The sequence below is a fragment of the Pseudorca crassidens genome, chromosome 10, assembly GCF_039906515.1.
Source record: "Pseudorca crassidens isolate mPseCra1 chromosome 10, mPseCra1.hap1, whole genome shotgun sequence".
Classification (NCBI taxonomy): domain Eukaryota; kingdom Metazoa; phylum Chordata; class Mammalia; order Artiodactyla; family Delphinidae; genus Pseudorca; species Pseudorca crassidens.
In genome coordinates, this window is record NC_090305.1 from 24135009 (window position 1) to 24207097 (window position 72089).

The following is a 72089-nucleotide window of genomic DNA, read 5'->3' on the forward strand; positions in this document are numbered from 1 at the left end:
TCTCCCCGTCCCCTAACCCTAACCCTAGCATGAACCCTAACCCTAACCCTTCCCCGAAGCCTGACCCTCACCCGTCCCCTAATCCTAACCCGTACGCTAACACTAACCCGCGCCCTCACATGTACGCTCCCCCTAAAGCGTTGTCGTACCCTCACCTGGACCCTAAACCCTCCCCGTCCCCTAACCCTAACCCTAGCCCGAACCCTAACCCTAACCCTTCCCCGAAGCCTGACCCTCACCCGTCCCCTAATCCTAACCCGTACGCTAACACTAACCCGCGCCCTCACACGTACGCTCCCCCTAAAGCGTTGTCGTAACCTCACCTGGACCCTAAATCGTCCCTGTCCCCTAACCCTAACCCTAGCCCAACCCTAACCCTAACCCTTCCCCGAAGCCTGACCCTCACCCGTCCCCTAATCTTAACCCGTACGCTATCACTAACCTTCGCCCTCACACGTACGATCCCCCTAAAGCGTTGTCGTAGCCTCACCTGGACCCTAAACCCTCCCCGTCCCCTAACCCTAACCCTAGCCCGAACACTAACCCTAACCCTTCCCCGAAGCCTGACACTCACCCGTCCCCTAATCCTAACCCGTACGCTAACACTAACCCGCGCCCTCACACGTACACTCACCCTAAAGCGTTGTCGTACCCTCACCTGGACCCTAAGCCGTCCCCGTCACCTAAACCTAACCCTAGCCTGAACCCTAACCCTTCCCCGAAGCCTGACCCTCACCCGTCCCCTAATCCTAACCCGTACGCTAACACTAACCCGCGCCCTGACACGTACGCTCCCCCTAAAGCGTTGTGGTAGCCTCACCTGGACCCTAAACCCTCCCTGTCCCCTAACCCTAACCCTAGCCCGAACCCTAACCCTAACCCTTCCCCGAAGCCTGACCCTCACCCGTCCCCTAATCCTAACCGGTACGGTAACACTAACCCACGCCTTCACCCGTACACTCCCCCTAAAGCGTTGTCGTACCCTCACCTGGACCCTAAACCGTCCCCGTCCCCTAACCCTAACCCTAGCCCGAACCCTAACCCTAACCCTTCCATGAAGCCTGACCCTCACCCGTCCCCTAATCCTAACCCGTACGCTAACACTAACCCGCACTCTCACATGTACGCTCCCCCTAAAGCGTTGTCATACCCTCACCTGGACCCTAAACCCTCCCTGTCCCCTAACCCTAACCCTAGCCCGAACCCTAACCCTAACCCTTCCCCGAAGCCTGACCCTCACCCGTCCCCTAATCCTTACCCGTACGCTAACACTAACCCGCGCCCTCACACGTACGCTCCCCCTAAAGCGTTGTCGTACCCTCACCTGGACCCTAAGCCGTCCCCGTCCCCGTCCCCTAACCCTAACCCTAGCCCGAACTCTAACCCTAACCCTTCCCCGAAGCCTAACCCTCACCCGTCCCCTAATCCTAACCCGTACGCTAACACTAACCCGCGCCCTCACACGTACGCTCCCCCTAAAGCGTTGTCGTACCCTCACCTGGACCCTAAGCCGTCCCTGTCCCCTAACCCTAACCCTAGCCCGAACCCTAACCCTAACCCTTCCCCGAAGCCTGACCCTCACCCGTCCCCTAATCCTAACCCGTACGCTAACACTAACCCGCGCCCTCACACGTACGCTGCCCCTAAAGCGTTTTCGTACCCTCACCTGGACCCTAAAACGTCCACGTCCCCTAACCCTAACCCTAGCCCGAACCCTAACCCTAACCCTTCCCCGAAGCCTGACCCTCACCCGTCCGCTAATCCTAACCCGTACGCTAACACTAACCCGCGCCTTGACACGTACGCTCCCCCTAAAGCGTTGTCGTACCCTCACCTGGACCCTAAACCGTTCCTATCCCTTAACCCTAACCCTAGCACGAACCCTAACCCTAACACTTCCCCGAAGCCTGACCCTCACCCGTCCCCTAATCCTAACCCGTACGCTAACACTAACCCACGCCCTCACACGTAAGCTCCCCCTAAAGCGTTGTCGTACCCTCACCTGGACCGTAAACCCTCCGCTGGACCCTAAACCCTCCCCGTCCCCTAACCCTAACCCTAGCCCGAACCCTAACCCTAACCCTTCCCCGAAGCCTGACCCTAACCCGTCCCCTAATCCTAACCCGTACGTTAACACTAACCCGCGCCCTCACACGTACGCTCCCCCTAAAGCTTTGTCGTACCCTCACCTGTACCCTAAACACTCCCCTGGACCCTAAACCCTCCCCGTCCCCTAATCCTAACCCTAACCCGAACCCTAACCCTAACCCTTCCCCAAAGCCTGACCCTCACCCGTCCCCTAATCCTAACCCGTACGCTAACACTAACCCACGCCTTCAACCGTACGCTCCCCCTAAAGCGTTGTCGTACCCTCACCTGGACCCTAAACTGTCCCCGTCCCCTAACCCTAACCCTAACCCTTCCCCGAAGCCTGACCCTCACCCGTCCCTTAATCCTAACCCGTACGCTAACACAAACCCGCGCCCTCACACGTACGCTCCCCCTAAAGCGTTGTCGTATCCTCACCTGGACCCTAAACCCTCCCCGTCCCCTAACCCTAACCCTAGCCCGAACCCTAACCCTAACCCTTCCCCGAAGCCTGACCCTCACCCGTCCCCTAATCCTAACCCGTACGCTAACACTAACCCGCGGCCTCACACGTACGCTCCCCCTAAAGCGTTGTCGTACCCTCACCTGGACCCTAAACCCTCCCCGTCCCCTAACCCTAACTCTAGCCCGAACACTAACCCTAACCCTTCCCCTGAAGCCTGACCCTCACCCGTCCCCTAATCCTAACCCGTACGCTAACACTAACCCACGCCCTCACACGTACGCTCCCCCTAAAGCGTTGTCGTACCCTCACCTGGACCCTAAACCGTCCCCGTCCCCTAACCATAACCCTAGCCCGAACCCTAACCCTAACCCTTCCCCGAAGCCTGACCCTCACCTGTCGCCTAATGCTAACACGTACGCTAACACTAACCCGCGCCCTCACACGTACGCTCCCCCTAAAGCGTTGTCATATCCTCACCTGGACCCTAAACCGTCACCGTCCCCTAACCCTAACCCTAGCCCGAACCCTAACCCTAACCCTTCCCCGAAGCCTGAACCTCACCCGTCCCCTAATCCTGACGCCTACGTTAACACTAACCTGCGCCCTCACACGTACGGTCCCCCTAAAGCATTGTCGTACCCTCACCTGGACCCTAAACCCTCCCTGTCCCCTAACCCTAACCCTAGCCCGAACCCTAACCCTAACCCTTCCCCGAAGCCTGACCCTCACCCGTCCCCTAATCCTAACCCGTACGCTAACACTAACCCGCGCCCTCACACGTACGGTCCCCCTAAAGCGTTGTCGTACCCTCACCTGGACCCTAAACCCTCCCCATCCCCTAACCCTAACCCTAGCCCGAACCCTAACCCTAACCCTTCCCCGAAGCCTGACCCTCACCCGTCCCCTAATCCTAACCCGTACGCTAACACTAACCCGCGGCCTCACACGTACGCTCCCCCTAAAGCGTTGTCGTACCCTCACCTGGACCCTAAGCCGTCCCCGTCCCCTAACCCTAACCCTAGCGCGAACCCTAACCCTAACCCTTCCCCGAAGCCTGACCCTCACCCGTCGCATAATCCTGACGCCTACGCTAACACTAACCTGCGACCTCACACGTACGATCCCCCTAAAGCATTGTCGTACCCTCACCTGGACCCTAAACCCTCCCCGTCCCCTAACCCTAACCCTAGCCCGAACCCTAACCCTAACCCTTTCCCGAAGCCTGACCCTCACCCGTCCCCTAATCCTAACCCGTACGCTAACACTAACCCGCGTCCTCACACGTACGCTCCCCCTAAAGCGCTGTCGTACCCTCACCTGGACCCTAAACCCTCCCCGTCCCCTAACCCTAACCCTAGCCTGAACCCTAACCCTAACCCTTCCCCGAAGCCTGACCCTCACCCGTCCCTAATCCTAACCCGTACGCTAACACTGACCCACGCCCTGACACGTACGCTCCCCCTAAAGCGTTGTCGTAGCCTCACCTGGACCCTAAATCCTCCCCGTCCCGTAACCCTAACCCTAGCCCGAACCCTAACCCTAACCCTTCCGCGAAGCCTGACCCTCACCCGTCCCCTAATCCTAACCCGTACGCTAACAGTAACCCGCGCCCTCACACGTACGCTCCCCCTAAAGCGTTGTCGTACCCTCACCTGGACCCTAAACCCTCCCCGTCCCCTAACCCTAACCCTAGCCCGAACCCTAACCCTAACTCTTCCCCGAAGCCTGACCCTCACCCGTCCCCTAATCCTAACCCGTACGCTAACACTAACCCGCGCCCTCACACGTACGCTCCCCCTAAAGCGTTGTCGTACCCTCACCTGGACCCTAAACCCTCCCCGTCCCCTAACCCTAACCCTAGCCCGAACCCTAACCCTTACCCTTCCCCGAAACCTGACCCTCACCCGTCCCTAATCCTAACCCGTACGCTAACATTAACCCACGCCCTCACACGTATGCTCCCCCTAAAGCGTTGTCGTACCCTCACCTGGACCCTAAACCGTCCCCGTCCCCTAACCCTATCCCTAGACCGAACCCTAACCCTAACCCTGCCCCGAAGCCTGACCCTCACCCGTCCCCTAATCCTAACCCGTACGCTAACACTAACACACGCCTTCACCCGTACGCTCCCCCTAAAGCGTTGTCGTACCCTCACCTGGACCCTAAACTGTCCCCGTCCCCTAACCCTAACCCGAACCCTAACCCTAACCCTTCCCCGAAGCCTGACCCTCACCCGTCCCCTAATCCTAACCCGTACGCTAACACTAACCCGCGCCCTCACACGTACTCTCCCCCTAAAGCGTTGTCATACCCTCACCTGGACCCTAAACCCTCCCCGTCCCCTAACCCTAACCCTAGCCCGAACCCTAACCCTAACACTTCCCCGAAGCCTGACCCTCACCCGTCCCCTAATCCTAAGCCGTACGCTAACACTAACCCGCGCCCTCACACGTTCGCTCCCCCTAAAGCGTTGTCGTACCGTCACCTTGACCCTAAAACCTCCCCGTCCCTTAACACTAACTCTAGCCCGAACCCTAACCCTAACACTTCCCCGAAGCCTGAGCCTCACCCGTCCCCTAATCCTAACCCGTACGCTAACAATAAACCGCGCCCTCACACGTACGCCCCCCATAAAGCATTGTCGTACCCTCACCTGGACCCTAAACCCTCCCCGTCCCCTAACCCTAACCCTAGCCCGAACCCTAACCCTAACCCTTCCCCGAAGCCTGACCCTCACCCGTCCCCTAATCCTAACCCGTACGCTAACACTAACCCACGCCCTCACACGTACGCTCCCCCTAAAGCTTTGTCGTACCCTCACCTGGACCCTAAACCGTCCCCGTCCCCTAACCCTAACCCTAGCCTGAACCCTAACCCTAACCCTTCCCTGAAGCCTGATCCTCACCCGTCCCCTAATCCTAACCCGTAAGCTAACATTAACCCGCGCCCTCACACGTACGCTCCCCCTAAAGCGTTGTCGTACCCTCACCTGGACCCGAAACCGTCCCCGTTACCTAAACCTAACCCTAGCCCGAACCCTAACCCTAACACTTCCCCGAAGTCTGACCCTCACCCGTCCCCTAATCCTAACCCATACGCTAACAGTAACCTGCGCCCTCACACGTACGCTCCCCCTAAAGCGTTGTCGTACCCTCACCTGGACCCTAAACCGTCCCCGTCCCCTAACCCTAACCCTAGCCCGAACCCTAACCCTAACCCTTCCATGAAGCCTGACCCTCACCCGTCCCCTAATCCTAACCCGTACGCTAACACTAACCCGCACTCTCACACGTACGCTCCCCCTAAAGCGTTGTCGTACCCTCACCTGGACCCTAAACCGTCTCCGTCCCCTAATCCTAACCCTAGCCCGAACCCTAACCCTAACCCTTCCCCGAAGCCTGACCCTCACCCGTCCCCTAATCCTAACCCGTACGCTAACACTAACCCGCGCCCTCACACGTACGCTCCCCCTAAAGCGTTGTCGTACCCTCACCTGGACCGTAAACCCTCCCCATCCCGTAACCCTAACCCTAGCCCGAACCCTAACCCTAACCCTTCCCCGAAGCCTGACCCTCACCCGTCCCCTAATCCCAACCCGTACGCTAGCACTAACCCGCGCCCTCACACGAACGCACCCCCTAAAGCGTTGTCGAACCCTCACCTGGACCCTAAACTCTCCCCGTCCCCTAACCCTAACCCTAGCCCGAACCCTAACCCTAACCCTTCCCCGAAGCCTGACCCTCACCCGGCCCCTAATCCTAACCCGTACGCTAACACTAACCCGCGCCCTCACATGTACGCTCCCCCTAAAGCGTTGTCGTACCCTCACCTGGACCCTAAACCGTCCCCGTCCCCTAACCCTAACCCTAGCCCGAACCCTAACCCTAACCCTTCCCCGAAGCCTGACCCTCACCCGTCCCCTAATCCTAACCCGTACGCTAACACTAACCCGCGCCCTAACACGTACGCTCCCCCTAAAGCGTTGTCGTAACCTCACCTGGACCCTAAATCGTCCCTGTCCCCTAACCCTAACCCTAACCCTAACCCTTCCCCGAAGCCTGACCCTCCCCCGTCCCCTAATCTTAACCCGTACGCTATCACTAACCTGCGCCCTCACACGTACGCTCCCCCTAAAGCGTTGTCGTAGCCTCACCTGGACCCTAAACCCTCCCCGTCCCCTAACCCTAACCCTAGCCCGAACCCTAACCCTAACCCTTCCCCGAAGCCTGACACTCACCCGTCCCCTAATCCTAACCCGTACGCTAACACTAACCCGGGCCCTCACACGTACACTCACCCTAAAGCGTTGTCGTACCCTCACCTGGACCCTAAGCCGTCCCCGTCACCTAAACCTAACCCTAGCCTGAACCCTAACCCTTCCCCGAAGCCTGACCCTCACCCGTCCCCTAATCCTAACCCGTACGCTAACACTAACCCGCGCCCTCACACGTACGCTCCCCCTAAAGCATTCTCGTACCCTCACCTGGACCCTAAACCCTCCCCGTCCCCTAACCCTAACCCTAGCCCGAACCCTAACCCTAACCCTTCCCCGAAGCCTGACCCTCACCCATCCCCTAATCCTAACCCGTACGCTAACACTAACCCGCGCCCTCACACGAACGCTCCCCCTAAAGCGTTGTCATACCCTCACCTGGACCCGAAACCGTCCCCGTCCCCTAACCCTAACCCTAGCCCGAACCCTAACCCTAACCCTTCCCTGAAGCCTGACCCTCACCCGTCCCCTAATCCTAACCCGTACGCTAACACTAACCCGCACTCTCACACGTAAGCTCCCCCTAAAGCATTGTCGTACCGTCACCTGGACCCTAAACCGTCCCCGTCCCCTAACCCTAACCCTAGCCCAAACCCTAACCCTAACCCTTTCCCGAAGCCTGACCCTCACCCGTCCCCTAATCCTAACCCGTACGCTAACACTAACCCGCGCCCTCACATGTACGCTCCCCCTAAAGTGTTGTCGTACCCTCACCTGGACCGTAAACCCTCCCCGTCCCCTAACCCTAACCCTAGCTCGAACCCTAACCCTAACCCTTCCCCGAAGCCTGACCCTCACCCGTCCCCTAATCCTAATCCGTACACTAACACTAACCCGCGCCCTCACACGTACGCTCCCCCTAAAGCGTTGTCGTACCCTCACCTGGACCCTAAACCCTCCCCGTCCCCTAACCCTAACCCTAGCCCGAACCCTAACCCTAACACTTCCCCGAAGCCTGACACTCACTCGTCCCCTAATCCTAACCCGTACGCTAACAGTAACCCGCGCCCTCACACGTACGCTCCCCCTAAAGCGTTGTCGTACCCTCACCTGGACCCTAAGCCGTCCCCGTCCCCTAACCCTAACCCTAGCCCGAACCTTAACCCTAACCCTTCCCCGAAGCCTGACCCTCACCCGTCCCGTAATCCTAACCCGTACGCTAACATTAACCCGCGCCCTCACACGTACACTCCCCCCAAAGTGTTGTCGTACCCTCACCTGGACCCTATGCCGTCCCCGTTACCTAAACCTAACCCTAGCCCGAACCCTAACCGTAACCCTTCCCCGAAGCCTGACCCTCACCCGTCCACTAATCCTAACCCGTACGCTAACACTAACCCGCGCCCTCACACATACGCTCCCCCTAAAGTGTTGTCGTACCCTCACCTGGACCCTAAACCGTCCCCGTCCCCTAACCCTAACCCTAGCCCGAACCCTAACCCTAACCCTTCCCCGAAGCCTGACCCTCACCCGTCCCCTAATCCTAACCCGTACGCTAACACTAAGCCGCGTCTTCACACGTACGCTCCCCCTAAAGCGTTGTCGTACCCTCACCTGGACCCTAAACCCTCCCCGTCCTCTAACCCTAACCCTAGCCCGAACCCTAACCCTAACCCTTCCCCGAAGCCTGACCCTCACCCGTCCCCTAATCCTAAGCCGTACGCTAACACTAACCCACGCCCTCACACGTACGCTCCCCCTAAAGCGTTGTCGTACCCTCACCTGGACCCTAAACCGTCCTCGTCCCCTAACCCTATACCTAGCCCGAACCCTAACCCTAACCCTTCCCCGAAGCCTGACCCTCACCCGTCCCCTAATCCTAACCGGTACGCTAACACTAACCCACGCCTTCACCCGTACACTCCCCCTAAAGCGTTGTCGTACCCTCACCTGGACCCTAAACCGTCCCCGTCCCCTAACCCTAACCCTAGCCCGAACCCTAACCCTAAACCTTCCATGAAGCCTGACCCTCACCCGTCCCCTAATCCTAACCCGTACGCTAACACTAACCCGCACTCTCACACGTACGCTCCCCCTAAAGCGTTGTCGTACCCTCACCTGGACCCTAAACCGTCTCCGTCCCCTAACCCTAACCCTAGCCCGAACCCTAACCCTAACCCTTCCCCGAAGCCTGACCCTCACCCGTCCCCTAATCCTAACCCGTACGCTAACACTAACCCGCGCCCTCACACGTACGCTCCCCCTAAAGCGTTGTCGTACCCTCACCTGGACCCTAAACCCTCCCCATCCCGTAACCCTAACCCTAGCCCGAACCCTAACCCTAACCCTTCCCCGAAGCCTGACCCTCACCCGTCCCCTAATCCCAACCCGTACGCTAGCACTAACCCACGCCCTCACACGAACGCACCCCCTAAAGCGTTGTCGAACCCTCACCTGGACCCTAAACTCTCCCCGTCCCCTAACCCTAACCCTAGCCTGAACCCTAACCCTAACCCTTCCCCGAAGCCTGACCCTCACCCGTCCCCTAATCCTAACCCGTACGCTAACACTAACCCGCGCCCTCACATGTACGCTCCCCCTAAAGCGTTGTCGTACCCTCACCTGGACCCTAAACCCTCCCCGTCCCCTAACCCTAACCCTAGCCCGAACCCTAACCCTAACCCTTCCCCGAAGCCTGACCCTCACCCGTCCCCTAATCCTAACCCGTACGCTAACACTAACCCGCGCCCTCACACGTACGCTCCCCCTAAAGCGTTGTCGTAACCTCACCTGGACCCTAAATCGTCCCTGTCCCCTAACCCTAACCCTAGCCCAACCCTAACCCTAACCCTTCCCCGAAGCCTGACCCTCACCCGTCCCCTAATCTTAACCCGTACGCTATCACTAACCTTCGCCCTCACACGTACGATCCCCCTAAAGCGTTGTCGTAGCCTCACCTGGACCCTAAACCCTCCCCGACCCCTAACCCTAACCCTAGCCCGAACACTAACCCTAACCCTTCCCCGAAGCCTGACACTCACCCGTCCCCTAATCCTAACCCGTACGCTAACACTAACCCGCGCCCTCACACGTACACTCACCCTAAAGCGTTGTCGTACCCTCACCTGGACCCTAAGCCGTCCCCGTCACCTAAACCTAACCCTAGCCTGAACCCTAACCCTTCCCCGAAGCCTGACCCTCACCCGTCCCCTAATCCTAACCCGTACGCTAACACTAACCCGCGCCCTGACACGTACGCTCCCCCTAAAGCGTTGTGGTAGCCTCACCTGGACCCTAAACCCTCCCTGTCCCCTAACCCTAACCCTAGCCCGAACCCTAACCCTAACCCTTCCCCGAAGCCTGACCCTCACCCGTCCCCTAATCCTAACCGGTACGGTAACACTAACCCACGCCTTCACCCGTACACTCCCCCTAAAGCGTTGTCGTACCCTCACCTGGACCCTAAACCGTCCCCGTCCCCTAACCCTAACCCTAGCCCGAACCCTAACCCTAACCCTTCCATGAAGCCTGACCCTCACCCGTCCCCTAATCCTAACCCGTACGCTAACACTAACCCGCACTCTCACACGTACGCTCCCCCTAAAGCGCTGTCGTACCCTCACCTGGACCCTAAACCCTCCCCGTCCCCTAACCCTAACCCTAGCCTGAACCCTAACCCTAACCCTTCCCCGAAGCCTGACCCTCACCCGTCCCTAATCCTAACCCGTACGCTAACACTGACCCACGCCCTGACACGTACGCTCCCCCTAAAGCGTTGTCGTAGCCTCACCTGGACCCTAAACCCTCCCCGTCCCGTAACCCTAACCCTAGCCCGAACCCTAACCCTAACCCTTCCGCGAAGCCTGACCCTCACCCGTCCCCTAATCCTAACCCGTACGCTAACAGTAACGCGCGCCCTCACACGTACGCTCCCCCTAAAGCGTTGTCGTACCCTCACCTGGACCCTAAACCCTCCCCGTCCCCTAACCCTAACCCTAGCCCGAACCCTAACCCTAACTCTTCCCCGAAGCCTGACCCTCACCCGTCCCCTAATCCTAACCCGTACGCTAACACTAACCCGCGCCCTCACACGTACGCTCCCCCTAAAGCGTTGTCGTACCCTCACCTGGACCCTAAACCCTCCCCCTCCCCTAACCCTAACCCTAGCCCGAACCCTAACCCTAACCCTTCCCCGAAGCCTGACCCTCACCCGTCCCTAATCCTAACCCGTACGCTAACATTAACCCACGCCCTCACACGTACGCTCCCCCTAAAGCGTTGTCGTACCCTCACCTGGACCCTAAACCGTCCCCGTCCCCTAACCCTATCCCTAGACCGAACCCTAACCCTAACCCTGCCCCGAAGCCTGACCCTCACCCGTCCCCTAATCCTAACCCGTACGCTAACACTAACACACGCCTTCACCCGTACGCTCCCCCTAAAGCGTTGTCGTACCCTCACCTGGACCCTAAACCGTCCCCGTCCCCTAACCCTAACCCGAACCCTAACCCTAACCCTTCCCCGAAGCCTGACCCTCACCCGTCCCCTAATCCTAACCCGTACGCTAACACTAACCCGCGCCCTCACACGTACGCTCCCCCTAAAGCGTTGTCGTACCCTCACCTGGACCCTAAACCATCCCCGTCCCCTAACCCTAACCCTAGCCTGAACCCTAACCCTAACCCTTCCCCGAAGCCTGACCCTCACCCGTCCCCTAATCCTAACCCGTACGCTAACACTAACCTGCGCCCTCACACGTACGCTCCCCCTAAAGCGTTGTCGTACCCTCACCTGGACCCTAAGCCGTCCCCGTCCCCTAACCCGAAACCTAGCCCGAACCCTAACCCTAACCCTTCCCCGAAGCCTGACCCTCACCCGTCCCCTAATACTCACCCCTACGCTAACACTAACCTGCGCCCTCACACGTACGGTCCCCCTAAAGCATTGTCGTACCCTCACCTGGACCCTAAACCCTCCCCGTCCCCTAACCCTAACCCTAGCCCGAACCCTAACCCTAACCCTTCCCCGAAGCCTGACCCTCACCCGTCCCCTAATCCTAACCCATACGCTAACACTAACCTGCGCCCTCACACGTTCGCTCCCCCTAAAGAGTTGTCGTACCCTCACCTGGACCCTAAACCCTCCCCGTCCCCTAACCCTAACCCTACCCCGAACCCTAACCCTAACCCTTCCCCGAAGCCTGACCCTCACCCGTCCCCTAATACTAACCCGTACGCTAACAGTAACCCGCGCCCTCACACGTACTCTCCCCCTAAAGCGTTGTCGTACCCTCACCTGGACCCTAAAACGTCCCCTTTCCCTAACCCTAACCCTAGCCCGAACCCTAACCCTAACCCTTCCCCGAAGCCTGACCCTCACCTGTCCCCTAATCCTAACCCGTACGCTAACACTAACCCGCGCCCTCACACGTACGCTCCCCCTAAAGCATTGTCGTACCCTCACCTGGACCCTAAACCGTCCCCGTCCCCTAACCCTAACCCTTCCCCGAAGGCTGACCCTCACCCGTCCCCTAATCCTAACCCGTACGCTAACACTAACCCGCGCCCTCACACGTACGCTCCCTCTAAAGCGTTGTCGTACCCTCACCTGGACCCCAAACCCTCCCCAGGACCCTAAACCCTCCCCGTCCCCTAACCCTAACCCTAGCCCGAACCCTAACCCTAACACTTCCCCGAAGCCTGACCCTCACCCGTCCCCTAATCCTAACCCGTACGTTAACACTAACCCGCGCCCTCACACGTACGCTCCCCCTAAAGCGTTGTCGTACACTCACCTGTACCCTAAACCCTCCCCTGACCCTAAACCCTCCCCGTCCCCTAACCCTAACCCTAGCCCGAACGCTAACCCTAACCCTTCCCCGAAGCCTGACCCTCACCTGTCCCCTAATCCTGACGCCTACGCTAACACTAACCTGCGCCCTCACACGTACGGTCCCCCTAAAGCGTTGTCGTACCCTCACCTGGACCCTAAACCCTCCCCGTCCCCTAAACCTAACCCTAGCCCGAACCCTAACCCTAACCCTTCCCCGAAGCCTGACCCTCACCCGTCCCCTAATCCTAACCCGTACGCTAACACTAACCCGCACCCTCACACGTACGCTCCCCCTAAAGCGTTGTCGTACCCTCACCTGGACCCTAAACCCTCCCCGTCCCCTAACCCTAACCCTAGCCTGAACCCTAACCCTAACCCTTCCCCGAAGCCTGACCCTCACCCGTCCCCTAATCCTAACCCGTACGCTAACACTAACCCGCGCCCTCACACGTACGCTCCCCCTAAAGCGTTGTCGTTCCCTCACTTGGACCCTAAAACTTCCACGTCCAGTATCCCTAACCCTAGCCCGAACCCTAACCCTAACCCTTCCCCGAATCCTGACCCTCACCCGTCCCCTAATCCTAACCCGTACGCTAACACTAACCCGCGCCCTCACACGTACGCTCCCCCTAAAGCGTTGTCGTACCCTCACCTGGACCGTAAGCCGTCCCCGTCCCCTAACCCTAACCCTAGCCCGAACCCTAACCCTAACCCTTCCCCGAAGACTGACCCTCACCCGTCCCCTAATCCTAACCCGTACGCTAACACTAACCTGCGCCCTCACACGTACGCTCCCCCTAAAGCATTGTCGTACCCTCACCTGGACCCTAAGCCATCCCCGTCCCCTAACCCTAACCCTAGCCCGAACCCTAACCCTAACACTTCCCCGAAGCCTGACCCTCACCCGTCCCCTAATCCTGACCCCTACGCTAACACTAACCTACGCCCTCACACGTACGGTCCCCCTAAAGCCTTGTCGTACCCTCACCTGGACCCTAAACCCTCCCCGTCCCCTAACCCTATCCCTAGCCCAAACCCTAACCCTAACCCTTCGTCGAAGCCTTACCCTCACCCGTCCCCTAATGCTAACCCGTACGCTGACACTAACCCGTGCCCTCACACGTACGCTCCCCCTAAAGCGTTTTCATACCCTCACCTGGACCCTAAAACGTCCCCGTCCCCTAACCCTAACCCTAGCCCGAACCCTAACCCTAACCCTTCCCCGAAGCCTGACTCTCACCCGTGCCCTAATCCTAACCCGTACGCTAACACTAACCCGCGCCCTCACACGTACACTCCCCCTAAAGCGTTGTCGTACCCTCACGTGGACCCTAAGCCGTCCCCGTCCCCTAACCCTAACCCTAGCCCGAACCCTAACCCTAACCCTTCCCCGAAGCCTGACCCTCACCCGTCCCCTAATCCTAACCCGTACGCTAACACTAACGTGCACCCTCACACTTACGGTTCCCCTAAAGCGTTGTCGTACCCTCACCTGGACGCTAAATCCTCCCCGTCCTCTAACCCTAACCCTAGCCCGAACCCTAATCCTAAACCTTCCCCGAAGCCTGACCCTCACCCGTCCCCTAATCCGAACCCGTACGCTAACACTAACCCGCGCCCTCACACGTACGCTCCCCCTGAAGCGTTGTCGTACCCTCACCTGGACCCTAAACCCTCCCCGTCCTCTAACCCTAACCCTAGCCCGAACCCTAACCCTAACCCTTCCCCGAAGCCTGACCCTCACCCGTCCCCTAATCCTAACCCGTACGCTAACACTAACCTGCGCCCTCACATGTACAGTTCCCGTAAAGCGTTGTCGTACCCTCACCTGGACCCTAAACCCTCCCTGTCCTCTAACCCTAACCCTAGCTCGAAACCTAACCCTAACACTTCCTCGAAGCCTGACTCTCACACGTCCCCTAATCCTAACCCGTACGCTAACACTAACCCGCGCCCTCACACGTACGCTCCCCCTAAAGCGTTGTCGTACCCTCACCAGGACCCTAAACCGTCCCCGTCCCCTAACCCTAACCCTAGCCCGAACCCTAACCCTAACACTTCCCCGAAGCCTGACCCTCACGCGTCCCCTAATCCTAACCCGTACGCTAACACTAACCCTCGCCCTCACACGTACGCTCCCTCTAAAGCGTTGTCGTACCCTCACCTGGACCCTAAGCCGTACCCGTCCCCTAACCCTAACCCTAGCCCGAACCCTAACCCTAACACTTCCCCGAAGCCTGACCCTCACCCGTCCCCTAATCCTAACCCGTACGCTAACACTAACCCGCGCCCTCACACGTACGCTCCCCCTAAAGCGTTGTCGTTCCCTCACCTGGACCCTAAACCCTCCCCGTCCCCTAAACCTAACCCTAGCCCGAACCCTAACCGTAACCCTTCCCCGAAGCTTGACCCTCACCCGTCCCATAATCCTAACCCATACGCTAAAACTAACCCGCGTCCTCACACGTACGCTCCCCCTAAAGTGTTGTCGTACCCTCACCTGGAACCTAAGCCGTCCCCGTTCCCTAACCCTAACCCTAGCCCGAACCCTAACCCTAAACCTTCCCCGAACCCTGACCCTCACCCGTCCCCTAATCCTAACCCGTACGCTAACACTAACCCGCGCCCTCACACGTACGCTCCCCCTAAAGCGTTGTCGTATCCTCACCTGGACCCTAAACCGTCCCCGTCCCCTAACCCTAACCCTAGCCCGAACCCTAACCCTAACCATTCCCCGAAGCCTGACCCTTACCCGTCCCTTAATCCTAACCCGTACGCTAACACTAACCCGCGCCCTCACACGTACGCTCCCCCTAAATCGTTGTCGTACCCTCACCTGGACCCTAAGCCGTCCCCGTCCCCTAACCCTAACCCTAACCCTTCCCCGAAGCCTGACCCTCATCCGTCCCCTAATCCTATCCCGTACGCTAACACTAACCCGCGCCCTCACACGTACGCTCCCCCTAAAGCGTTGTCGTACGCTCACCTGGAACCTAAACCGTCCCCATCCCCTAACCCTAACCCTAGCCCGAACCCTAACCCTAACCCTTCCCCGAAGCCTGACCCTCACCCGTCCCCTAATCCTAACCCGTACACTAACACTAACCCGCACCCTCACACGTACGCTCCCCCTAAAGCGTTGTCGTACCCTCACCTGAACCCTAAACCGTCTCCGTCCCCTAACCCTAACCCTAGCCCGAACCCTAACCCTAACACTTCCCCAAAGCCTGACCTTCACCCGTCCCCTAATCCTAACCCGTACGCTAACACTAACCCGCGCCCTCACACGTACGCTCCCCCTAAAGCGTTGTCGTACCCTCACCTGGACCCTAAACCCTCCCCGTCCCCTAACCCTAACCCTAGCCCGAACCCTAACCCTAACCCTTCCCCGAAGCCTGACCCTCACCCATCCCCTAATCCTAACCCATACGCTAACACTAACCCGCGCCCTCACACGTACGCTCCCCCTAAAGCGTTGTCGTACCCTCACCTGGACCCTAAACCGTCCCCGTCCCCTAACCCTAACCCTAGGCCGCACCCTAACCCTAACCCTTCCCCGAAGCCTGACCCTCACCCGTCCCCTAATCCTAACCCGTACGCTAACACTAACCCGCGCCCTCACACGTACGCTCCCCCTAAAGCGTTGTCGTACCCTCACCTGGACCCTAAGCCGTCCCCGTCCCCTAACGCTAACCCTAGCCCGAACCCTAACCCTAACCCTTCCCCGAAGCCTGACCCTCACACGTCCCCTAATCCTATCCCGTACGCTAACACTAACCCGCGCCCTCACACGTACGCTCCCCCTAAAGCGTTGTCGTACCCTCACCTGCACCCTAAACCCTCCCCGTCCCCTAACCCTAACCCTAGCCCGAACCCTAAACCTAACACTTCCCTGAAGCCTGACCCTCACCAGTCCCCTAATCCTAACCCATACGCTAACACCCGCGCCCTCACAGGTACGCTCCCCCTAAATCGTTGTCGTACCCTCACCTGGACCCTAAACCGTCCCCGTCCCCTAACCCTAACCCTAGCCCGAACCCTAAACCTAACCCTTGCCCGAAGCCTGACCCTCACCCTTCCCCTAATCCTAACCCGTACGCTAACACTAACCCGCTCCCTCACACGTATGCTCCCCCTAAAGTGTTGTCGTACCCTCACCTGGACCCTAAACCCTCCCGGTCCCCTAACCCTAACCCTAGCCCGAACCCTAACCCTAACCCTTCCCCGAAGCCTGACCCTCACCCGTCCCCTAATCCTAACCCGTACGCTAACACTAACCCCTTCCCTCACACGTACGCTCCCCCTAAAGCGTTGTCGTACCCTCACCTGGACCCTAAACCGTTCCCGTCACCTAACCCTAACCCTAGCCCGAACCCTAACCCTAACCCTTCCCCGAAGCCTGACCCTCACCCGTCCCCTAATCCTAACCCGTACGCTAACACTAACCCCTTCCCTCACACGTACGCTCCCCCTAAAGCGTTGTCGTACCCTCACCTGGACCCTAAACCGTTCCCGTCCCCTAACCCTAACCCTAGCCCGAACCCTAACCCTAACCTTTCCCCGAAGCTTGACCCTCACCCGTCTCCTAATCCTAACCCGTACGCTAACACTAACCCGCGCCCTCACACGTACGCTCCCCCTAAAGCGTTGTCGTACCCTCACCTGGACCTTAAGCCGTCCCCTAAACCTAACCCTAGCACGAACCCTAACCCTAACCCTTCCCCGAAGCCTGACCCTCACCCGTCCCCTAATCCTAACCCGTACGCTAACACTAACCCACGTCCTCAGACGTACGCTCCCCCTGAAGCGTTGTCATACCCTCACCTGGACCCTAAACCATCCCCGTCCCCTAACCCTAACCCTAGCCTGAACCCTAACCCTAACCCTTCCCCGAAGCTTGACCCTCACCCGTCCCCTAATCCTAACCCGTACGCTAACACTAACCCGCGCCCTCACACGTACGCTCCCCCTAAAGCGTTGTCGTACCCTCACCTGCACCCTAAACCCTCCCCGTCCCCTAACCCTAACCCTAGCCCGAACCCTAACCCTAACCCTTCCGCGAAGCCTGACCCTCACCCGTCCCCTAATCCTAACCCGTACGCTAACACTAACCCGCGCCCTCACACGTACGCTCCCCCTAAAGCGTTGTCGTACCCTCACCTGGACCCTAAGCCGTCCCCGTCCCCTAACCCTAACCCTAGCCCGAACCCTAACCCTAACCCTTCCCCGAAGCCTGACCCTCACCCGTCCCCTAATCCTAACCCGTACGCTAACACTAACCCGCGCCCTCACACGTACGCTCCCCCTAAAGCGTTGTCGTACCCTCACCTGGACCCTAAACCCTCCCCATCCCCTAAACCTAACCCTAGCCCGAACCCTAACCCTAACCCTTCCCCGAAGCCTGACCCTCACCCGTCCCCTAATCCTAACCCGTACACTAACACTAACCCGCGCCCTCACACGTACGCTCCCCCTAAAGCGTTGTCGTACCCTCACCTGGACCCTAAACCGTCCCCGTCCCCTAACCCTAACCCTAGCCCGAACCCTAACCCTAACACTTCCCCGAAGCCTGACCCTCACCCGTCCCCTAATCCTAACCCGTACGCTAACACTAACCCGCGCCCTCACTCGTACGCTCCCCCTAAAGCGTTGTCGTACCCTCACCTGGACCCTAAACCCTCCCCGTCCCCTAACACTAACCCTAGCTCGAACCCTAACCCTAACCCTTCCCCGAAGCCTGAACCTCACCCATCCCCTAATCCTAACCCATACGCTAACACTAACCCGCGCCCTCACACGTACGCTCCCCCGAAAGCGTTGTCGTACCCTCACCTGGACCCTAAACCCTCCCCGTCCCCTAACCCTAACCCTAGCCCGAACCCTAACCCTAACCCTAACCCTTCCCCGAAGCCTGACCCTCACCCGTCCCCTAATCCTAAACCTTTCGCTAACACTAACCCGCGCCCTCACACGTACGCTCCCCCTAAAGCGTTGTCGTACCCTCACCTGGACCCTAAACCCTCCCCGTCCCCTAACAATAACCCTAACCCGAACCCTAACCCTAACCCTTCCCCGAAGCCTGACCCTCACCCGTCCCCTAATCCTAACCCGTACGCTAACACTAACCCGCGCCCTCACACGTATGCTCCCCCTAAAGCGTTGTCGTACCCTCACCTGGACCCTAAACCCTCCCCATCCCCTAACCCTAACCCTAGCCCGAACCCTAACCGTAACCCTTCCCCAAAGCCTGACCCTCACCCGTCCCCTAATCCTAACCCGTACGCTAACACTAACCCGCGCCCTCACACGTACGCTCCCCCTAAAGCGTTGTCGTTCCCTCTACTGGACCCTAAACCCTCCCCGTCCCCTAACCCTAACCCTAGCCCGAACCCTAATCCTAACCATTCCCCGAAGCCTGACCCTCACCCGTCCCCTAATCCTAACCCGTACGCTAACACTAACCCGCGCCCTCACACGTACGCTCCCCCTAAAGCGTTGTCGTACGCTCACCTGGACCCTAAGCCGTCCCCGTCCCCTCACCCTAACCCTAGCCCGAACCCTAACCCTAGCCCTTCCCCGAAGCCTGACCCTCACCCGTCCCCTAATCCTAACCCGTACGCTAACACTAACCCGCGCCCTCACACGTACGCTCCCCCTAAAGCGTTGTCGTACCCTCACCTGGACCCTAAACCGTCCCCGTCCCCTAACCCTAACCCTTCCGCGAAGCCTGACCCTCACCCGTCCCCTAATCCTAACCCGTACGCTAACACTAACCCGCGCCCTCACACGTACGCTCCCCATAAAGCGTTGTCGTACCCTCACCTGGACCCTAAACCCTCCCCGTCCCCTAACCCTAACCCTAGCCCGAACCGTAACCCTAACACTTCCCCGAAGCCTGACCCTCACCCGTCCCCTAATCCTAACCCGTACGCTAACACTAACCCGCGCCCTCACACATACGCTCCCCCTAAAGCGTTGTCGTACCCTCACCTGGACCCTAAACCGTCCCTGTCCCCTAACCCTAACCCTAGCCCGAACCCTAAACCTAACCCTTCCCCGAAGCCTGACCCTCACCCGTCCCCTAATCCTAACCCGTACGCTAACACTAACCCGCGCCCTCAAACGTACGCTCCCCCTAAAGCGTTGTCGTACCCTCACCTGGACCCTAAACCGTCCCTGTCCCCTAACCCTAACCCTAGCCCGAACCCTAACCCTAACACTTCCCCGAAGCCTGACCCTCACCCGTCCCCTAATCCTAACCCGTATACTAACACTAACCCACGCCCTCACACGTATGCTCCCCGTAAAGCGTTGTCGTACCCTCACATGGACCCTAAACCGTCCCCGTTCCCTAACCCTAACCCTAGCCCGAACCCTAACCCTAACCCTACCGCGAAGCCTGACACTCACCCGTCCCCTAATCCTTACCCGTACGCTAACACTAACCCGCGCCCTCACACGTACGCTCCCCCTACAGCGTTGTCGTATCCTCACCTGGACCCTAAACCGTCCCCGTCCCCTAACCCTAACCCTAGCCCAAACCCTAACCCTAACCCTTCCCCGAAGCCTGACCCTCACACTTCCCCTAATCCTAACCCGTACGCTAACACTAACCCACGCCCTCACACGTACGCTCCCCCTAAAGCGTTGTCGTACCCTCACCTGGACCCTAAACCGTCCCCGTCCCCTAACCCTAACCCTAGCCCGAACCCTAACCCTAACACTTCCGTGAAGCCTGACCCTCACCCATCCCCTAATCCTTACCCGTACGCTAACACTAACCCGCGCCCTCACACTTACGCTCCCCCTAAAGCGTTGTCGTACCCTCACCTGGACCCTAAACCATCCCCGTCCCCTAACACTAACCCTAGCCCGAACCCTAACCCTAACCCTTCCCCGAAGCCTGACCCTCACCCGTCCCCTAATCCTAAACCGTACACTAACACTAACCCGCGCCCTCACACGTACGCTCCCCCTAAAGCGTTGTCGTACCCTCACCTGGACCCTAAACCGTCCCCGTCCCCTAACCCTAACCCTAGCCCGAACCCTAACCCTAACACTTCCCCGAAGCCTGACCCTCACCCGTCCCCTAATCCTAACCCGTACGCTAACACTAACCCGCGCCCTCACATGTACGCTCCCCCTAAAGCGTTGTCGTACCCTCACCTGGACCCTAAACCCTCCCCATCCCCTAACCCTAACCCTAGCCCGAACCCTAACCCTAACCCTTCCCCGAAGCCTGACCCTCACCCATCCCCTAATCCTAACCCATACGCTAACACTAACCCACGCCCTCACACGTACGCTCCCCCTAAAGCGTTGTCGTACCCTCACCTGGACCCTAAACCCTCCCCGTCCCCTAACCCTAACCCTAGCCCGAACCCTAACCCTAACCCTTCCCCGAAGCATGACCCTCACCCGTCCCCTAATCCTAACCCGTACGCTAACACTAACCCGCGCCCTCACACGTACGCTCCCCCTAAAGCGTTGTCATACCCTCACCTGGACCCTAAACCCTCCCCGTCCCCTAACCCTAACCCTAGCCCGAACCCTACCCCTAACCCTTCCGCGAAGCCTGACCCTCACCCGTCCCCTAATCCTAACTCGTACGCTAACACTAACCTGCGCCCTCACACGTACACTCCCTCTAAAGCGTTGTCGTTCCCTCTACTGGACCCTAAACCCTCCCCGTCCCCTAACCCTAACCCTAGCCCGAACCCTAATCCTAACCATTCCCCGAAGCCTGACCCTCACCCGTCCCCTAATCCTAACAAGTACGCTAACACTAACCCGCGCCCTCACACGTACGCTCCCCCTAAAGCGTTGTCGTACCCTCACCTGGACCCTAAGCCGTCCCCGTCCCCTCACCCTAACCCTAGCCCGAACCCTAACCCTAGCCCTTCCCCGAAGCCTGACCCTCACCCGTCCCCTAATCCTAACCCGTACGCTAACACTAACCCGCGCCCTCACACGTACGCTCCCCCTAAAGCGTTGTCGTACCCTCACCTGGACCCTAAACCGTCCCCGTCCCCTAACCCTAACCCTTCCGCGAAGCCTGACCCTCACCCGTCCCCTAATCCTAACCCGTACGCTAACACTAACCCGCGCCCTCACACGTACGCTCCCCATAAAGCGTTGTCGTACCCTCACCTGGACCCTAAACCCTCCCCATCCCCTAACCCTAACCCTAGCCCGAACTGTAACCCTAACACTTCCCCGAAGCCTGACCCTCACCCGTCCCCTAATCCTAACCCGTACGCTAACACTAACCCGCGCCCTCACACATACGCTCCCCCTAAAGCGTTGTCGTACCCTCACCTGGACCCTAAACCGTCCCTGTCCCCTAACCCTAACCCTAGCCCGAACCCTAAACCTAACCCTTCCCCGAAGCCTGACCCTCACCCGTCCCGTAATCCTAACCCGTACGCTAACACTAACCCGCGCCCTCAAACGTACGCTCCCCCTAAAGCGTTGTCGTACCCTCACCTGGACCCTAAACCGTCCCTGTCCCCTAACCCTAACCCTAGCCCGAACCCTAACCCTAACACTTCCCCGAAGCCTGACCCTCACCCGTCCCCTAATCCTAACCCGTACACTAACACTAACCCACGCCCTCACACGTATGCTCCCCCTAAAGCGTTGTCGTACCCTCACCTGGACCCTAAGCCGTCCCCGTCCCCTAACCCTAACCCTAGCCCGAACCCTAACCCTAACCCTACCGCGAAGCCTGACACTCACCCGTCCCCTAATCCTTACCCGTACGCTAACACTAACCCGCGCCCTCACACGTACGCTCCCCCTAAAGCGTTGTCGTACCCTCACCTGGACCCTAAACCGTCCCCGTCCCCTAACCCTAACCCTAGCCCAAACCCTAACCCTAACCCTTCCCCGAAGCCTGACCCTCACCCTTCCCCTAATCCTAACCCGTACGCTAACACTAACCCACGCCCTCACACGTACGCTCCCCCTAAAGCGTTGTCGTACCGTCACCTGGACCCTAAACCGTCCCCGTCCCCTAACCCTAACCCTAGCCCGAACCCTAACCCTAACACTTCCGTGAAGCCTGACCCTCACCCGTCCCCTAATCCTTACCCGTACGCTAACACTAACCCGCGCCCTCACACTTACGCTCCGCCTAAAGCGTTGTCGTACCCTCACCTGGACCCTAAACCGTCCCCGTCCCCTAACACTAACCCTAGCCCGAACCCTAACCCTAACCCTTCCCCGAAGCCTGACCCTCACCCGTCCCCTAATCCTAAACCGTACACTAACACTAACCCGCGCCCTCACACGTACGCTCCCCCTAAAGCGTTGTCGTACCCTCACCTGGACCCTAAACCGTCCCCGTCCCCTAACCCTAACCCTAGCCCGAACCCTAACCCTAACCCTTCCCCGAAGCCTGACCCTCACCCGTCCCCTAATCCTAACCCGTACGCTAACACTAACCCGCGCCCTCACACGTACGCTCCCCCTAAAGCGTTGTCATACCCTCACCTGGTCCCTAAACCGTCCCCGTCCCCTAACCCTAACCCTAGCCCGAACCCTAACCCTAACCCTTCCCCGAAGCCTGAACCTCACCCGTCCCCTAATCCTAACCCGTACGCTAACACTAACCCGCGCCCTCACACGTACGCTCCCCCTAAAGCGTTGTCGTACCCTCACCTGGACCCTAAGCCGTCCCCGTCCCCTAACCCTAACCCTAGCCCGAACCCTAACCCTAACACTTCCCCGAAGCCTGACCCTCACCCGTCCCCTAATCCTAACCCGTACGCTAACACTAACCCGCGCCCTCACACGTACGCTCCCCCTAAAGCGTTGTCGTACCCTCACCTGGACCCTAAACCGTCCCCGTCCCCTAACCCTAACCCTAGCCCGAAACCTAAACCTAACCCTTGCCCGAAGCCTGACCCTCAACTGTCCCCTAATCCTAACACGTACGCTAACACTAACCCGCGCCCTCACACGTACGCTCCCACTAACGTGTTTTCGTACCCTCACCTGGACCCTAAACCCTCCCGGTCCCCTAACCCTAACCCTAGCCCGAACCCTTACCCTAACCCTTCCCCGAAGCCTGACCCTCACCCGTCCCCTAATCCTAACCCGTACGCTAACACTAACCCGCACCCTCACACGTACGCTCCCCCTAAAGCGTTGTCGTACCCTCACCTGGACCCTAAAACCTCCCCGTCCCCTAACCCTAACCCTAGGCCGAACCCTAACGCTAACCCTTCCCCGAAGCCTGACCCTCACCCGTCCCCTAATCCTAACCCGTACGCTAACACTAACCCGCGCCCTCACACGTACGCTCCCCCTAAAGCGTTGTCGTACCCTCACCTGGACCCTAAACCGTCCCCGTCCCCTAACCCTAACCCTAGCCCGAACCCTAACCCTAACCCTTCCCCGAAGCCTGACCCTAACCCGTCCCCTAATCCTAACCCGTACGCTAACACTAAACCACGCCCTCACACGTACGCTCCCCATAAAGCGTTGTCGTACCCTCACCTGGACCCTAAGCCGTCCCCGTCCCCTAACCCTAACCCTAGCCCGAACCCTAACCCTAACCCTTCCCCGAAGCCTGACCCTCACCCGTCCCCTAATCCTAACCCGTACGCTACACTAACCTGCGCCCTCACACGTATGCTCCCCCTAAAGCGTTGACGTACTCTCACCTGGACCCTAAACCGTCCCCGTCCCCTAAACCTAACCCTTCCGCGAAGCCTGACCCTCACCCGTTCCCTAATCCTAACCCGTACGCTAACACTAACCCGCGCCCTCACACGTACGCTCCCCATAAAGCGTTGTCGTACCCTCACCTGGACCCTAAACCCTCCACGTCCCCTAACCCTAACACTAGCCCGAACCGTAACCCTAACACTTCCCCGAAGCCTGACCCTCACCCGTCCCCTAATCCTAAACCGTACGCTAACACTAACCCGCGCCCTCACACATACGCTCCCCCTAAAGTGTTGTCGTACCCTCACCTGGACCCTAAACCGTCCCCATCCCCTAACCCTAACCCTAGCCCGAACCCTAACCCTAACCCTTCCCCGAAGCCTGACCCTCACCCGTCCCCAATCCTAACCCGTACGCTAACACTAACCCGCGCCCTCACACGTACGCTCCCCCTAAAGCGTTGTCGTACCCTCACCTGGACCCTAAACCCTCCCGGTCCCCTAACCCTAACCCTAGCCCTAACCCTAACCCTAACCCTTCCCCGAAGCCTGACCCTCACCCGTCCCCTAATCCTAACCCGTACGCTAACACTAACCCGCACCCTCACACGTACGCTCCCCCTAAAGCGTTGTCGTACCCTCACCTGGACCCTAAAACCTCCCCGTCCCCTAACCCTAACCCTAGGCCGAACCCTAACGCTAACCCTTCCCCGAAGCCTGACCCTCACCCGTCCCCTAATCCTAACCCGTACGCTAACACTAACCCGCGCCCTCACACGTACGCTCCCCCTAAAGCGTTGTCGTACCCTCACCTGGACCCTAAACCGTCCCCGTCCCCTAACCCTAACCCTAGCCCGCACCCTAACCCTAACCCTTCCCCAAAGCCTGACCCTCACCCGTCCCCTAATCCTAACCCGTACGCTAACACTAACCCGCGCCCTCACACGTATGCTCCCCCTAAAGCGTTGTCGTACCCTCACCTGGATCCTAAACCCTCCCCATCCCCTAACCCTAACCCTAGCCCGAACCCTAACCCTAACCCTTCCCCGAAGCCTGACCCTCACCCGTCCCCTAATCCTAACCCGTACGCTAACACTAAACCACGCCCTCACACGTACGCTCCCCATAAAGCGTTGTCGTACCCTCACCTGGACCCTAAGCCGTCCCCGTCCCCTAACCCTAACCCTAGCCCGAACCCTAACCCTAACCCTTCCCCGAAGCCTGACCCTCACCCGTCCCCTAATCCTAACCCGTACGCTAACACTAACCCGCGCCCTCACACGTACGCTCCCCCTAAAGCGTTGTCGTTCCCTCTATTGGACCCTAAACCCTCCCCGTCCCCTAACCCTAACCCTAGCCCGAACCCTAATCCTAACCATTCCCCGAAGCCTGACCCTCACCCGTCCCCTAATCCTAACCCGTACGCTAACACTAACCCGCGCCCTCACACGTACGCTCCCCCTAAAGCGTTGTCGTACCCTCACCTGGACCCTAAGCCGTCCCCGTCCCCTCACCCTAACCCTTCCGCGAAGCCTGACCCTCACCCGTCCCCTAATCCTAACCCGTACGCTAACACTAACCCGCGCCCTCACACGTACGCTCCCCATAAAGCGTTGTCGTACCCTCACCTGGACCCTAAACCCTCCCCGTCCCCTAACCCTAACCCTAGCCCGAACCGTAACCCTAACACTTCCCCGAAGCCTGACCCTCACCCGTCCCCTAATCCTAACCCGTACGCTAACACTAACCCGCGCCCTCACACATACGCTCCCCCTAAAGCGTTGTCGTACCCTCACCTGGACCCTAAACCGTCCCTGTCCCCTAACCCTAACCCTAGCCCGAACCCTAAACCTAACCCTTCCCCGAAGCCTGACCCTCACCCGTCCCCTAATCCTAACCCGTACGCTAACACTAACCCGCGCCCTCAAACGTACGCTCCCCCTAAAGCGTTGTCGTACCCTCACCTGGACCCTAAACCGTCCCTGTCCCCTAACCCTAACCCTAGCCCGAACCCTAAACCTAACACTTCCCCGAAGCCTGACCCTCACCCGTCCCCTAATCCTAACCCGTACACTAACACTAACCCACGCCCTCACACGTATGCTCCCCCTAAAGCGTTGTCGTACCCTCACCTGGACCCTAAACCGTCCCCGTCCCCTAACCCTAACCCTAGCCCGAACCCTAACCCTAAACCTACCGCGAAGCCTGACACTCACCCGTCCCCTAATCCTTACCCGTACGCTAACACTAACCCGCGCCCTCACACGTACGCTCCCCCTAAAGCGTTGTCGTACCCTCACCTGGACCCTAAACCGTCCCCGTCCCCTAACCCTAACCCTAGCCCAAACCCTAACCCTAACCCTTCCCCGAAGCCTGACCCTCACCCTTCCCCTAATCCTAACCCGTACGCTAACACTAACCCACGCCCTCACACGTACGCTCCCCCTAAAGCGTTGTCGTACCCTCACCTGGACCCTAAACCGTCCACGTCCCCTAACACTAACCCTAGCCCGAACCCTAACCCTAACCCTTCCCCGAAGCCTGACCCTCACCCGTCCCCTAATCCTAAACCGTACACAAACACTAACCCGCGCCCTCACACGTACGCTCCCCCTAAAGCGTTGTCGTACCCTCACCTGGACCCTAAACCGTCCCCGTCCCCTAACCCTAACCCTAGCCCGAACCCTAACCCTAACACTTCCCCGAAGCCTGACCCTCACCCGTCCCCTAATCCTAACCCGTACGCTAACACTAACCCGCGCCCTCACATGTACGCTCCCCCTAAAGCGTTGTCGTACCCTCACCTGGACCCTAAACCCTCCCCGTCCCCTAACCCTAACCCTAGCCCGAACCCTAACCCTAACCCTTCCCCGAAGCCTGACCCTCACCCATCCCCTAATCCTAACCCATACGCTAACACTAACCCGCGCCCTCACACGTACGCTCCCCCTAAAGCGTTGTCGTACCCTCACCTGGACCCTAAACCCTCCCCGTCCCCTAACCCTAACCCTAGCCCGAACCCTAACCCTAACCCTTCCCCAAAGCCTGACCCTCACCCGTCCCCTAATCCTAACCCTTTCGCTAACACTAACCCGCGCCCTCACACGTACGCTCCCCCTAAAGCGTTGTCGTACCCTCACCTGGATCCTAAACCGTCCCCGTCCCCTAACCCTAACCCTAGCCCGAACCCTAACCCTAACCCTTCCATGAAACCTGACCCTCACCCGTCCCCTAATCCTAACCCGTACGCTAACACTAACCCGCGCCCTCACACGTACGCTCCCCCTAAAGCGTTGTCGTACCCTCACCTGGACCCTAAGCCGTCCCCGTCCCCTAACACTAACCCTAGCCCGAACCCTAACCCTAACACTTCCCCGAAGCCTGACCCTCACCCGTCCCCTAATCCTAACCCATACGCTAACACTAACCCGCGCCCTCACACGTACGCTCCCCCTAAAGTGTTGTCGTTCCCTCACTTGGACCCTAAACCCTCCCCGTCCCCTAAACCTAACCCTAGCCCGAACCGTAACCCTAACCCTTCCCCGAAGCTTGACCCTCACCCGTCCCCTAATCCTAACGCATACGCTAAAACTAACCAGCGTCCTCACACGTACGCTCCCCATAAAGTGTTGTCGTACCCTCACCTGGACCCTAAGCCGTCCCCGTTCCCTAACCCTAACCCTAGCCCGAACCCTAACCCTAACCCTTCCCCGAAGCCTGACCCTCACCCGTCCCCTAATCCTAACCCGTACGCTAACACTAACCCGCGCCCTCACACGTACGCTCCCCCTAAAGCGTTGTCGTACCCTCACCTGGACCCTAAACCGTCCCCGTCCCCTAACCCTAACCCTAGCCCGAACCCTAAACCTAACCCTTGCCCGAAGCCTGACCCTCACCCGTCCCCTAATCCTAACCCGTACGCTAACACTAACCCGCGCCCTCACACGTACGCTCCCCCTAAAGTGTTGTCGTACCCTCACCTGGACCCTAAACCCTCCCGGTCCCCTAACCCTAACCCTAGCCCGAACCCTAACCCTAACCCTTCCCCGAAGCATGACCCTCACCCGTCCCCTAATCCTAACCCGTACGCTAACACTAACCCGCGCCCTCACACGTACGCTCCCCCTAAAGCGTTGTCATACCCTCACCTGGACCCTAAACCCTCCCCGTCCCCTAACCCTAACCCTAGCCCGAACCCTACCCCTAACCCTTCCGCGAAGCCTGACCCTCACCCGTCCCCTAATCCTAACTCGTACGCTAACACTAACCTGCGCCCTCACACGTACACTCCCTCTAAAGCGTTGTCGTACCCTCACCTGGGCCCTAAACCGTCCCCGTCCCCTAACCCTAACCCTAGCCCGAACCCTAACCCTAACCCTTGCCCGAAGCCTGACCCTCAACCGTCCCCTAATCCTAACACGTACGCTAACACTAACCCGCGCCCTCACACGTACGCTCCCCCTAACGTGTTGTCGTACCCTCACCTGGACACTAAACCCTCCCGGTCCCCTAACCCTAACCCTAGGCCGAACCCTAACCCTAACCCTTCCCCGAAGCCTGACCCTCACCCGTCCCCTAATCCTAACCCGTACGCTAACACTAACCCGCACCCTCACACGTACGCTCCCCCTAAAGCGTTGTCGTACCCTCACCTGGACCCTAAAACCTCTCCGTCCCCTAACCCTAACCCTAGGCCGAACCCTAACGCTAACCCTTCCCCGAAGCCTGACCCTCACCCGTCCCCTAATCCTAACCCGTACGCTAACACTAACCCGCGCCCTCACACGTACGCTCCCCCTAAAGCGTTGTCGTACCCTCACCTGGACCCTAAACCGTCCCCGTCCCCTAACCCTAACCCTAGCCCGAACCCTAACCCTAACCCTTCCCCGAAGCCTGACCCTAACCCGTCCCCTAATCCTAACCCGTACGCTAACACTAAACCACGCCCTCACACGTACGTTCCCCATAAAGCGTTGTCGTACCCTCACCTGGACCCTAAGCCGTCCCCGTCCCCTAACCCTAACCCTAGCCCGAACCCTAACCCTAACCCTTCCCCGAAGCCTGACCCTCACCCGTCCCCTAATCCTAACCCGTACGCTACACTAACCTGCGCCCTCACACGTATGCTCCCCCTAAAGCGTTGACGTACCCTCACCTGGACCCTAAACCGTCCCCGTCCCCTAAACCTAACCCTTCCGCGAAGCCTGACCCTCACCCGTTCCCTAATCCTAATCCGTACGCTAACACTAACCCGCGCCCTCACACGTACGCTCCCCCTAAAGTGTTGTCGTACCCTCACCTGGACCCTAAACCGTCCCCGTCCCCTAACCCTAACCCTAGCCCGAACCCTAACCCTAACCCTTCCCCGAAGCCTGACCCTCACCCGTCCCCAATCCTAACCCGTACGCTAACACTAACCCGCGCCCTCACACGTACGCTCCCCCTAAAGCGTTGTCGTACCCTCACCTGGACCCTAAACCCTCCCGGTCCCCTAACCCTAACCCTAGCCCTAACCCTAACCCTAACCCTTCCCCGAAGCCTGACCCTCACCCGTCCCCTAATCCTAACCCGTACGCTAACACTAACCCACACCCTCACACGTACGCTCCCCCTAAAGCGTTGTCGTACCCTCACCTGGACCCTAAAACCTCCCCGTCCCCTAACCCTAACCCTAGGCCGAACCCTAACGCTAACCCTTCCCCGAAGCCTGACCCTCACCCGTCCCCTAATCCTAACCCGTACGCTAACACTAACCCGCGCCCTCACACGTACGCTCCCCCTAAAGCGTTGTCGTACCCTCACCTGGACCCTAAACCGTCCCCGTCCCCTAACCCTAACCCTAGCCCGAACCCTAACCCTAACCCTTCCCCAAAGCCTGACCCTCACCCGTCCCCTAATCCTAACCCGTACGCTAACACTAACCCGCGCCCTCACACGTATACTCCCCCTAAAGCGTTGTCGTACCCTCAACTGGACCCTAAACCCTCCCCGTCCCCTAACCCTAACCCTAGCCCGAACCCTAACCCTAACCCTTCCCCGAAGCCTGACCCTCACCCGTCCCCTAATCCTAACCCGTACGCTAACACTAAACCACGCCCTCACACGTACGCTCCCCATAAAGCGTTGTCGTACCCTCACCTGGACCCTAAGCCGTCCCCGTCCCCTAACCCTAACCCTAGCCCGAACCCTAACCCTAACCCTTCCCCGAAGCCTGACCCTCACCCGTCCCCTAATCCTAACCCGTACGCTACACTAACCTGCGCCCTCACACGTATGCTCCCCCTAAAGCGTTGACGTACCCTCACCTGGACCCTAAACCGTCCCCGTCCCCTAAACCTAACCCTTCCGCGAAGCCTGACCCTCACCCGTTCCCTAATCCTAACCCGTACGCTAACACTAACCCGCGCCCTCACACGTACGCTCCCCATAAAGCGTTGTCGTACCCTCACCTGGACCCTAAACCCTCCCCGTCCCCTAACCCTAACCCTAGCCCGAACCGTAACCCTAACACTTCCCCGAAGCCTGACCCTCACCCGTCCCCTAATCCTAAACCGTACGCTAACACTAACCCGCGCCCTCACACATACGCTCCCCCTAAAGTGTTGTCGTACCCTCACCTGGACCCTAAACCGTCCCCGTCCCCTAACCCTAACCCTAGCCCGAACCCTAACCCTAACCCTTCCCCGAAGCCTGACCCTCACCCGTCCCCAATCCTAACCCGTACGCTAACACTAACCCGCGCCCTCACACGTACGCTCCCCCTAAAGCGTTGTCGTACCCTCACCTGGACCCTAAACCCTCCCGGTCCCCTAACCCTAACCCTAGCCCGAACCCTAACCCTAACCCTTCCCCGAAGCCTGACCCTCACCCGTCCCCTAATCCTAACCCGTACGCTAACACTAATCCGCGCCCTCACACGTACGCTCCCCCTAAAGCGTTGTCGTACCCTCACCTGGACCCTAAACCGTCCCCGTCCCCTAACCCTAACCCTAGCCCGAACCCTAACCCTAACCCTTCCCCGAAGCCTGACCCTCACCCGTCCCCTAATCCTAACCCGTACGCTAACACTAACCCGCGCCCTCACACGTATGCTCCCCCTAAAGCGTTGTCGTACCCTCACCTGGACCCTAAACCCTCCCCGTCCCCTAACCCTAACCCTAGCCCGAACCCTAACCCTAACCCTTCCCCGAAGCCTGACCCTCACCCGTCCCCTAATCCTAACCCGTACGTTACACTAACCTGCGCCCTCACACGTATGCTCCCCCTAAAGCGTTGACGTACCCTCACCTGGACCCTAAACCGTCCCCGTCCCCTAAACCTAACCCTTCCGCGAAGCCTGACCCTCACCCGTTCCCTAATCCTAACCCGTACGCTAACACTAACCCGCGCCCTCACACGTACGCTCCCCCTAAAGCGTTGTCGTACCCTCACCTGGACCCTAAACCGTCCCCGTCCCCTAACCCTAACCCTAGCCCGAACCCTAAACCTAACCCTTGCCCGAAGCCTGACCCTCACCCGTCCCCTAATCCTAACCCGTACGCTAACACTAACCCGCGCCCTCACACGTACGCTCCCCCTAAAGTGTTGTCGTACCCTTACCTGGACCCTAAACCCTCCCGGTCCCCTAACCCTAACCCTAGCCCGAACCCTAACCCTAACCCTTCCCCGAAGCCTGACCCTCACCCGTCCCCTAATCCTAACCCGTACGCTAACACTAACCCGCGCCCTCACACGTACGCTCCCCCTAAAGCGTTGTCGTACCCTCACCTGGACCCTAAACCCTCCCCGTCCCCTAACCCTAACCCTAGCCCGAACCCTACCCCTAACACTTCCGCGAAGCCTGACCCTCACCCGTCCCCTAATCCTAACCCGTACGCTAACACTAACCTGCGCCCTCACACGTACACTCCCTCTAAAGCGTTGTCGTACCCTCACCTGGCCCCTAAACCGTCCCCGTCCACTAACCCTAACCCTAGCCCGAACCCTAACCCTAACCCTTCCCCGAAGCCTGACCCTCACCCGTCCCCTAATCCTAACCCGTACGCTAACAGTAACCCGCGCCCTCACACGTACGCTCCCCCTAAAGCGTTGTCGTATCCTCACCTGGACCCTAAACCGTCCCCGTCCCCTAACCCTAACCCTAGCCCGAACCCTAACCCCAACCCTTCCCCGAAGCCTGAACCTCACCCGTCCCCTAATCCTAACCCGTACGTTAACACTAACCCGCGCCCTCACACGTACGCTCCCCCTAAAGCGTTGTCGTACCCTCACCTGGACCCTAAGCCGTCCCCGTCCCCTAACCCTAACCCTAGCCCGAACCCTAACCCTAACCCTTCCCCGAAGCCTGACCCTCACCCTTCCCCTAATCCTAACCCGTACGCTAACACTAACCCACGCCCTCACACGTACGCTCCCCCTAAAGCGTTGTCGTACCCTCACCTGGACCCTAAACCGTCCCCGTCCCCTAACCCTAACCCTAGCCCGAACCCTAACCCTAACCCTTCCCCGAAGCCTGACCCTCACCCGTCCCCTAATCCTAAACCGTACACTAACACTAACCCGCGCCCTCACACGTACGCTCCCCCTAAAGCGTTGTCGTACCCTCACCTGGACCCTAAACCGTCCCCGTCCCCTAACCCTAACCCTAGCCCGAACCCTAACCCTAACACTTCCCCGAAGCCTGACCCTCACCCGTCCCCTAATCCTAACCCGTACGCTAACACTAACCCGCGCCCTCACACGTACGCTCCCCCTAAAGCGTTGTCGTACCCTCACCTGGACCGTAAACGCTCCCCGTCCCCGAACCCTAACCCTAGCTCGAACCCTAACCCTAACACTTCCCAGAAACCTGACCCTCACCCATCCCCTAATCTTAACGCATACGCTAACACTAACCCGCGCCCTCACACGTACGCTCCCCCTAAAGCGTTGTCGTACCCTCACCTGCACACTAAACCCTCCCCGTCCCCTAACCCTAAACCTAGCCCGATCCCTAACCCTAACCCTTCCCCGAAGCCTGACCCTCACCCGTCCCCTAATCCTAACCCTTTCGCTAACACTAACCCGCGCCCTCACACGTACGCTCCCCCTAAAGCGTTGTCGTACCCTCACCTGGATCCTAAACCGTCCCCGTCCCCTAACCCTAACCCTAGCCCGAACCCTAACCCTAACCCTTCCGCGAAACCTGACCCTCACCCGTCCCCTAATCCTAACCCGTACGCTAACACTAACCCGCGCCCTCACACGTACGCTCCCCCTAAAGCGTTGTCATACCCTCACCTGGACCCTAAGCCGTTCCCGTCCCCTAACCCTAACCCTAGCCCGAACCCTAAACCTAACACTTCCCCGAAGCCTGACGCTCACCCGTCCCCTAATCCTAACCCGTACGCTAACACTAACCCGCGCCCTCACACGTACGCTCCCCCTAAAGTGTTGTCGTTGCCTCACCTGGACCCTAAACCCTCCCCGTCCCCTAAACCTAACCCTAGCCCGAACCCTAACCCTAACCCTTCCCCGAAGCTTGACCCTCACACGTCCCCTAATCCTAACCCATACGCTAAAGCTAACCCACGTCCTCACACGTACGCTCCCCCTAAAGTGTTGTCGTACCCTCACCTGGACCCTAAGCCGTCCCCGTTCCCTAACCCTAACCCTAGCCCGAACCCTAACCCTAACCCTTCCCCGAAGCCTGACCCTCACCCGTCCCCTAATCCTAACCCGTACGCTAACACTAACCCGCGCCCTCACACGTACGCTCCCCCTAAAGCGTTGTCGTACCCTCACCTGGACCCTAAACCCTCCCCGTCCCCTAACCCTAACCCTAGCCCGAACCCTAAACCTAACCCTTGCCCGAAGCCTGACACTCACCCGTCCCCTAATCCTAACCCGTACGCTAACACTAACCCGCGCCCTCACACGTACGCTCCCCCTAAAGTGTTGTCGTACCCTCACCTGGACCCTAAACCCTCCCGGTCCCCTAACCCTAACCCTAGCCCGAACCCTAACCCTAACCCTTCCCCGAAGCCTGACCCTCACCCGTCCCCTAATCCTAACCCGTACGCTAACACTAACCCGCGCCCTCACACGTACGCTCCCCCTAAAGCGTTGTCGTACCCTCACCTGGACCCTAAACCATCCCCGTCCCCTAACCCTAACCCTAGCCCGAACCCTACCCCTAACCCTTCCGCGAAGCCTGACCCTCACCCGTCCCCTAATCCTAACTCGTACGCTAACACTAACCTGCGCCCTCACACGTACACTCCCTCTAAAGCGTTGTCGTACCCTCACCTGGGCCCTAAACCGTCCCCGTCCCCTAACCCTAACCCTAGCCCGAACCCTAACCCTAACCCATCCCCGAAGCCTGACCCTCACCCGTCCCCTAATCCTAACCCGTACGCTAACACTAACCCGCGCCCTCACACGTACGCTCCCCCTAAAGCGTTGTTGTACCCTCACCTGGACCCTAAACCGTCCCCGTCCCCTAACCCTAACCCTAGCCCGAACCCTAACCCTAACCCTTTCCCGAAGCCTGACCCTCACCCGTCCCCTAATCCTAACCCGTACGCTAACACTAACCCGCGCCCTCACACGTACGCTCCCCCTAAAGCGTTGTCGTACCCTCACCTGGACCCTAAACCCTCCCCGTCCCCTAACCCTAACCCTAGCCCGAACCCTAAACCTAACCCTTGCCCGAAGCCTGACCCTCACCCGTCCCCTAATCCTAACCCGTACGCTAACACTAACCCGCGCCCTCACACGTACGCTCCCCCTAAAGTGTTGTCGTACCCTCACCTGGACCCTAAACCCTCCCGGTCCCCTAACCCTAACCCTAGCCCGAACCCTAACCCTAACCCTTCCCCGAAGCCTGACCCTCACCCGTCCCCTAATCCTAACCCGTACGCTAACACTAACCCGCGCCCTCACACGTACGCTCCCCCTAAAGCGTTGTCGTACCCTCACCTGGACCCTAAACCGTCCCCGTCCCCTAACCCTATCCCTAGACCGAACCCTAACCCTAACCCTGCCCCGAAGCCTGACCCTCACCCGTCCCCTAATCCTAACCCGTACGCTAACACTAACACACGCCTTCACCCGTACGCTCCCCCTAAAGCGTTGTCGTACCCTCACCTGGACCCTAAACCGTCCCCGTCCCCTAACCCTAACCCGAACCCTAACCCTAACCCTTCCCCGAAGCCTGACCCTCACCCGTCCCCTAATCCTAACCCGTACGCTAACACTAACCCGCGCCCTCACACGTACGCTCCCCCTAAAGCGTTGTCGTACCCTCACCTGGACCCTAAACCATCCCCGTCCCCTAACCCTAACCCTAGCCCGAACCCTAACCCTAACCCTTCCCCGAAGCCTGACCCTCACCCGTCCCCTAATCCTAACCCGTACGCTAACACTAACCCGCGTCCTCACACGTACGCTCCCCCTAAAGCGCTGTCGTACCCTCACCTGGACCCTAAACCCTCCCCGGCCCCTAACCCTAACCCTAGCCCGAACCCTAACCCTAACCCTTCCCCGAAGCCTGACCCTCACCCGTCCCTAATCCTAACCCGTACGCTAACACTAACCCACGCCCTCACACGTATGCTCCCCATAAAGCGTTGTCGTACCCTCACCTGGACCCTAAACCCTCCCCGTCCCCTAACCCTAACCCTAGCCCGAACCCTAACCCTAAACCTTCCCCGAAGCCTGACCCTCACCCGTCCCTAATCCTAACCCGTACGCTAACATTAACCCACGCCCTCACACGTACGCTCCCCCTAAAGCGTTGTCGTACCCTCACCTGGACCCTAAACCGTCCCCGTCCCCTAACCCTATCCCTAGACCGAACCCTAACCCTAACCCTGCCCCGAAGCCTGACCCTCACCCGTCCCCTAATCCTAACCCGTACGCTAACACTAACACACGCCTTCACCCGTACGCTCCCCCTAAAGCGTTGTCGTACCCTCACCTGGACCCTAAACCGTCCCCGTCCCCTAACCCTAACCCGAACCCTAACCCTAACCCTTCCCCGAAGCCTGACCCTCACCTGTCCCCTAATCCTAACCCGTACGCTAACACTAACCCGCGCCCTCACACGTACGCTCCCCCTAAAGCGTTGTCGTACCCTCACCTGGACCCTAAACCATCCCCGTCCGCTAACCCTAACCCTAGCCTGAACCCTAACCCTAACCCTTCCCCGAAGCCTGACCCTCACCCGTCCCCTAATCCTAACCCGTACGCTAACACTAACCCGCGCCCTCACACGTACGCTCCCCCTAAAGCGTTGTCGTACCCTCACCTGGACCCTAAGCCGTCCCCGTCCCCTAACCCTAACCCTAGCCCGAACCCTAACCCTAACCCTTCCCCGAAGCATGACCCTCACCCGTCCCCTAATCCTCACCCCTACGCTAACACTAACCTGCGCCCTCACACGTACGGTCCCCCTAAAGCATTGTCGTACCCTCACCTGGACCCTAAACCCTCCCCGTCCCCTAACCCTAACCCTAGCCCGAACCCTAACCCTAACCCTTCCCCGAAGCCTGACCATCACCCGTCCCCTAATCCTAACCCGTACGCTAACACTAACCCGCGCCCTCACACGTTCGCTCCCCCTAAAGCGTTGTCGTACCCTCACCTTGACCCTAAAACCTCCCCGTCCCTTAACACTAACTCTAGCCCGAACCCTAACCCTAACACTTCCCCGAAGCCTGAGCCTCACCCGTCCCATAATCCTAACCCGTACGCTAACACTAACCCGCGCCCTCACACGTACGCCCCCCATAAAGCATTGTCGTACCCTCACCTGGACCCTAAACCCTCCCCGTCCCCTAACCCTAACCCTAGCCCGAACCCTAACCCTAACCCTTCCCCGAAGCCTGACCCTCACCCGTCCCCTAATCCTAACCCGTACGCTAACACTAACCCACGCCCTCACACGTACGCTCCCCCTAAAGCGTTGTCGTACCCTCACCTGGACCCTAAACCCTCCCCGTCCCCTAACCCTAACCCTAGCCTGAACCCTAACCCTAACCCTTCCCTGAAGCCTGACCCTCATCCGTCCCCTAATCCTAACCCGTACGCTAACACTAACCCGCGCCCTCACACGTACGCTCCCCCTAAAGCATTGTCGTACCCTCACCTGGACCGTAAACCGTCCCCGTTACCTAAACCTAACCCTAGCCCGAACCCTAACCCTAACCCTTCCCCGAAGTCTGACCCTCACCCGTCCCCTAATCCTAACCCATACGCTAACAGTAACCTGCGCCCTCACACGTACGCTCCCCCTAAAGCGTTGTCGTACCCTCACTTGGACCCTAAACCTTCCCCGTCCCCTAACCCTATCCCTAGACCGAACCCTAACCCTAACCCTTCCCCGAAGCCTGACCCTCACCCGTCCCCTAAACCTAACCCGTACGCTAACACTAACCCGCTCCCTCACACGTACGCTCCCCCTGAAGCGTTGTCGTACCCTCACCTGGACCCTAAACCCTCCCCGTCCCCTAACCCTAACCCTAGCCCGAACCCTAACCCTAACCCTTCCCCGAAGCCTGACCCTCACCCGTCCCCTAATCCTAACCCGTACGCTAACACTAACCCGCGCCCTCACACGTACGGTCCCCCTAAAGCGTTGTTGTACCCTCACCTGGACCCTAAACCCTCCCCGTCCCCTAACCCTAACCCTAGCCCGAACCCTAACCCTAACCCTTCCCCGAAGCCTGACCCTCACCCGTCCCCTAATCCTAACCCGTACGCTAGCACTAACCCGCGCCCTCACACGAACGCACCCCCTAAAGCGTTGTCGAACCCTCACCTGGACCCTAAACCCTCCCCGTCCCCTAACCGTAACCCTAGCCCGAACCCTAACCCTAACCCTTCCCCGAAGCCTGACCCTCACCCGTCCCCTAATCCTAACCCGTACGCTAACACTAACCCGCGCCCTCACACGTACGCTCCCCCTAAAGCGTTGTCGTACCCTCACCTGGACCCGAAACCGTCCCCGTCCCCTAACCCTAACCCTAGCCCGAACCCTAACCCTAACCCTTCCCCGAAGCCTGACCCTCACCCGTCCCCTAATCCTAACCCGTACGCTAACACTAACCTGCGTCCTCACACGTACGCTCCCCCTAAAGCGTTGTCGTACCCTCACCTGGACCCTAAACCCTCCCCGTCCTCTAACCCTAACCCTAGCCCGAACCCTAACCCTAACACTTCCCCGAAGCCTGACCCTCACCCGTCCCCTAATCCTAAGCCATACGCTAACACTAACCCACGCCCTCACACGTACGCTCCCCCTAAAGCGTTGTCGTACCCTCACCTGGACCCTAAACCGTCCTCGTCCCCTAACCCTATACCTAGCCCGAACCCTAACCCTAACCCTTCCCCGAAGCCTGACCCTCACCCGTCCCCTAATCCTAAGCCATACGCTAACACTAACCCGCGCCCTCACACGTACGCTCCCCCTAAAGCGTTGTCGTACCCTCACCTGGACCCTAAACCCTCCCCATCCCGTAACCCTAACCCTAGCCCGAACCCTAACCCTAACCCTTCCCCGAAGCCTGACCCTCACCCGTCCCCTAATCCCAACCCGTACGCTAGCACTATCCCGCGCCCTCACACGAACACACCCCCTAAAGCGTTGTCGAACCCTCACCTGGACCCTAAACTCTCCCCGTCCCCTAACCCTAACCCTAGCCCGAACCCTAACCCTAACCCTTCCCCGAAGCCTGATACTCAGCCGTCCCCTAATCCAAACCCGTACGCTAACACTAACCCACGCCCTCACACGTACGCTCCCCCTAAAGCATTGTCGTACCCTCACCTGGACCCTAAACCCTCCCCGTCCCCTAACCCTAACCCTAGCCCGAACCCTAACCCTTCCCCGAAGCCTGACCCTCACCCGTCCCCTAATCGTTACCCGTACGCTAACACTAACCCGCGCCCTCACACGTACGCTCCCCCTAAAGCGTTGTCGTACCCTCACCTGGACCCTAAACCGTCTCCGTCCCCTAACCCTAACCCTAGCCCGAACCCTAACCCTAACCCTTCCCCGAAGCCTGACCCTCACACGTCCCCTAATCCTAACCCGTACGCTAACACTAACCCGCGCCCTCACACGTACGCTCCCCTTAAAGCGTTGTCGTACCCTCACCTGGACCCTAAATCGTCCCTGTCCCCTAACCCTAACCCTAGCCCAACCCTAACCCTAACCCTTCCCCGAAGCCTGACCCTCACCCGTCCCCTAATCTTAACCCGTACGCTATCACTAACCTGCGCCCTCACACGTACGATCCCCCTAAAGCGTTGTCGTAGCCTCACCTGGACCCTAAACCCTCCCCGTCCCCTAACCCTAACCCTAGCCCGAACCCTAACCCTAACCCTTCCCCGAAGCCTGACACTCACCCGTCCCCTAATCCTAACCCGTACGCTAACACTAACCCGCGCCCTCACACGTACACTCACCCTAAAGCGTTGTCGTACCCTCACCTGGACCCTAAGCTGTCCCCGTCACCTAAACCTAACCCTAGCCTGAACCCTAACCCTTCCCCGAAGCCTGACCCTCACCCGTCCCCTAATCCTAACCCGTACGCTAACACTAACCCGCGCCCTCACACGTACGCTCCCCCTAAAGCGTTGTCGTACCCTCACTTGGACCCTAAACCTTCCCCGTCCCCTAACCCTATCCCTAGACCGAACCCTAACCCTAACCCTTCCCCGAAGCCTGACCCTCACCCGTCCCCTAAACCTAACCCGTACGCTAACACTAACCCGCGCCCTCACACGTACGCTCCCCCTGAAGCGTTGTCGTACCCTCACCTGGACCCTAAACCCTCCCCGTCCCCTAACCCTAACCCTAGCCCGAACCCTAACCCTAACCCTTCCCCGAAGCCTGACCCTCACCCGTCCCCTAATCCTAACCCGTACGCTAACACTAACCCGCGCCCTCACACGTACGGTCCCCCTAAAGCGTTGTTGTACCCTCACCTGGACCCTAAACCCTCCCCGTCCCCTAACCCTAACCCTAGCCCGAACCCTAACCCTAACCCTTCCCCGAAGCCTGACCCTCACCCGTCCCCTAATCCTAACCCGTACGCTAGCACTAACCCGCGCCCTCACACGAACGCACCCCCTAAAGCGTTGTCGAACCCTCACCTGGACCCTAAACCCACCCCGTCCCCTAACCGTAACCCTAGCCCGAACCCTAACCCTAACCCTTCCCCGAAGCCTGACCCTCACCCGTCCCCTAATCCTAACCCGTACGCTAACACTAACCCGCGCCCTCACACGTACGCTCCCCCTAAAGCGTTGTCGTACCCTCACCTGGACCCGAAACCGTCCCCGTCCCCTAACCCTAACCCTAGCCCGAACCCTAACCCTAACCCTTCCCCGAAGCCTGACCCTCACCCGTCCCCTAATCCTAACCCGTACGCTAACACTAACCCGCGCCCTCACACGTACGCTCCCCCTAAAGCGTTGTCGTACCCTCACCTGGACCCTAAACCCTCCCCATTCCGTAACCCTAACCCTAGCCCGAACCCTAACCCTAACCCTTCCCCGAAGCCTGACCCTCACCCGTCCCCTAATCCCAACCCGTACGCTAGCACTATCCCGCGCCCTCACACGAACACACCCCCTAAAGCGTTGTCGAACCCTCACCTGGACCCTAAACTCTCCCCGTCCCCTAACCCTAACCCTAGCCCGAACCCTAACCCTAACCCTTCCCCGAAGCCTGATACTCAGCCGTCCCCTAATCCAAACCCGTACGCTAACACTAACCCGCGCCCTCACACGTACGCTCCCCCTAAAGCATTGTCGTACCCTCACCTGGACCCTAAACCCTCCCCGTCCCCTAACCCTAACCCTAGCCCGAACCCTAACCCTTCCCCGAAGCCTGACCCTCACCCGTCCCCTAATCGTAACCCGTACGCTAACACTAACCCGCGTCCTCACACGTACGCTCCCCCTAAAGCGTTGTCGTACCCTCACCTGGACCCTAAACCGTCTCCGTCCCCTAACCCTAACCCTAGCCCGAACCCTAACCCTAACCCTTCCCCGAAGCCTGACCCTCACACGTCCCCTAATCCTAACCCGTACGCTAACACTAACCCGCGCCCTCACACGTACGCTCCCCTTAAAGCGTTGTCGTACCCTCACCTGGACCCTAAATCGTCCCTGTCCCCTAACCCTAACCCTAGCCCAACCCTAACCCTAACCCTTCCCCGAAGCCTGACCCTCACCCGTCCCCTAATCTTAACCCGTACGCTATCACTAACCTGCGCCCTCACACGTACGCTCCCCCTAAAGCGTTGTCGTAGCCTCACCTGGACCCTAAACCCTCCCCGTCCCCTAACCCTAACCCTAGCCCGAACCCTAACCCTAACCCTTCCCCGAAGCCTGACACTCACCCGTCCCCTAATCCTAACCCGTACGCTAACACTAACCCGCGCCCTCACACGTACACTCACCCTAAAGCGTTGTTGTACCCTCACCTGGACCCTAAGCTGTCCCCGTCACCTAAACCTAACCCTAGCCTGAACCCTAACCCTTCCCCGAAGCCTGACCCTCACCCGTCCCCTAATCCTAACCCGTACGCTAACACTAACCCGCGCCCTCACACGTACGCTCCCCCTAAAGCGTTGTCGTACCCTCACCTGGACCCTAAACCGTCCCCGTTCCCTAACCCTAACCCTAGCCCGAACCCTAACCCTAACCCTTCCCCGAAGCCTGACCCTCACCCGTCCCCTAATCCTAACCCGTACGCTAACACTAACCCGCGCCCTCACACGTACGCTCCCCCTAAAGCGTTTTCGTACCCTCACCTGGACCCTAAACCGTCCCCGTCCCCTAACCCTAACTCTAGCCCAACCCTAACCCTAACACTTCCCCGAAGCCTGACACTCACCCGTCCCCTAATCCTAACCCGTACGCTAACACTAACCCGCGCCCTCACACGTACGCTCCCCCTAAAGCGTTGTCGTACCCTCACCTGGACCCTAAGCCGTCCCCGTCCCCTAACCCTAACCCTAGCCCGAACCCTAACCCTAACCCTTCCCCGAAGCCTGACCCTCACCCGTCCCCTAATCCTAACCCGTACGCTAACACTAACCCGCGCCCTCACTCGTACGCTCCCCCTAAAGCATTGTCGTACCCTCACCTGGACCCTAAACCCTCCCCGTCCCCTAACACTAACCCTAGCTCGAACCCTAACCCTAACCCTTCCCCGAAGCCTGACCCTCACCCATCCCCTAATCCTAACCCATACGCTAACACTAACCCGCGCCCTCACACGTACGCTCCCCCTAAAGCGTTGTCGTACCCTCACCTGGACCCTAAACCCTCCCCGTCCCCTAACCCTAACCCTAGCCCGAACCCTAACCCTAACCCTTCCCCGAAGCCTGACCCTCACGCGTCCCCTAATCCTAACCCTTTCGCTAACACTAACCCGCGCCCTCACACGTACGCTCCCCCTAAAGAGTTGTCGTACCCTCACCTGGACCCTAAACCGTCCCCGTCCCCTAACAATAACCCTAGCCCGAACCCTAACCCTAACCCTTCCCCGAAGCCTGACCCTCACCCGTCCCCTAATCCTAACCCGTACGCTAACACTAACCCGCGCCCTCACACGTATGCTCCCCCTAAAGCGTTGTCGTACCCTCACCTGGACCCTAAACCCTCCCCGTCCCCTAACCCTAACCCTAGCCCGAACCCTAACCCTAACCCTTCCCCGAAGCCTGACCCTCACCCGTCCCCTAATCCTAACCCGTACGCTAACACTAACCCGCGCCCTCACACGTACGCTCCCCCTAAAGCGTTGTCGTACCCTCTACTGGACCCTAAACCCTCCCCGTCCCCTAACCCTTACCCTAGCCCGAACCCAAATCCTAACCATTCCCCGAAGCCTGACCCTCACCCGTCCCCTAATGCTAACCCGTACGCTAACACTAACCCGCGCCCTCACACGTACGCTCCCCCTAAAGCGTTGTCGTACCCTCACCTGGACCCTAAGCCGTCCCCGTCCCCTCACCCTAACCCTAGCCCGAACCCTAACCCTAGCCCTTCCCCGAAGCCTGACCCTCACCCGTCCCCTAATCCTAACCCGTACGCTAACACTAACCCGCGCCCTCACACGTACGCTCCCCCTAAAGCGTTGTCGTACCCTCACCTGGACCCTAAACCGTCCCCGTACCCTAACCCTAACCCTTCCGCGAAGCCTGACCCTCACCCGTCCCCTAATCCTAACCCGTACGCTAACACTAACCCGCGCCCTCACACGTACGCTCCCCATAAAGCGTTGTCGTACCCTCACCTGGACCCTAAACTCTCCCCGTCCCCTAACCCTAACCCTAGCCCGAACCGTAACCCTAACACTTCCCCGAAGCCTGACCCTCACCCGTCCCCTAATCCTAACCCGTACGCTAACACTAACCCGCGCCCTCACACATACGCTCCCCCTAAAGCGTTGTCGTACCCTCACCTGGACCCTAAACCGTCCCTGTCCCCTAACCCTAACCCTAGCCCGAACCCTAAACCTAACCCTTCCCCGAAGCCTGACCCTCACCCGTCCCCTAATCCTAACCCGTACGCTAACACTAACCCGCGCCCTCAAACGTACGCTCCCCCTAAAGCGTTGTCGTACCCTCACCTGGACCCTAAACCGTCCCTGTCCCCTAACCCTAACCCTAGCCCGAACCCTAACCCTAACACTTCCCCGAAGCCTGACCCTCACCCGTCCCCTAATCCTAACCCGTACACTAACACTAACCCGCGCCCTCACACGTATGCTCCCCCTAAAGCGTTGTCGTACCCTCACCTGCACCCTAAACCGTCCCCGTCCCCGTCCCCTATCCCTAGCCCGAACCCTAACCCTAACCCTTCCGCGAAGCCTGACACTCACCCGTCCCCTAATCCTTACCCGTACGCTAACACTAACCCGCGCCCTCACACGTACGCTCCCCCTAAAGCGTTGTCGTACCCTCACCTGGACCCTAAACCGTCCCCGTCCCCTAACCCTAACCCTAGCCCGAACCCTAACCCTAACCCTTCCCCGAAGCCTGACCCTCACCCTTCCCCTAATCCTAACCCGTACGCTAACACTAACCCGCGCCCTCACAGGTATGCTCCCCCTAAAGCGTTGTCGTACCCTCACCTGGACCCTAAACCCTCCCCGTCCCCTAACCCTAACCCTAGCCCGAACCCTAACCCTAACCCTTCCCCGAAGCCTGACCCTCACCCGTCCCCTAATCCTAACCCGTACGCTAACACTAACCCGCGCCCTCACACGTACGCTCCCCCTAAAGCGTTGTCGTACCCTCTACTGGACCCTAAACCCTCCCCGTCCCCTAACCCTTACCCTAGCCCGAACCCTAATCCTAACCCTTCCCCGAAGCCTGACCCTCACCCGTCCCCTAATGCTAACCCGTACGCTAACACTAACCCGCGCCCTCACACGTACGCTCCCCCTAAAGCGTTGTCGTACCCTCACCTGGACCCTAAGCCGTCCCCGTCCCCTCACCCTAACCCTAGCCCGAACCCTAACCCTAGCCCTTCCCCGAAGCCTGACCCTCACCCGTCCCCTAATCCTAACCCGTACGCTAACACTAACCCGCGCCCTCACACGTACGCTCCCCCTAAAGCGTTGTCGTACCCTCACCTGGACCCTAAACCGTCCCCGTACCCTAACCCTAACCCTTCCGCGAAGCCTGACCCTCACCCGTCCCCTAATCCTAACCCGTACGCTAACACTAACCCGCGCCCTCACACGTACGCTCCCCATAAAGCGTTGTCGTACCCTCACCTGGACCCTAAACTCTCCCCGTCCCCTAACCCTAACCCTAGACCGAACCGTAACCCTAACACTTCCCCGAAGCCTGACCCTCAACCGTCCCCTAATCCTAACCCGTACGCTAACACTAACCCGCGCCCTCACACATACCCTCCCCCTAAAGCGTTGTCGTACCCTCACCTGGACCCTAAACCGTCCCTGTCCCCTAAACCTAACCCTAGCCCGAACCCTAAACCTAACCCTTCCCCGAAGCCTGACCCTCACCCGTCCCCTAATCCTAACCCGTACGCTAACACTAACCCGCGCCCTCAAACGTACGCTCCCCCTAAAGCGTTGTCGTACCCTCACCTGGACCCTAAACCGTCCCTGTCCCCTAACCCTAACCCTAGCCCGAACCCTAATCCTAACACTTCCCCGAAGCCTGACCCTCACCCGTCCCCTAATCCTAACCCGTACACTAACACTAACCCGCGCCCTCACACGTATGCTCCCCCTAAAGCGTTGTCGTACCCTCACCTGGACCCTAAACCGTCCCCGTCCCCGTCCCCTATCCCTAGCCCGAACCCTAACCCTAACCCTTCCGCGAAGCCTGACACTCACCCGTCCCCTAATCCTTACCCGTACGCTAACACTAACCCGCGCCCTCACACGTACGCTCCCCCTAAAGCGTTGTCGTACCCTCACCTGGACCCTAAACCGTCCCCGTCCCCTAACCCTAACCCTAGCCCGAACCCTAACCCTAACCCTTCCCCGAAGCCTGACCCTCACCCTTCCCCTAATCCTAACCCGTACGCTAACACTAACCCACGCCCTCACACGTACGCTCCCCCTAAAGCGTTGTCGTACCCTCACCTGGACCCTAAACCGTCCCCGTCCCCTAACCCTAACCCTAGCCCGAACCCTAACCCTAACACTTCCGTGAAGCCTGACCCTCACCCGTCCCCTAATCCTTACCCGTACGCTAACACTAACCCGCGCCCTCACACTTACGCTCCCCCTAAAGCGTTGTCGTACCCTCACCTGGACCCTAAACCGTCCCCGTCCCCTAACCCTAACCCTAGCCCGAACCCTAACCCTAACCCTTCCCCGAAGCCTGACCCTCACCCGTCCCCTAATCCTAAACCGTACACTAACACTAACCCGCGCCCTCACACGTACGCTCCCCCTAAAGCGTTGTCGTACCCTCACCTGGACCCTAAACCGTCCCCGTCCCCTAACCCTAACCCTAGCCCGAACCCTAACCCTAACACTTCCCCGAAGCCTGACCCTCACCCGTCCCCTAATCCTAACCCGTACGCTAACACTAACCCGCGCCCTCACATGTACGCTCCCCCTAAAGCGTTGTCGTACCCTCACCTGGACCCTAAACCCTCCCCGTCCCCTAACCCTAACCCTAGCCCGAACCCTAACCCTAACCCTTCCCCGAAGCCTGACCCTCACCCATCCCCTAATCCTAACCCATACGCTAAAACTAACCCGCGCCCTCACACGTACGCTCCCCCTAAAGCGTTGTCGTACCCTCACCTGGAACCTAAACCCTCCCCGTCCCCTAACCCTAACCCTAGCCCGAACCCTAACCCTAACCCTTCCCCAAAGCCTGACCCTCACCCGTCCCCTAATCCTAACCCGTACGCTAACACTAACCCGCGCCCTCACACGTACGCTCCCCCTAAAGCGTTGTCGTACCCTCACCTGGACCCTAAACCCTCCCCGTCCCCTAACCCTAACCCTAGCCCGAACCCTAACCCTAACCCTTCCCCGAAGCCTGACCCTCACCCGTCCCCTAATCCTAACCCGTACGCTAACACTAACCCGCGCCCTCACACGTATGCTCCCCCTAAAGCGTTGTCGTACCCTCACCTGGACCCTAAACCCTCCCCGTCCCCTAACCCTAACCCTAGCCCGAACCCTAACCCTAACCCTTCCCCGAAGCCTGACCCTCACCCGTCCCCTAATCCTAACCCGTACGCTAACACTAAACCACGCCCTCACACGTACGCTCCCCATAAAGCGTTGTCATACCCTCACCTGGACCCTAAGCCGTCCCCGTCCCCTAACCCTAACCCTAGCCCGAACCCTAACCCTAACCCTTCCCCGAAGCCTGACCCTCACCCGTCCCCTAATCCTAACCCGTACGCTACACTAACCTGCGCCCTCAAACGTATGCTCCCCCTAAAGCGTTGACGTACCCTCACCTGGACCCTAAACCGTCCCCGTCCCCTAAACCTAACCCTTCCGCGAAGCCTGACCCTCACCCGTTCCCTAATCCTAACCCGTACGCTAACACTAACCCGCGCCCTCACACGTACGCTCCCCATAAAGCGTTGTCGTACCCTCACCTGGACCCTAAACCCTCCCCGTCCCCTAACCCTAACCCTAGCCCGAACCGTAACCCTAACACTTCCCCGAAGCCTGACCCTCACCCGTCCACTAATCCTAAACCGTACGCTAACACTAACCCGCGCCCTCACACATACGCTCCCCCTAAAGTGTTGTCGTACCCTCACCTGGACCCTAAACCGTCCCCGTCCCCTAACCCTAACCCTCGCCCGAACCCTAACCCTAACCCTTCCCCAAAGCCTGACCCTCACCCGTCCCCAATCCTAACCCGTACGCTAACACTAACCCGCGCCCTCACACGTACGCTCCCCCTAAAGCGTTGTCGTACCCTCACCTGGAACCTAAACCGTCCCCGTCCCCTAACCCTAACCCTAGCCCGAACCCTAACCCTAACACTTCCCCGAAGCCTGACCCTCCACCGTCCCCTAATCCTAACCCGTTCGCTAACACTAACCCGCGCCCTCACACGTATGCTCCCCCTAAAGCGTTGTCGTACCCTCACCTGGACCCTAAACCCTCCCCATCCCCTAACCCTAACCCTAGCCCGAACCCTAACCCTAACCCTTCCCCGAAGCCTGACCCTCACCCGTCCCCTAATCCTAACCCGTACGCTAACACTAACCCGCGCCCTCACACGTACGCTCCCCCTAAAGTGTTGTCGTACCCTCACCTGGACCCTAAACCCTCCCGGTCCCCTAACCCTAACCCTAGCCCGAACCCTAACCCTAACCCTTCCTCGAAACCTGACCCTCACCCGTCCCCTAATCCTAACCCGTACGCTAACACTAACCCGCGCCCTCACACGTACGCTCCCCCTAAAGCGTTGTCGTAACCTCACCTGGACCCTAAACCCTCCCCGTCCCCTAACCCTAACCCTAGCCCGAACCCTACCCCTAACACTTCCGCGAAGCCTGACCCTCACCCGTCCCCTAATCCTAACCCGTACGCTAACACTAACCTGCGCCCTCACACGTACACTCCCTCTAAAGCGTTGTCGTACCCTCACCTGGGCCCTAAACCGTCCCCGTCCCCTAACCCTAACCCTAGCCCGAACCCTAACCCTAACCCTTCCCCGAAGCCTGACCCTCACCCGTCCCCTAATCCTAACCCGTACGCTAACACTAACCCACGCCCTCACACGTACGCTCCCCCTAAAGCGTTGTCGTATCCTCACCTGGAGCCTAAACCGTCCCCGTCCCCTAACCCTAACCCTAGCCCGAACCCTAACCCTAACCCTTCCCCGAAGCCTGAACCTCACCCGTCCCCTAATCCTAACCCGTACGCTAACACTAACCCGCGCCCTCACACGTACGCTCCCCCTAAAGCGTTGTCGTACCCTCACCTGGACCCTAAGCCGTCCCCGTCCCCTAACCCTAACCCTAGCCCGAACCCTAACCCTAACCCTTCCCCGAAGCCTGACCCTCACCCATCCCCTAATCCTAACCCATACGCTAACACTAACCCGCGCCCTCACACGTACGCTCCCCCTAAAGCGTTGTTGTACCCTCACCTGGACCCTAAACCCTCCCCGTCCCCTAACCCTAACCCTAGCCCGAACCCTAACCCTAACCCTTCCCCGAAGCCTGACCCTCACCCGTCCCCTAATCCTAACCCTTTCGCTAACACTAACCCGCGCCCTCACACGTATGCTCCCCCTAAAGCGTTGTCGTACCCTCACCTGGATCCTAAACCGTCCCCGTCCCCTAACCCTAACCCTAGCCCGAACCCTAACCCTAACCCTTCCGCGAAACCTGACCCTCACCCGTCCCCTAATCCTAACCCGTACGCTAACACTAACCCGCGCCCTCACACGTACGCTCCCCCTAAAGCGTTGTCATACCCTCACCTGGACCCTAAGCCGTCCCCGTCCCCTAACCCTAACCCTAGCCCGAACCCTAAAGCTAACACTTCCCCGAAGCCTGACCCTCACCTGTCCCCTAATCCTAACCCGTACGCTAACACTAACCCGCGCCCTCACACGTACGCTCCCCCTAAAGCGTTGTCGTACCCTCACCTGGACCCTAAACCGTCCCCGTCCCCTAACCCTAACCCTAGGCCGAACCCTAACGCTAACCCTTCCCCGAAGCCTGACCCTCACCCGTCCCCTAATCCTAACCCGTACGCTAACACTAACCCGCGCCCTCACACGTACGCTCCCCCTAAAGCGTTGTCGTACCCTCACCTGGACCCTAAACCGTCCCCGTCCCCTAACCCTAACCCTAGCCCGAACCCTAACCCTAACCCTTCCCCGAAGCCTGACCCTCAACCGTCCCCTAATCCTAACCCGTACGCTAAAACTAACCCGCGCCCTCACACGTACGCTACCCCGAAAGCGTTGTCGTACCCTCACCTGGACCCTAAACCCTCCCCGTCCCCTAACCCTAACCCTAGCCCGAACCTTAACCCTAACCCTTCCCCGAAGCCTGACCCTCACCCGTCCCCTAATCCTAACCCGTACGCTAACACTAAACCACGCCCTCACACGTACGCTCCCAATAAAGCGTTGTCGTACCCTCACCTGGACCCTAAGCCGTCCCCGTCCCCTAACCCTAACCCTAGCCCGAACCCTAACCCTAACCCTTCCCCGAAGCCTGACCCTCACCCGTCCCCTAATCCTAACCCGTACGCTAACACTAACCCGCGCCCTCACACGTATGCTCCCCCTAAAGCGTTGTCGTACCCTCACCTGGACCCTAAACCCTCCCCGTCCCCTAACCCTAACCCTAGCCCGAACCCTAACCCTAACCCTTCCCCGAAGCCTGACCCTCACCCGTCCCCTAATCCTAACCCGTACGCTAACACTAACCCGCGCCCTCACACGTACGCTCCCCCTAAAGTGATGTCGTACCCTCACCTGGACCCTAAGCCGTCCCCGTTCCCTAACCCTAACCCTAGCCTGAACCCTAACCCTAACCCTTCCCCGAAGCCTGACCCTCACCCGTCCCCTAATCCTAACCCGTACGCTAACACTAACCCGCGCCCTCACACGTACGCTCCCCCTAAAGCGTTGTCGTACCCTCACCTGGACCCTAAACCCTCCCGGTCCCCTAACCCTAACCCTAGCCCGAACCCTAACCCTAACCCTTCCTCGAAACCTGACCCTCACCCGTCCCCTAATCCTAACCCGTACGCTAACACTAACCCGCGCCCTCACACGTACACTCCCCCTAAAGCGTTGTCGTAACCTCACCTGGACCCTAAACCCTCCCCGTCCCCTAACCCTAACCCTAGCCCGAACCCTACCCCTAACACTTCCGCGAAGCCTGACCCTCACCCGTCCCCTAATCCTAACCCGTACGCTAACACTAACCTGCGCCCTCACACGTACACTCCCTCTAAAGCGTTGTCGTACCCTCACCTGGGCCCTAAACCGTCCCCGTCCCCTAACCCTAACCCTAGCCCGAACCCTAACCCTAACCCTTCCCCGAAGCCTGACCCTCACCCGTCCCCTAATCCTAACCCGTACGCTAACACTAACCCGCGCCCTCACACGTACGCTCCCCCTAAAGCGTTGTCGTATCCTCACCTGGAGCCTAAACCGTCCCCGTCCCCTAACCCTAACCCTAGCCCGAACCCTAACCCTAACCCTTCCCCGAAGCCTGAACCTCACCCGTCCCCTAATCCTAACCCGTACGCTAACACTAACCCGCGCCCTCACACGTATGCTCCCCCTAAAGCGTTGTCGTACCCTCACCTGGACCCTAAGCCGTCCCCGTCCCCTAACCCTAACCCTAGCCCGAACCCTAACCCTAACCCTTCCCCGAAGCCTGACCCTCACCCATCCCCTAATCCTAACCCATACGCTAACACTAACCCGCGCCCTCACACGTACGCTCCCCCTAAAGCGTTGTTGTACCCTCACCTGGACCCTAAACCCTCCCCGTCCCCTAACCCTAACCCTAGCCCGAACCCTAACCCTAACCCTTCCCCGAAGCCTGACCCTCACCCGTCCCCTAATCCTAACCCTTTCGCTAACACTAACCCGCGCTCTCACACGTATGCTCCCCCTAAAGCGTTGTCGTACCCTCACCTGGATCCTAAACCGTCCCCGTCCCCTAACCCTAACCCTAGCCCGAACCCTAACCCTAACCCTTCCGCGAAACCTGACCCTCACCCGTCCCCTAATCCTAACCCGTACGCTAACACTAACCCGCGCCCTCACACGTACGCTCCCCCTAAAGCGTTGTCATACCCTCACCTGAACCCTAAGCCGTCCCCGTCCCCTAACCCTAACCCTAGCCCGAACCCTAAACCTAACACTTCCCCGAAGCCTGACCCTCACCCGTCCCCTAATCCTAACCCGTACACTAACACTAACCCGCGCCCTCACACGTACGCTCCCCCTAAAGCGTTGTCGTACCCTCACCTGGACCCTAAACCGTCCCCGTCCCCTAACCCTAACCCTAGCCCGAACCCTAACCCTAACCCTTCCCCGAAGCCTGACACTCACCCGTCCCCTAATCCTAACCCGTACGCTAACACTAACCCGCGCCCTCACACGTACGCTCCCCCTAAAGCGTTTTCGTACCCTCACTTGGACCCTAAAACCTCCCCGTCCCCTAACCCTAACCCTAGGCCGAACCCTAACGCTAACCCTTCCCCGAAGCCTGACCCTCACCCGTCCCCTAATCCTAACCCGTACGCTAACACTAACCCGCGCCCTCACACGTACGCTCCCCCTAAAGCGTTGTCGTACCCTCACCTGGACCCTAAACCGTCCCCGTCCCCTAACCCTAACCCTAGCCCGAACCCTAACCCTAACCCTTCCCCGAATCCTGACCCTCAACCGTCCCCTAATCCTAACCCGTACGCTAAAACTAACCCGCGCCCTCACACGTACGCTACCCCTAAAGCGTTGTCGTACCCTCACCTGGACCCTAAACCCTCCCCGTCCCCTAACCCTAACCCTAGCCCGAACCCTAACCCTAACCCTTCCCCGAAGCCTGACCCTCACCCGTCCCCTAATCCTAACCCGTACGCTAACACTAACCCGCGCCCTCACACGTACGCTCCCCCTAAAGCGTTGTCGTACCCTCACCTGGACCCTAAACCGTCCCCGTCCCCTAACCCTAACCCTAGCCCGAACCCTAAACCTTACCCTTGCCCGAAGCCTGACCCTCACCCGTCCCCTAATCCTAACCCGTACGCTAACACTAACCCGCGCCCTCACACGTACGCTCCCCCTAAAGTGTTGTCGTACCCTCACCTGGACCCTAAACCCTCCCGGTCCCCTAACCCTAACCCTAGCCCGAACCCTATACCTAACACTTCCCCGAAGCCTGACCCTCACCCGTCCCCTAATCCTAACCCGTACGCTAACACTAACCCGCGCCCTGACACGTACGCTCCCCCTAAAGCGTTGTCGTACCCTCACCTGGACCCTAAACCCTCCCCGTCCCCTAACCCTAACCCTAGCCCGAACTCTACCCCTAACCCTTCCGCGAAGCCTGACCCTCACCCGTCCCCTAATCCTAACTCGTACGCTAACACTAACCTGCGCCCTCACACGTACACTCCCTCTAAAGCGTTGTCGTACCCTCACCTGGGCCCTAAACCGTCCCCGTCCCCTAACCCTAACCCTAGCCTGAACCCTAACCCTAACCCTTCCCCGAAGCCTGACCCTCACCCGTCCCCTAATCCTAACCTGTACGCTAACACTAACCCGCGCCCTCACACGTACGCTCCCCCTAAAGCGTTGTCGTACCCTCACCTGGACCCTAAACCGTCCCCGTCCCCTAACCCTAACCCTAGCCCGAACCCTAACCCTAACCCTTCCCCGAAGCCTGACCCTCACCCGTCCCCTAATCCTAACCCGTACGCTAACACTAACCCGCGCCCTCAGACGTACGCTCCCCCTAAAGCGTTGTCGTACCCTCACTTGGACCCTAAAACCTCCCCGTCCCCTAACCCTAACCCTAGGCCGAACCCTAACGCTAACCCTTCCCCGAAGCCTGACCTTCACCCGTCCCCTAATCCTAACCCGTACGCTAACACTAACCCGCGCCCTCACACGTACGCTCCCCCTAAAGCGTTGTCGTACCCTCACCTGGACCCTAAACCGTCCCCGTCCCCTAACCCTAACCCTAGCCCGAACCCTAACCCTAACCCTTCCCCGAAGCCTGACCCTCAACCGTCCCCTAATCCTAACCCGTACGCTAAAACTAACCCGCGCCCTCACACGTACGCTACCCCGAAAGCGTTGTCGTACCCTCACCTGGACCCTAAACCGTCCCCGTCCCCTAACCCTAACCCTAGCCCGAACCCTAACCCTAACCCTTCCCCGAAGCCTGACACTCACCCGTCCCCTAATCCTAACCCGTACGATAACACTAAACCACGCCCTCACACGTACGCTCCCAATAAAGCGTTGTCGTACCCTCACCTGGACCCTAAGCCGTCCCCGTCCCCTAACCCTAACCCTAGCCCGAACCCTAACCCTAACCCTTCCCCGAAGCCTGACCCTCACCCGTCCCCTAATCCTAACCCGTACGCTAACACTAACCCGCGCCCTCACACGTATGCTCCCCCTAAAGCGTTGTCGTACCCTCACCTGGACCCTAAACCCTCCCCGTCCCCTAACCCTAACCCTAGCCCGAACCCTAACCCTAACCCTTCCCCGAAGCCTGACCCTCACCCGTCCCCTAATCCTAACCCGTACGCTAACACTAACCCGCGCCCTCACACGTACGCTCCCCCTAAAGTGTTGTCGTACCCTCACCTGGACCCTAAGCCGTCCCCGTTCCCTAACCCTAACCCTAGCCTGAACCCTAACCCTAACCCTTCCCCGAAGCCTGACCCTCACCCGTCCCCTAATCCTAACCCGTACGCTAACACTAACCCGCGCCCTCACACGTACGCTCCCCCTAAAGCGTTGTCGTACCCTCACCTGGACCCTAAACCCTCCCCGTCCCCTAACCCTAACCCTAGCCCGAACCCTAAACCTAACCCTTGCCCGAAGCCTGACCCTCACCCGTCCCCTAATCCTAACCCGTACGCTAACACTAACCCGCGCCCTCACACGTACGCTCCCCCTAAAGTGTTGTCGTACCCTCACCTGGACCCTAAACCCTCCCGGTCCCCTAACCCTAACCCTAGCCCGAACCCTAACCCTAACCCTTCCCCGAAGCCTGACCCTCACCCGTCCCCTAATCCTAACCCGTACGCTAACACTAACCTGCGCCCTCACACGTACACTCCCTCTAAAGCGTTGTCGTACCCTCACCTGGGCCCTAAACCGTCCCCGTCCCCTAACCCTAACCCTAGCCCGAACCCTAACCCTAACCCTTCCCCGAAGCCTGACCCTCACCCGTCCCCTAATCCTAACCCGTACGCTAACACTAACCCGCGCCCTCACACGTACGCTCCCCCTAAAGCGTTGTCGTATCCTCACCTGGACCCTAAACCGTCCCCGTCCCCTAACCCTAACCCTAGCCCGAACCCTAACCCTAACCCTTTCCCGAAGCCTGAAACTCACCCGTCCCCTAATCCTAACCCGTACGCTAACACTAACCCGCGCCCTCACACGTACGCTCCCCCTAAAGCGTTGTCGTACCCTCACCTGGACCCTAAGCCGTCCCCGTCCCCTAACCCTAACCCTAGCCCGAACCCTAACCCTAACCCTTCCCCAAAGCCTGACCCTCACCCGTCCCCTAATCCTAACCCATACGCTAAAACTAACCCGCGTCCTCACACGTACGCTCCCGCTAAAGTGTTGTCGTACCCTCACCTGGACCCTAAGCCGTCCCCGTTCCCTAACCCTAACCCTAGACCGAACCCTAACCCTAAACCTTCCCCGAAGCCTGACCCTCACCCGTCCCCTAATCCTAACCCGTACGCTAACACTAAGCCGCGCCCTCACACGTACGCTCCCCCTAAAGCGTTGTCGTACCCTCACCTGGACCCTAAACCGTCCCCGTCCCCTAACCCTAACCCTAGCCCGAACCCTAAACCTAACCCTTGCCCGAAGCCTGACCCTCACCCGTCCACTAATCCTAACCCGTACGCTAACACTAACCCGCGCCCTCACACGTACGCTCCCCCTAAAGTGTTGTCGTACCCTCACCTGGACCCTAAACCCTCCCGGTCCCCTAACCCTAACCCTAGCCCGAACCCTAACCCTAACCCTTCCCCGAAGCCTGACCCTCACCCGTCCCCTAATACTAACCCGTACGCTAACACTAACCCGCGCCCTCACACGTACGCTCCCCCTAAAGCGTTGTCGTACCCTCACCTGGACCCTAAAACCTCCCCGTCCCCTAACCCTAACCCTAGGCCGAACCCTAACGCTAACCCTTCCCCGAAGCCTGACCCTCACCCGTCCCCTAATCCTAACCCGTACGCTAACACTAACCCGCGCCCTCACACGTACGCTCCCCCTAAAGCGTTGTCGTACCCTCACCTGGACCCTAAACCGTCCCCGTCCCCTAACCCTAACCCTAGCCCGAACCCTAACCCTAACTCTTCCCCGAAGCCTGACCCTCACCCGTCCCCTAATCCTAACCCGTACGCTAACACTAACCCGCGCCCTCACACGTATGCTCCCCCTAAAGCGTTGTCGTACCCTCACCTGGACCCTAAACCCTCCCCGTCCCCTAACCCTAACCCTAGCCCGAACCCTAACCCTAACCCTTCCCCGAAGCCTGACCCTCACCCGTCCCCTAATCCTAACCCGTACGCTAACACTAAACCACGCCCTCACACGTACGCTCCCCCTAAAGCGTTGTCGTACCCTCACCTGGACCCTAAGCCGTCCCCGTCCCCTAACCCTAGCCCGAACCCTAACCCTAACCCTTCCCCGAAGCCTGACCCTCACCCGTCCCCTAATCCTAACCCGTACGCTAACACTAACCCGCGCCCTCACACGTATGCTCCCCCTAAAGCGTTGTCGTACCCTCACCTGGACCCTAAACGGTCCCTGTCCCCTAACCCTAACCCTTCTGCGAAGCCTGACCCTCACCCGTTCCCTAATCCTAACCCGTACGCTAACACTAACCCACGCCCTCACACGTACGCTCCCCATAAAGCGTTGTCGTACCCTCACCTGGACCCTAAGCCGTCCCCATCCCCTAACACTAACCCTAGCCCGAACCCTAACCCTAACCCTTCCCCGAAGCCTGACCCTCACCCGTCCCCTAATCCTAACCCGTACGCTAACACTAACCCGCGGCCTCACACGTACGCTCCCCCTAAAGCGTTGTCGTACCCTCACCTGGACCCTAAGCCGTCCCCGTCCCCTAACCCTAACCCTAGCGCGAACCCTAACCCTAACCCTTCCCCGAAGCCTGACCCTCACCCGTCGCATAATCCTGACGCCTACGCTAACACTAACCTGCGCCCTCACACGTACGATCCCCCTAAAGCATTGTCGTACCCTCACCTGGACCCTAAACCCTCCCCGTCCCCTAACCCTAACCCTAGCCCGAACCCTAACCCTAACCCTTCCCCGAAGCCTGACCCTCACCCGTCCCCTAATCCTAACCCGTACGCTAACACTAACCCGCGTCCTCACACGTACGCTCCCCCTAAAGCGCTGTCGTACCCTCACCTGGACCCTAAACCCTGCCCGTCCCCTAACCCTAACCCTAGCCCGAACCCTAACCCTAACCCTTCCCCGAAGCCTGACCCTCACCCGTCCGTAATCCTAACCCGTACGCTAACACTAACCCACGCCCTGACACGTACGCTCCCCCTAAAGCGTTGTCGTAGCCTCACCTGGACCCTAAACCCTCCCCGTCCCGTAACCCTAACCCTAGCCCGAACCCTAACCCTAACCCTTCCGCGAAGCCTGACCCTCACCCGTCCCGTAATCCTAACCCGTACGCTAACACTAACCCGCGCCCTCACATGTACGCTCCCCCTAAAGCATTGTCGTACCCTCACCTGGACCCTAAACCGTCCCCGTCCCCTAACCCTAACCCTAGCCCGAACCCTAACCCTAACCCTTCCCCGAAGGCTGACCCTCACCCGTCCCCTAATCCTAACCCGTACGCTAAAACTAACCCGCGCCCTCACACGTACGCTCCCCCTAAAGCGTTGTCGTACACTCACCTGTACCCTAAACCCTCCCCTGACCCTAAACCCTCCCCGTCCCCTAACCCTAACCCTAGCCCGAATCCTAACCCTAACCCTTCCCCGAAGCCTGACCCTCACCCATCCCCTAATCCTGACGCCTACGCTAACACTAACCTGCGCCCTCACACGTACGGTCCCCCTAAAGCGTTGTCGTACCCTCACCTGGACCCTAAACCCTCCCCGTCCCCTAACCCTAACCCTAGCCCGAACCCTAACCCTAACCCTTCCCCGAAGTCTGACCCTCACCCGTCCCCTAATCCTAACCCGTACCCTAACACTAACCCACGCCCTCACACGTACGCTCCCCCTAAAGCGTTGTCGTACCCTCCCCTGGACCCTAAACCGTCCCCGTCCCCTAACCCTAACCCTAGCCCGAACCCTAACCCTAACGCTTCCCCGAAGCCTGACCCTCACCCGTCCCCTAATCCTAACCCGTACGCTAACACTAACCCGCGCCCTCACACGTACGCTCCCCCTAAAGCGTTCTCGTACCTTCACTTGGACCCTAAACCGTCCCCGTACCCTAACCCTATCCCTAGCCCGAACCCTAACCCTAACCCTTCCCCGAAGCCTGACCCTCACCCGTCCCCTAAACCTAACCCGTACGATAACACTAACCCGCGCCCTCACACGTACGCTCCCCCTAAAGCGTTGTCGTACCCTCACCTGGACCTTAAACCGTCCCCGTCCCTAACCCTAACCCTAGCCCGAACCCTAACCCTAACCCTTGCCCGAAGCCTGACCCTCACCCGTCCCCTAATCCTAACCCGTACGCTAACACTAACCCGCGCTCTCACATGTACGCTCCCCCTAAAGCGTTGTCGTACCCTCACCTGGACACTAAACCCTTCCCGTCCCCTAAACCTAACCCTAGCCCGAACCCTAACCCGAACCCTTCCCCGAAGCCTGACCCTCACCCGTCCCCTAATCCTAACCCGTACGCTAACACTAACCCTCGCCCTCACACGTACGCTCCCTCTAAAGCATTGTCGTACCCTCACCTGGACCCTAAGCCGTACCCGTCCCCTAACCCTAACCCTAGCCCGAACCCTAACCCTAACCCTTCCCCAAAGCCTGACCCTCAACCGTCCCCTAATCCTAACCCGTACGCTAACACTAACCCGCGCCCTCACACGTACGCTCCCCCTAAAGCGTTGTCGTACCCTCACCTGGAACCTAAACCGTCCCCATCCCCTAAACCTAACCCTAGCCCGAACCCTAACCCTAACCCTTCCCCGAAGCCTGAACCTCACCCGTCCCCTAATTTTAACCTGTACGCTAACACTAACCCACGTCCTCACACGTACGCTCCCCCTAAAGCGTTGTCGTACCCTCACCTGGACCCTAAACCGTTCCCGTCCCCTAACCCTAACCCTAGCCCGAACCCTAACCCTAACCCTTCCCCGAAGCCTGACCCTCACCCGTCCCCTAATGCTAACCCGTACGCTAACACTAACCCGCGCCCTCACACGTACGCTCCCCCTGAAGCGTTGTCGTACCCTGATCTGGACCCTAAACCCTCCCCGTCACCTAACCCTAACCCTAGCCCGAACCCTAACCCTAACCCTTCCCCGAAGTCTGACCCTCACCCGTCCCCTAATCCTAACCCGTACCCTAACACTAACCCACGCCCTCACACGTACGCTCCCCCTAAAGCGTTGTCGTACCCTCCCCTGGACCCTAATCCGTCCCCGTCCCCTAACCCTAACCCTAGCCCGAACCCTAACCCTAACCCTACCCCGAAGTCTGACCCTCACCCGTCCCCTAATCCTAACCCGTACCCTAACACTAACCCACGCCCTCACACGTACGCTCCCCCTAAAGCGTTGTCGTACCCTCCCCTGGACCCTAAACCGTCCCCGTCCCCTAACCCTAACCCTAGCCCGAACCCTAACCCTAACCCTTCCCCGAAGCCTGACCCTCACCCGTCCCCTAATCCTAACCCGTTCGCTAACAGTAACCTGCGCCCTCACACGTACGCTCCCCCTAAAGCGTTGTCGTACCCTCACCTGGACCCTACCCCGTCCCCGTCCCCTAACCCTAACCCTAGCCCGAACCCTAACCCTAATCCTTGCCCGAAGCCTGACCCTCACCCGTCCCCTAATCCTAACCCGTACGCTAACACTAACCTGCGCCCTCACATGTATGCTCCCCCTAATGTGTTGTTGTACCCTCACCTGGAAACTAAACCCTCCCCGTCCCCTAACCCTAACCCTAGCCCGAACCCTAACCCTAACACTTCCCCGAAGCCTGACCGTCACCCGTCTCCTAATTCTAACGCGAACGCTAACACTAACCCGCGCCCTCACACGTACACTCCCCCTAAAGCGTTGTCATACCCTCACCTGGACCCTAAGCCGTCCCCGTCACCTAAACCTAACCCTAGCCCGAACCCTAACCCTAACCCTTCCCCGAAGCCTGACCCTCACCCGTCCACTAATCCTAATCCGAACCCTAACACTAACCCGCGCCCTCACACGTACGCTCCCCCTAAAGCGTTGTCGTACCCTCACCTTGACCCTAAACCCTCCCCATCCCCTAACCCTAACCCTAGCCCGAACCCTAACCCTAACCCTTCCCTGAAGCCTAACCCTCACCCGTCCCCTAATCCTAACCCGTACGCTAACACTAACCTGCACTCTCACACGTAAGCTCCCCCTAAAGCATTGTCGTACCGTCACCTGGACCCTAAACCGTCCCCGTCCCCTAACCCTAACCCTAGCCCAAACCCTAACCCTAACCCTTCCCCGAAGCCTGACCCTCACCCGTCCCCTAATCCTAACACGTACGCTAACACTAACCCGCGCCCTCACATGTACGCTCCCCCTAAAGTGTTGTCGTACCCTCACCTGGACACTAAACCCTCCCCGTCCCCTAACCCTAACCCTAGCTCGAACCCTAACCCTAACCCTTCCCCGAAGCCTGACCCTCACCCGTCCCCTAATCCTATCCCGTACGCTAACACTAACCCGCGCCCTCACACGTACGCTCCCCCTAAAGCGTTGTCGTACCCTCACCTGGACCCTAAACCCTCCCCGTCCCCTAACCCTAACCCTAGCCCGAACCCTAACCCTAACCCTTCCCCGAAGCCTGACCCTCACCCGTCCCCTAATCCTAACCCGTACGCTAACACTAACCCACGCCCTCACACGTACGCTCCCCCTAAAGCGTTGTCGTACCCTCACCTGGACCCTAAGCCGTCCCCGTCCCCTAACCCTAACCCTAGCCCGAACCCTAACCCTAACCCTTCCCCGAAGCCTGACCCTCACCCGTCCCCTAAACCTAACCCGTACGATAACACTAACCCGCGCCCTCACACGTACGCTCCCCCTAAAGCGTTGTCATACCCTCACCTGGACCCTAAACCCTCCCCGTCCCCTAACCCTAACCCTAGCCCGAACCCTAACCCTAACCCTTCCCCGAAGCCTGACCCTCACCCGTCCCCTAATCCTAACCCGTACGCTAACACTAACCCGCGCCCTCACAGGTTCGCTCCCCCTAAAGAGTTGTCGTACCCTCACCTTGACCCTAAAACCTCCCCGTCCCTTAACACTAACTCTATCCCGAACCCTAACCCTAACACTTCCCCGAAGCCTGAGCCTCACCCGTCCCCTAATCCTAACCCGTACGCTAACACTAACCCGCGCCCTCACACGTACGCCCCCCATAAAGCATTGTCGTACCCTCAACTGGACCCTAAACCCTCCCCGTCCCCTAACCCTAACCCTAGCCCGAACCCTAACCCTAACCCTTCCCCGAAGCCTGACCCTCACCCGTCCCCTAATCCTAACCCGTACGCTAACACTAACCCACGCCCTCACACGTACGCTCCCCCTAAAGCGTTGTCGTACCCTCACCTGGACCCTAAACCCTCCCCGACCCCTAACCCTAACCCTAGCCTGAACCCTAACCCTAACCCTTCCCTGAAGCCTGACCCTCACCCATCCCCTAATCCTAACCCGTACGCTAACACTAACCCGCGCCCTCACACGTACACTCCCCCTAAAGCATTGTCGTACCCTCACCTGGACCCTAAACCGTCCCCGTTACCTAAACCTAACCCTAGCCCGAACCCTAACCCTAACCCTTCCCCGAAGTCTGACCCTCACCCGTCCCCTAATCCTAACCCATACGCTAACAGTAACCTGCGCCCTCACACGTACGCTCCCCCTAAAGCGTTGTCGTACCCTCACTTGGACCCTAAACCTTCCCCGTCCCCTAACCCTATCCCTAGCCCGAACCCTAACCCTAACCCTTCCCCGAAGCCTGACCCTCACCCGTCCCCTAAACCTAACCCGTACGCTAACACTAACCCGCGCCCTCACACGTACGCTCCCCCTGAAGCGTTGTCGTACCCTCACCTGGACCCTAAACCCTCCCCGTCACCTAACCCTAACCCTAGCCCGAACCCTAACCCTAACCCTTCCCCGAAGCCTGACCCTCACCCGTCCCCTAATCCTAACCCGTACGCTAACACTAACCCGCGCCCTCACACGTACGCTCCCCCTAAAGCGTTGTTGTACCCTCACCTGGACCCTAAACCCTCCCCGTCCCCTAACCCTAACCCTAGCCCGAACCCTAACCCTAACCCTTCCCCGAAGCCTGACCCTCACCCGTCCCCTAATCCTAACCCGTACGCTAACACTAACCCGCGTCCTCACACGTACGCTCCCCCTAAAGCGTTGTCGTACCCTCACCTGGACCCTAAACCCTCCCCGTCCTCTAACCCTAACCCTAGCCCGAACCCTAACCCTAACCCTTCCCCGAAGCCTGACCCTCACCCGTCCCCTAATCCTAAGCCATACGCTAACACTAACCCACGCCCTCACACGTACGCTCCCCCTAAAGCGTTGTCGTACCCTCACCTGGACCCTAAACTGTCCTCGTCCCCTAACCCTATACCTAGCCCGAACCCTAACCCTAACCCTTCCCCGAAGCCTGACCCTCACCCGTCCCCTAATCCTAACCGGTACGCTAACACTAACCCACGCCTTCACCCGTACACTCCCCCTAAAGCGTTGTCGTACCCTCACCTGGACCCTAAACCCTCCCCATCCTGTAACCCTAACCCTAGCCCGAACCCTAACCCTAACCCTTCCCCGAAGCCTGACCCTCACCCGTCCCCTAATCCCAACCCGTACGCTAGCACTAACCCACGCCTTCACCCGTACACTCCCCCTAAAGCGTTGTCGTACCCTCACCTGGACCCTAAACCGTCCCCGTCCCCTAACCCTAACCCTAGCCCGAACCCTAACCCTAACCCTTCGATGAAGCCTGACCCTCACCCGTCCCCTAATCCTAACCCGTACGCTAACACTAACCCGCACTCTCACACGTACGCTCCCCCTAAAGCGTTGTCGTACCCTCACCTGGACCCTAAACCGTCTCCGTCCCCTAACCCTAACCCTAGCCCAAACCCTAACCCTAACCCTTCCCCGAAGCCTGACCCTCACCCGTCCCCTAATCCTAACCCGTACGCTAACACTAACCCGTGCCCTCACACGTACGCTCCCCCTAAAGCGTTGTCGTACCCTCACCTGGACCCTAAACCCTCATCATCCCGTAACCCTAACCCTAGCCCGAACCCTAACCCTAACCCTTCCCCGAAGCCTGACCCTCACCCGTCCCCTAATCCCAACCCGTACGCTAGCACTAACCCGCGCCCTCACACGAACGCACCCCCTAAAGCGTTGTCGATCCCTCACCTGGACCCTAAACTCTCCCCGTCCCCTAACCCTAACCCTAGCCCGAACCCTAACCCTAACCCTTCCCCGAAGCCTGACCCTCACCCGTCCCCTAATCCTAACCCGTACGCTAACACTAACCCGCGCCCTCACACGTACGCTCCCCCTAAAGCGTTGTCGTACCCTCACCTGGACCCTAAACCGTCCCCGTCCCCTAACCCTAACCCTAGCCCGAACCCTAACACTAACCCTTCCCCGAAGCCTGACCCTCACCCGTCCCCTAATCCTAACCCGTACGCTAACACTAACCCGCGCCCTCACACGTACGCTCCCCCTAAAGCGTTGTCGTAACCTCACCTGGACCCAAAATCGTCCCTGTCCCCTAACCCTAACCCTAGCCCAACCCTAACCCTAACCCTTCCCCGAAGCCTGACCCTCACCCGTCCCCTAATCTTAACCCGTACGCTATCACTAACCTGCGCCCTCACACGTACGCTCTTCCTAAAGCGTTGTCGTACCCTCACCTGGACCCTAAACCCTCCCCGTCCCCTAACCCTAACCCTAGCCCGAACCCTAACCCTAACCCTTCCCCGAAGCCTGACACTCACCCGTCCCCTAATCCTAACCCGTACGCTAACACTAACCCGCGCCCTCACACGTACACTCACCCTAAAGCGTTGTCGTACCCTCACCTGGACCCTAAGCCGTCCCCGTCACCTAAACCTAACCCTAGCCTGAACCCTAACCCTTCCCCGAAGCCTGACACTCACCCGTCCCCTAATCCTAACCCGTACGCTAACACTAACCCGCGCCCTCACACGTACGCTCCCCCTAAAGCGTTGTCGTACCCTCACCTGGACCCTAAACCGTCCCCGTTCCCTAACCCTAACCCTAGCCCGAACCCTAACTCTAACCCTTCCCCGAAGCCTGACCCTCACCGGTCCCCTAATCCTAACCCGTACGCTAACACTAACCCGCGCCCTCACACGTACGCTCCCCCTAAAGCGTTTTCGTACCCTCACCTGGACCCTAAACCGTCCCCGTCCCCTAACCCTAACTCTAGCCCAACCCTAACCCTAACACTTCCCCGAAGCCTGTCTCTCACCCGTCCCCTAATCTTAACCCGTACGCTAACACTAACCTGCGCCCTCACACGTACGCTCCCCCTAAAGCGTTGTCGTAGCCTCACCTGGACCCTAAACCCTCCCCGTCCCGTAACCCTAACCCTAGCCCGAACCCTAACCCTAAGCCTTCCCCGAAGCCTGACCCTCACCCGTCCCCTAATCCTAACCCGTACGCTAACACTAACCCACGCCCTGACACGTACGCTCCCCCTAAAGCGTTGTGGTAGCCTCACCTGGACCCTAAACCCTCCCCGTCCCCTAAACCTAACCCTAACCCTAGCCCGAACCCTAACCCTAACCCTTCCCCGAAGCCTGACCCTCACCCGTCCCCTAATCCTAACCCGTACGCTAACACTAACCCGCGCCCTCACACATACGCTCCCCCTAAAGCGTTGTCGTACCCTCACCTGGACCCTAAACCGTCCCCGTCCCCTAACCCTAACCCTAGCCCGAACCCTAACCCTAACCCTTCCCCGAAGCCTGACCCTCACCCGTCCCCTAATCCTAACCCGTACGCTAACACTAACCCGCGCCCTCACACGTACGCTCCCCCTAAAGCGTTGTCGTACCCTCACCTGGACCCGAAACCGTCCCCGTCCCCTAACCCTTACCCTAGCCCGAACCCTAACCCTAACCCTTCCCCGAAGCCTGACCCTCACCCGTCCCCTAATCCTAACCCGTACGCTAACACTAACCAGCGTCCTCACACGTACGCTCCCCCTAAAGCGTTGTCGTACCCTCACCTGGACCCTAAACCCTCCCCGTCCTCTAACCCTAACCCTAGCCCGAACCCTAACCCTAACCCTTCCCCGAAGCCTGACCCTCACCCGTCCCCTAATCCTAAGCCGTACGCTAACACTAACCCACGCCCTCACACGTACGCTCCCCCTAAAGCGTTGTCGTACCCTCACCTGGACCCTAAACCGTCCCCCTCCCCTAACCCTATACCTAGCCCGAACCCTAACCCTAACCCTTACCCGAAGCCTGACCCTCACCCGTCCCCTAATCCTAACCCGTACGCTAACACTAACCCGCGTCCTCACACGTACGCTCCCCCTAAATCGCTGTCGTACCCTCACCTGGACCCTAAACCCTCCCCGTCCCCTAACCCTAACCCTAGCCCGAACCCTAAGCCTAACCCTTCCCCGAAGCCTGACCCTCACTCGTCCCTAATCCTAACCCGTACGCTAACACTAACCAACGCCCTGACACGTACGCTCCCCCTAAAGCGTTGTCGTAGCCTCACCTGGACCCTAAACCGTTCCCGTCCCCTAACCCTAACCCTAGCCCGAACCCTAACCCTAACCCTTCCCCGAAGCCTGACCCTCACCCGTCCCCTAATCCTAACCCGTACGCTAACACTAACCCGCGCCCTCACAGGTACGCTCCCCCTAAAGCGTTGTCGTACCCTCACCTGGACCCTAAGCCGTCCCCATCCCCTAACCCTAACCCTAGCCCGAACACTAACCCTAACCCTTCCCCGAAGCCTGACCCTCACCCGTCCCCTATTCCTAACCCGTACGCTAACACTAACCCGCGGCCTCACACGTACGCTCCCCCTAAAGCGTTGTCGTAACCTCACCTGGACCCTAAGCCGTCCCCGTCCTCTAACCCTAACCCTAGCGCGAACCCTAACCCTAACCCTTCCCCGTAGCCTGACCCTCACCCGTCGCATAATCCTGACGGCTACGCTAACACTAACCCGCGCCCTCACACGTACGGTCCCCCTAAAGCCTTGTCGTACCCTCACGTGGACCCTAAACCCTCCCCGTCCCCTAACCCTAACCCTAGCCCGAACCCTAACCCTAACCCTTCGTCGAAGCCTTACCCTCACCCGTCCCCTAATGCTAACCCGTACGCTGACACTAACCCGTGCCCTCACACGTACGCTCCCCCTAAAGCGTTTTCATACCCTCACCTGGACCCTAAAACGTCCCTGTCCCCTAACCCTAACCCTAGCCCGAACCCTAACCCTAACCCTTCCCCGAAGCCTGACACTCACCCGTCCCCTCATCCTAACCCGTACGCTAACACTAACACGCGCCCTCACACGTACGCTCCCCCTAAAGCGTTGTCGTACCCTCACCTGGACCCTAAACCGTCCCCGTCCCCTAACCCTAACCCTAGCTCGAACCCTAACCCTAACCCTTCCCCGAAGCCTGACCCTCACCCGTCCCCTAATCCTAACCCGTACGCTAACACTAACCCGCGCCCTCACACGTATGCTCCCCCTAAAGCGTTGTCATACCCTCATCTGGACCCTAAACCCTCCCCGTCCCCTAACCCTAACCCTAGCCCGAACCCTAACCCTAACCCTTCCCCAAAGCCTGACCCTCACCCGTCCCCTAATCCTAACACGTACGTTAACACTTACCCGCGCCCTCACATGTACGCTCCCCCTAAAGCGTTGTCGTACCCTCACCTGGACCCTAAACTCTCCCCTGGACCCTAAACCCTCCCCGTCCCCTAACCCTAACCCTAGCCCGAACCCTAACCCTAACCCTTCCCCGAAGCCTGACCCTCACCCGTCCCCTAATCCTAACCCGTACGCTAACACTAACCCGTGCTCTCACACGGACGCTCCCCCTACAGCGTTGTCGTACCCTCACCTGGACCCTAAGCCGTCCCCGTCCTGTAACCCTAACCCTAGCCCGAACCCTAACCCTAACCCTTCCGCGAAGCCTGACCCTCACCCGTCCCCTAATCCTAACCCGTACGCTAACAGTAACCCGCGCCCTCACACGTACGCTCCCCCTAAAGCGTTGTCGTACCCTCACCTGGACCCTAAACCCTCCCCGTCCCCTAACCCTAACCCTAGCCCGAACCCTAACCCTAACTCTTCCCCGAAGCCTGACCCTCACCCGTCCCCTAATCCTAACCCGTACGCTAACACTAACCCGCGCCCTCACACGTACGCTCCCCCTAAAGCGTTGTCGTACCCTCACCTGGACCCTAAACCCTCCCCGTCCCCTAACCCTAACCCTAGCCCGAACCCTAACCCTAACCCTTCCCCGAAGCCTGACCCTCACCCGTCCCTAATCCTAACCCGTACGCTAACATTAACCCGCGCCCTCACACGTACGCTCCCCCTAAAGCGTTGTCGTACCCTCACCTGGACCCTAAACCGTTCCCGTCCCCTAACCCTAACCCTAGCCCGAACCCTAACCCTAACCCTTCCCCGAAGCCTGACCCTCACCCGTCCCCTAATCCTAACCCGTACGCTAACACTAACCCGCGCCCTCACAGGTACGCTCCCCCTAAAGCGTTGTCGTACCCTCACCTGGACCCTAAGCCGTCCCCATCCCCTAACCCTAACCCTAGCCCGAACACTAAACCTAACCCTTCCCCGAAGCCTGACCCTCACCCGTCCCCTATTCCTAACCCGTACGCTAACACTAACCCGCGGCCTCACACGTACGCTCCCCCTAAAGCGTTGTCGTAACCTCACCTGGACCCTAAGCCGTCCCCGTCCTCTAACCCTAACCCTAGCGCGAACCCTAACCCTAACCCTTCCCCGTAGCCTGACCCTCACCCGTCGCATAATCCTGACGGCTACGCTAACACTAACCTGCGCCCTCACACGTACGATCCCCCTAAAGCATTCTCGTACCCTCACCTGGACCCTAAACCCTCCCCGTCCCCTAACCCTAACCCTAGCTCGAACCCTAACCCTAACCCTTCCCCGAAGCCTGACCCTCACCCGTCCCCTAATCCTAACCCGTACGCTAACACTAACCCGCGCCCTCACACGTATGCTCCCCCTAAAGCGTTGTCATACCCTCATCTGGACCCTAAACCCTCCCCGTCCCCTAACCCTAACCCTTCCCCGAAGCCTGACCCTCACCCGTCCCCTAATCCTAACCCGTACGCTAACACTAACCTGCGCCCTCACACGGATGCTCACCCTAAAGCGTTGTCGTATCCTCACCTGGACCCTAAGCCGTCCCCGTTCCCTAACCCTAACCCTAGCCCGAACCCTAACCCTAACCCTTCCCCGAAGCCTGACCCTCACCCGTCCCCTAATCCTGACCCCTACGCTAACACTAACCCACGCCCTCACACGTACGGTCCCCCTAAAGCCTTGTCGTACCCTCACCTGGACCCTAAACCCTCCCCGTCCCCTAACCCTAACCCTAGCCCGAACCCTAACCCTAACCCTTCGTCGAAGCCTTACCCTCACCCGTCCCCTAATGCTAACCCGTACGCTGACACTAACCCGTGCCCTCACACGTACGCTCCCCCTAAAGCGTTTTCATACCCTCACCTGGACCCTAAAACGTCCCTGTCCCCTAACCCTAACCCTAGCCCGAACCCTAACCCTAACCCTTCCCCGAAGCCTGACACTCACCCGTCCCCTCATCCTAACCCGTACGCTAACACTAACACGCGCCCTCACACGTACGCTCCCCCTAAAGCGTTGTCGTACCCTCACCTGGACCCTAAACCGTCCCCGTCCCCTAACCCTAACCCTAGCTCGAACCCTAACCCTAACCCTTCCCCGAAGCCTGACCCTCACCCGTCCCCTAATCCTAACCCGTACGCTAACACTAACCCGCGCCCTCACACGTATGCTCCCCCTAAAGCGTTGTCATACCCTCATCTGGACCCTAAACCCTCCCCGTCCCCTAACCCTAACCCTAGCCCGAACCCTAACCCTAACCCTTCCCCAAAGCCTGACCCTCACCCGTCCCCTAATCCTAACACGTACGTTAACACTTACCCGCGCCCTCACATGTACGCTCCCCCTAAAGCGTTGTCGTACCCTCACCTGGACCCTAAACCCTCCCCTGGACCCTAAACCCTCCCCGTCCCCTAACCCTAACCCTAGCCCGAACCCTAACCCTAACCCTTCCCCGAAGCCTGACCCTAACCCGTCCCCTAATCCTAACCCGTACGTTAACACTAACCCGCGCCCTCACACGTACGCTCCCCCTAAAGCGTTGTCGTACCCTCACCTGGACCCTAAACACTCCCCTGGACCCTAAACCCTCCCCGTCCCCTAATCCTAACCCTAGCCCGAACCCTAAACGTAACCCTTCCCCAAAGCCTGACCCTCACCCGTCCCCTAATCCTAACCCGTACTCTAACACTAACCCACGCCTTCAACCGTACGCTCCCCCTAAAGCGTTGTCGTACCCTCACCTGGACCCTAAACTGTCCCCGTCCCCTAACCCTAACCCTAGCCCGAACCCTAACCCTAACCCTTCCCCGAAGCCTGACCCTCACCCGTCCCTTAATCCTAACCCGTACGCTAACACTAACCCGCGCCCTCACACGTACGCTCCCCCTAAAGCGTTGTCGTATCCTCACCTGGACCCTAAACACTCCCCGTCCCCTAACCCTAACCCTAGCCCGAACCCTAACCCTAACCCTTCCCCGAAGCCTGACCCTCACCCGTCCCCTAATCCTAACCCGTAGGCTAACACTAACCCGCGGCCTCACACGTACGCTCCCCCTAAAGCGTTGTCGTACCCTCACCTGGACCCTAAGCCGTCCCCGTCCCCTAACCCTAACCCTAGCCCGAACCCTAAACCTAACACTTCCCCGAAGCCTGACCCTCACCCGTCCCCTAATCCTGACGCCTACGCTAACACTAACCTGCGCCCTCACACGTACGGTCCCCCTAAAGCGTTGTCGTACCCTCACCTGGACCCTAAACCCTCCCCGTCCCCTAACCCTAACCCTAGCCCGAACCCTAACCATAACCCTTCCCCGAAGCCTGACCCTCACCCGTCCCCTAATCCTAACCCGTACGCTAACACTAACCCGCACCCTCACACGTACGCTCCCCCTAAAGCGTTGTCGTACCCTCACGTGGACCCTAAACCGTCCCCGTCCCCTAACCATAACCCTAGCCCGAACCCTAACCCTAACCCTTCCCCGAAGCCTGACCCTCACCTGTCCCCTAATGCTAACCCGTATGCTAACACTAACCCGCGCCCTCACACGTACGCTCCCCCTAAAGCCTTGTCATATCCTCACCTGGACCCTAAACCGTCACCGTCCCCTAACCCTAACCCTAGCCCGAACCCTAACCCTAACCCTTCCCCGAAGCCTGACCCTCACCCGTCCCCTAATCCTGACGCCTACGTTAACACTAACCTGCGCCCTCACACGTACGGTCCCCCTAAAGCATTGTCGTACCCTCACCTGGACCCTAAACCCTCCCTGTCCCCTAACCCTAACCCTAGCCCGAACCCTAACCCTAACCCTTCCCCGAAGCCTGACCCTCACCCGTCCCCTAATCTTAACCCGTACACTAACACTAACCCGCGCCCTCACACGTACGCTCCCCCTAAAGCGTTGTCGTACCCTCACCTGGACCCTAAACCGTCCCCGTCCCCTAACACTAACCCTAGCCCGAACCCTAACCCTAACCCTTCCCCGAAGCCTGACCCTCACCCGTCCCCTAATCCTAACCCGTACGCTAACACTAACCCGCGCCCTCACACGTACGGTCCCCCTAAAGCGTTGTCGTACCCTCACCTGGACCCTAAACCCTCCCCATCCCGTAACCCTAACCCTAGCCCGAACCCTAACCCTAACCCTTCCCCGAAGCCTGAACCTCACCCGTCCCCTAATCCTAACCCGTACGCTAACACTAACCCGCGCCCTCACAGGTACGCTCCCCCTAAAGCGTTGTCGTACCCTCACCTGGACCCTAAGCCGTCCCCATCCCCTAACCCTAACCCTAGCCCGAACCCTAACCCTAACCCTTCCCCGAAGCCTGACCCTCACCCGTCCCCTAATCCTAACCCGTACGCTAACACTAACCCGCGCCCTCACACGTACGCTCCCCCTAAAGCGTTGTCGTACCCTCACCTGGACCCTAAGCCGTCCCCTTCCCCTAACCCTAAACCTAGCGCGAACCCTAACCCTAACCCTTTCCCGAAGCCTGACCCTCACCCGTCGCATAATCCTGACGCCTACGCTAACACTAACCTGCGCCCTCACACGTACGATCCCCCTAAAGCATTGTCGTACCCTCACCTGGACCCTAAACCCTCCCCGTCCCCTAACCCTAACCCTAGCCCGAACCCTAACCCTAACCCTTCCCCGAAGCCTGACCCTCACCCGTCCCCTAATCCTAACCCGAACGCTAACACTAACCCGCGTCCTCACACGTACGCTCCCCCTAAATCGCTGTCGTACCCTCACCTGGACCATAAACCCTCCCCGTCCCCTAACCCTAACCCTAGCCCGAACCCTAACCCTAACCCTTCCCCGAAGCCTGACCCTCACCCGTCCCTAATCCTAACCCGTACGCTAACACTAACCCACGCCCTGACACGTACGCTCCCCCTAAAGCGTTGTCGTAGCCTCACCTGGACCCTAAACCCTCCCCGTCCCGTAACCCTAACCCTAGCCTGAACCCTAACCCTAACCCTTCCGCGAAGCCTGACCCTCACCCGTCCCCTAATCCTAACCCGTACGCTAACAGTAACCCGCGCCCTCACACGTACGCTCCCCCTAAAGCGTTGTCGTACCCTCACCTGGACCCTAAACCCTCCCCGTCCTCTAACCCTAACCCTAGCCTGAACCCTAACCCTAACTCTTCCCCGAAGCCTGACCCTCACTCGTCCCCTAATCCTAACCCGTACGCTAACACTAACCCGCGCCCTCACACGTACGCTCCCCCTAAAGCGTTGTCGTACCCTCACCTGGACCCTAAACCCTCCCCGTCCCCTAACCCTAACCCTAGCCCGAACCCTAACCCTAACCCTTCCCCGAAGCCTGACCCTCACCCGTCCCTAATCCTAACCCGTACGCTAACATTAACCCACGCCCTCACACGTACGCTCCCCCTAAAGCGTTGTCGTACCCTCACC